General features: G+C 42.4%; 1 protein-coding gene across 1 annotated transcript; it reads left to right on the top strand.

Moving 5' to 3' along the window:
* Positions 1–43,290: 43,290 nt before the first annotated feature.
* Positions 43,291–71,381, top strand: LOC145409694 (transient receptor potential cation channel subfamily A member 1-like). The gene is made up of 5 exons (XM_080280048.1): positions 43,291–43,373; positions 43,965–44,064; positions 64,419–64,505; positions 67,347–67,519; positions 68,580–71,381. The coding sequence occupies exons 2-5, from the start codon at positions 44,019–44,021 to the stop codon at positions 71,052–71,054; spliced, it is 2,781 nt and encodes a 926-aa protein (XP_080136174.1). The 5' UTR covers positions 43,291–43,373; positions 43,965–44,018; the 3' UTR covers positions 71,055–71,381.
* The last annotated feature ends 708 nt before the right edge of the window (positions 71,382–72,089 follow it).

Genomic DNA, 72,089 nt, shown 5'->3' with positions numbered 1-72,089 from the left:
CTTACAGAAGGTGTTATACCAACTGAATGCTTGAAGGTTGGTCTAAGCTGAACAAATGTTTGTGGGTAGAAAGATAATGAAAGTAATGGAATTGAAGAGGTTACTATTTTGCTTAACCTTGATGAGCAGACTTTAATTACTTTTGTTGTACATTGAGAAATCTGTTGTACAGTGGATTACACTGATTTGTTTGAATATAAAAAATTGTAATGAAGAGCAACTAATATATTTGTGTTTGACAGGTTTTGGTGCCTTTACTGGTCTCTCCTGCCAAGCACTGAAGTAGTACTGCCCCTGCCAGGAACTTGGTGACTGCCATAGGCTATGCCCCCACCAGGAACTTGGCGACTGCCGTAGGCCGTGCCCCTGACCCCGCCAGGAGCTTGGCGACTGCCGTAGGCCGTGGCACCCACCCCCGCCAGGAACTTGGTAACTGCTGTACGCTGTGCCCCTGCCAAGTTTCTCCACTAGTGATGGCTGCCTGGCCATCTGCCATACTCTGCTTTTGTGTTGTCTTATTGTTAACAATATGCAGAATAAAAAAAAATATTTATACTCTGCTTGTTTATTTATCTTTCAAATATATGAACACTGATTTTGACTGCAAGATGCAGAATAAAAAAATAAAAAAAACTCTTCTACCAAACGTCTATGAATATTCTGATCTCTATATATTTTAAGTATTCAACTGGACTTTATTTTATTAATTCAGGGTTTTAAAAAACTAAGCTACTTAGGAAAAAAACATATGCTACTTAAGAAAACAATAGAAACGGTTGGGAAAAAAAACCAGATTGCCAAAAAATATGGAAAATATATAAAAAAAAAAGCAATTTCAACAAAAAAAATCCTGAAAAAAATTACCCAAAAAAGTATACTAAGTCAATTGCAGAGTTTAAGGTGTCCAGGTTCTGCGTCGAGCCTTTCATAATCGGAAGAGTGCCCAGAGACACGCTGAAATGAAAAAAAAATTGATTAGAAAAATGGGACCCCTATAAAATTTCTGCCACCCTCTTCTTGTCCCCTCCCTCAAACCCAACTGCTAATAGTAGGGGTGAGGGAGAGGGAGAGAATGAGGGTGGCAGAGCTAAGGACTAAACATATCACATACATCATGGGGGGGACAAAACTTGGCCTTCTATTCTACCCAGTCTACTTCACAACTTAGGGCATGGTTGTCACTTTCCTCATTGATGCATTGTATGAACTGAGAAACATCAATGAACTGAGAAACGTACCAAGTCTCTCTCAATGTTGGAATACTGGCCAGCTGAGGAAAGTGACAAGTAAACGTGGCAGAATATTAGACCAATTTTTATCCCCACCTGTACCATGAGCTCTTACAGTCCCACCACACACACACACATGGCCATTCTGGATCTGAATGTTACCAGCTATTGTAATTATGAATTAATTTTTGGACTTAGTATAATTTTGAGATGCCAGCTAGTAATTATGAATTAATTTTGGACTTGGTATAATTTTGAGAAACCAACTAGTGTAATTATGATCTAATTTTGGACTTAGTATAATACTGAGAAGCCAGCTAGTGCAATTATGAACTAATTTTGGACTTAGTAAAATTTTGAGATGCAACAATTGTACATTACACCACTAAATTGCCAGTTGATTAAATTATGAACAATCTTTTGAACTTTGAAAGAATCTGAGACATCAATATAGCTTTGTTATCATTTAACTACCATTATGGACAAATTATTGGTCTCTATATAATTCTGAGATGGCAAGATATGAGACTTAATTACCAAAAGGGTACCAATAGCTTGGCATAAAATAAATACAACTTCAAGAAAATTCTTAACTCACAAATTTTCAGATCAGCATAACCAATGTTAGCTTTTACTTAACCCCTTCAATACCATGGCATCTTCATTTTCTGTTCCTGCTGATTGCTATAGGGATGCCTCCATGTGGTGGCACTGATATGACAGGACGATTCTGCTGCTCGGTTATACGAGCACAATCATCCCCTAATTCCCTCCCTATCTTCTGAAAGCAGTTTGGTGGACTGCACGGCAAGGGCAACTTTAGCCTGCAGTCCACAGAGTTCATATCCAGATAAGTCTGTGGCAACAACAACAACAGCATTCTTGCTGCTACCAGTTGATTATTTTCAACTCTGAATAAATCTCTAGTAGTGACGACATCATTGAAAGCTACGGTACATCTATTCTCTCCATATAAAATAAATCTCTATACTGTACATTGATTAAAACCACAGGAACACAGCAACAATCAAATAGAAAATACGTCACTGAACTGAAGGGGTTAATATAACGTAAGAGGCCATTTGTGTGTGATGAGGAGGTGGACCTTGATTCACAAATACACTTACAATCAATTCCCATCATAACTACTATGTGAATGGTTTTGCAAGATGACATGCAGATGTGGATGGCTGGCTATTACTGATTCTAGAATTTACTGCCATGGCTGTGAAAAGTGGCTACTGTACAAACTTGGTAACAGCCACACAATCATTACTCTTTGGCTGGAAAGAGCAGAGGCCACAAATGCATAGAATCAAACTTCAAACTGAGACTCTTGACAATGTTACAAATCTCAATATATATCTGTGATTTCCTTTTTACAGTTTGCAGCAGCTGTTGGGAGGTGACTGACTAGTTTTGGCATTTGATTTAGCTCCCAGTTCACAGGAAACAACAACTGTATCATAACCAACCTCAATATGAGGTGTCCTTTAAGCGGAAACATGGAATCATTTGAATGAATGATTGACGAGAAAAAGAGGTATCTTTTCATGTCTCTTCCTCTTCTTGGAGGATTTAAATTAAAAAAACAAATAGTTATGAGAAGGGAATTATCATAAGATATTTTGTGAATATCAACCGTGACTCACAGAAGCAGAGTTCGTAAACTTTCCTCTCCCTAAGCTATTTACAATAGCTATATATAATACAAAACTAAATATACTTTCTATCTTTGAGTTCATCTCCAGATAAGCCTGGGGCAACAACAGCAACATACAGTAAGTATCTCTCCAGTGAAAATTAAAGTGACGATATGCACCATAATATATGTGATAATGATTAACTTTTATGACTTGTTTATACTGTACACTGACTAGAATTCTTTCATATATTTATATTTAATTATGGTCCTCAACAAGGATGCCTTCATGCAGGGACACATAACCAAGCAGTGGAACTTCTTGGTTATACAAACTTCCATCCATTCCCTCTCTATCTGTCAATAGGAGGATGGTGAACTGCAGGAGAATGACAACTTCAGTCTGCAGCTCACCTCACTTACATCCAATTGAAACTGGGGCCACAACAGCATCAAGTTTATATTAAAGGGACCAAATATCAAAAGCAAAACTATATGATAATGATGACTTGCTTATCATAAAAATCTATGGAGATCCTTTATAAATACAAACCCTGATCTGTGAGTGTAAGTGCTCTGGTTAATAATAATAACAGCAACAACAATAATTATAAAAATAATAATAATAATAATAATAATAATAACACACTAAGTCATATTCTAAATGGTATAGGAGACTTTGCAGCACCTTTTTCATTATATACATTATACCTTACCATTCTCAAGTACAGTATGATATTTATATAATTTTAATATTGTTACTAATGATGCCTGTGTTCTAGTGGATTAAAGTGTTCCACCCTGGTGTGGCCTGTACGAGTTTACATACAAGAGGTGATTTGGGTGTACTGGTCACTTAATGCCACTATGGGATGAGTGAGACTCTAACTATCGGGACTATGAAGCATAACCCTCGGCCCCTGTGCTCGTGATAGGGCAAAAAAGATGTGGATAATGGATGGATAATACTGATATGGTCTACATCAATAACATATATGAGGATAATCAAGTGTAGAGTGCACAATAAATCACTAAGAATGAAGGTTTACAAATTCTCCAAAGCCATTTATATGTGGAATACGACTTTACAAAAATAAGGATGAGAGAAGACAGTGCAAGAATTATCGTGGCATAAGTTTACTGAATGCTGTAGGGAAAGTATATGGAAGAATTATTATACTGAAAGTAAGAGAGATATCAGAAGTCCTAGCGAGTAATGAACAAGGTGGCCTTAGGAGTGGCAGAGGATCAAATATCTGCAGTGAGACAGACAGTGGAGAAGGCTTGTGAGAAGGACTACAAGGTGTTCATGGCATTCATGGACCTGGAAAAAGCATACAACAGAGTACACAGAAAAGGACTGTGGAAAGTTTTGTGCATGTACAGTGTAGATGGTAAGTTGCTAGGTGACGTCAAGAGTTTTTATGATGCTAGTGAAGCATGTGTAATGGTAAATGGGCATCGAAGTGAATGGTTCACAATCAGTATGGGTGTGCGACAAGGTTGTGTGATGTCCCCATGGTTGTTCAATATATATATGGATGGGGCGATGAGAGAAGTAAAAACACGAGTAATGGAGAGAGGGATGGCGTTAGTAATGAATGGTGATGGATAGGATATCTCAAATTTGTTGTATGCTGATGATGCACTACTGCTTGCAAATGCTGGACAAGAACTTGGTAGGCTAGTGCAGTTTTGCTGATGTCTGTGAGTGTTGTGCCTTGAGAGCAAATGTAGAAAACAGTAAAGTGATGGTTACTGAGAGAGAAGGTGACTCCCAGTGCAATGTTACAGTGAATGGAGAGAGACTGGAACTGGTGAAAGAGTTCAAGTACCTGGGTACAGTGATAGAAAAGAGAGGAAAGCATGCAAAAGAAGTGGAAAGTAAAGCGACACAAGGAAGGAAAGTAGCTAGTGCAATCATTGCAATGAAGGCCTTGATAAGAAACAGAGGCTTGAGTGTTGCAGCTGCACAAGGCTTACATGAAGGAGTGTTAGTGCCAACTTTAACATATGGATGTGAGACTATAGTGTGATAGGAAAATGAAAAGTCAAGAGTGACAGCAGCAGAGATGGGACTGCTGAGGAATGTATGTGCAATACAGAGTGTGGATAGGATACAAAATAATGTAATTCATGAAAGATGTGGAGTGAGAAAGTCTGTGGACAACAATCGATGAAAGTGTATTGAGATGGTATGGTCATGTGGAGAGAACAGATAACAAAAATGGTGAAAAAGGTATATCTGAGCAAAATTTTAAGGAGGGACAAGGTGAGGTAGGCCAAGGAGAAGGTGGAGAGATATGTTAGATGAGTGTGTGTGGAAGAGAGGTATGGAAGTCGGTGAGGCTAAGGGACTGAAGAAATCGAGCTGGGTGAATGAATGTTGTGAGAAGAAGTGGTGAGGCTAGGGGACTGAAGAAATCGAGCTGGGTGAATGAATGTTGTGAGAAGTGCATGATCAGGGATGCAAAATGCCAGTGACTTGGTACCGTACTGATTGCAGAGAATGAAAAGGGGGCAGAGGAAAGATTAGGAAATGGAAAGATGGAATGGGGCACAAGGGTCTGAGAGTAAATGCAGATAAAACAAATGTGATGATATCTAGGGCTGGTGGCAGTGCTGTCAAAGCAGTAGGAGTGTGGCCATGTGCGGTCTGCCACAAGGGTGTGGGAAGTAATCCCATCTAGTGCAGTATTTGTGATAACTGAGTGGAAAAGAGATGTAGTTGCATTTAGAGGTACTCTGTGAGATAATGCTGATTTTGTGTGTGTAGTGTGTCAGACAGAGCATGCAGAGACTGTCAGGCTTGAAAGGACTGATGTTGCTGATGAGTCTCTTGGATGTGTGGAGGTGTTTTGTTACTTGGAATACATGTTATGTGTTGGAGGAGGGACTGGAGCTAGTTCTGTCAATAGAGTAAGGAGTGTTTGGATGAAGTTCAGAGAGCTGTTGCCTCCCCTAACGTTGAGAGGACTCTCCCTCCATGCTAAGGGATCTTTGTATGCAGCAGTGTGTTAGAAGTGTAATGTTGTAAGGTACGGTAGTAAGACCTGGGCAGTAAAGGACAAGGATATTTGTGGCCTCAAACATAAAGAAATGACAATGATTAGGTGGATGTGTAGTGTCCTTGAATGTGAGGCCAGGGGAGGAATAAGATTATGATTGAAGAGTTGAGAGGAAGGATGGAACAGAAATGTATTGGTGCTGTGATGAGGAGGGGCAGAGCAAGATGATTTGGCCATGTTGAGAGGATGAAGTATGACAATTGGGTGTGGAAGGGGAGAAGTGAGAACATCAGGGGTAGGGCTGTGAGTGGCAAACTGAAAAAGACCTAGAAAGAGGTCATAGAGTGTGACATCAGGGATAAGGGACTGAACAGGGAGGCTGCTAGAGATCCAGCAGTAGAAAGAGTCACCATTAGGTGATCAAGGCTGAAACATGCATGCATGTTGGAGCCTCAATAAATGATAAAATAATATACAACGATACAATTTCACCCGCATTAGCTTACATGCTATACTGTACCTGTCTTTTTAACATCAATAGAGTATGAATCAGTACTCTACAAAATGATAACACAGAATAAAGTAAGATATAAATAACTATGAAAAAGGTGCTACAAAAACTCCAAAGCCATTTAGAATATACGTAAAACATACAAGGCCATATGGAACTGACTACACACCAGTCCACAGTTATATAGTGCCTACCCTTGCCTTTGCATACACAGTAGTCAGTTTATTTTCACCTGATGCATCTAGTCCCTGGAGGTTTAGTTGGTAATAACGGCGCTCCAATCGGATTAAGCCAGTGAAAGTTTTATATCCAAGGGGCGGTTGGGGTTTATTTTTTCTTTTTTTCTATTTTAAATACCAGAACAGAGGAAGGAAAAACAAATGAATAAAAAAAATGTTCAAGTAATGCCACTCAGGGATGAGTGAGGCTGGTCATTCTCATCTTAAATGTCAGGACCAACTTGCCTAGACCCAGGCTCCTACGCTCCTCATGCGGCAACACTGGATTGGATGATGGACGGATGGATGGCATCTAGTCCACTCCCACAATCTGAATATGGAGTGGTTGCATGAATTCTGATAAGCCTTGGTTATGAGGTAGGAATGGGTCTCCCTGGTTACTACTCTAGTTAAATCATACCTCCAATTCGATTACACTTGCTCATTGACCAAACTCACGAGGGTTAGGGATCTCTGTCCAATTTGAGTACCATAAACAAATTAAATACACCAGGGAATGTTGAAAGGATACAGGATGACAAGTGGGTGCAGAAGGTGGAAAGCATGAATGTTGGGGGTAGGGTTGCGGGAGGCAGACTGAAAAAGACTTGAGACAAGGTCACAGAGTATGACCTCAAGGATATGGGTCTAAACAGGGAGGCTGCCAGAGACTGAGCAGCATGGAAAGCCACCATTAGGTGACCAAGGCCAAACTATGCAAGCCTGATGGAGTCTTTATAAATGATACAATAAATGATACTATTATCTAACCTTTTCCTTGAACAGACAGCCTAGTAAACAGTATAATTATCTAGCCATAATGCTGATGGGGATGCCTACATGTAGTGGCACTAATATAACTAGGCACATCCGCTGCCCAGTTATACAAAGGTCCCTCAGCTCCCTCCCTAGCCCCCAAAAGAGAGGGGGGAAGATGATGGAAAGAATGATAATGACAATTAAAGCCTGCAGTCCACTGGTTTCAAGTTCATACGAGTCTTGGACATCATCATCATCATCATTTGGCCATCTCCATCATACTATAAAGTATTTCACTCTCCATAAAGCACATCCATGTAATACTCCGCTTCATGCATTTAACTTGTCAACTGCACCTTTGAGAAAATATGCAGTGCCTTGGTGAAAAATAAATCTATCTGAATTTTTGGTCATACTGACATAAAGAGAATGTGATAAAGTACATTCATCCATCATCCAATCCTACATTGCCCCATGAGGAGTGTAGGAGCCCGGGGCTAGGCAGTTGGTCCTGACATTTAAGATGAGAGTGACCAGCCTCACTCATCCCTGAGTGGCATTACATGAGCAATAAACCCCAACCATCCCTTGGATATAAACCTTCACCGGCTCAATCCAACTGGAGCACAATAATTACCCACTAAACCACCAGGCGCCAAAAATTGGTTATATGGTTACCACCCAGCGTAGTAAATGGTTTCCTGGTGTACAGGAAACCATTTGGCTTGTCACTCAGTGTAGAGTCACCCACAGGCAGAAGGAAGAGGAAAGAATGAAGGAATGAAAGACAGAAGAGGGAGTGTAAAGTCACCCATAGGCAGAAGGACGAGGAAAGAATGAAGGAAAGAAGGATAGAAGAAGATGGAAGGAAAGAAGAATGGAGGAGAGGACAGGGCTGACACCCGAGAGCAGCACTACATTGAGTGAGTGGATGGTGAACATGTACACAAATTTTTAGACTGATATGTGCAGTCGCTTAGTCACTACAGTCTTTATATTTTCCTATGTCACCAAATACTGGTTTATGTATATGTGACGCAAGAGAACATACCGGTATTGAAACACAAGTAGACAAACTTCCAGACTGGTACCATAACTACCATAATTTAGCCATAATGAGTATCAATAATAATAAAAGCCAGGGAAGATCAATTAGTGTGGGTCTCTATACAAATCACATTTTAGGGGTTAAATTTTTTCATTACGTATCAGGCGTGTGTGTGTAGTTTATTCCATCTTGCCTCGTAATAAATACAATAATACTCTTATCACTTTAACTTGGCCTAAAACTGTGATATCCCTGTCTTGAATGCTGAGATGTAAGAAGAGGTTAACCCCAGAATATGACGCTAGTCAGAGAAATGATATGGAATGGCTGCAGAACCATGCTATTATCTGGGCTATCAAAAATATGCTGCAAAATGGATGAAAGCCTTGGCCAAGTCACTGTGGAAAGAGAAGAATAATTGAATAACTGTTGCCAAGAGAAATTCTGACTTGCCTGTTAACATCATGGAGAGGCGAGATAACATCACGGACAGAAGAGATAGTTTCATGGAGAGGAGAGATAACATCACAGAGAGGAGACATACGGAAGATGAAGAGGCCTAGATGGTTGACAGCTGATAAATTTCTTGTATCTTCAACCAATCATCTGTCAACAAAAATGAACAAATAAATTAATTCTTTAATAAGTACAATATCATCATCATCATCATCATCATCATCCAGACCTCCGTTCCCACCCTAGGGCAGGGTGAGGAGTAGCATCGTCCAGACAGCCCAAATTTGCCCAATCCAATGGGTCACGTTTCCATTCACTCACTATTCAGTCCCCTGGAATCCTGGCTCTATCTGATACTCTAAAAACATTCACCACATTCTGCAGCTTCACATAAACGTATCTGATAGAGTCAACCTGGACGCTGTCACATTAAAAAGAGATGCCAAATCCCTGATCATGTGCTTCTCCTCACAATATTCATCCAGTCAGCTCGATCTCTTGTCAGTCCCCTAGCCCCACCGACTTCCAAACCTCTCTCCCACACACACTCATACACCATATCCCTCCACCTTCTCCTTGGTCTACCTCACCTCCTCCCTCCTTCAAATTCGCTCACATATACCTTTTTCACCACTCTATTGTTATCCGTTCTCTCCACATGACCATACCATCTCAGTACACTCTCTTTGATTCTGGTGTCCACTGACTTCCTCACTCCACAGCTCTCATGAATCACATTATTTCATATCCTATCCACTCTCTGTACTCCACAAACATTCCTCAGCAGTTCCATCTCCACTGCTTTCACTCCTGACTTTTCATTTTCATGCCATACCATAGTCTCACATCCATATGTTAAAGTTGGCACTAACACTCCTTCATGTAAGCCTTGTGCAGCTGCAACACTCAAGCCTCTGTTTCTTATCAAGGCCTTCATTGCACCAGCTACCTTCCTTCCTTGTGTCACTCTACTTTCCACTTCTTATGCACATTTTCCTCTCTTTTCTATCACTGTACCCATGTATTTGAGCTCCCTCACCAATTCCAGTCTCTCTCCATTTACTGTAACATCACACTGGGAGTCATCTTCTCTCTCAATAACCATCACTTCATTCTTTTCTACATTCACTCTCAAGGCACAACACTCACAGACATCTACAAAACTCTGCACTAGTCTACCAAGTTCATGTCCGGTATTTGCAAGTAGTACCGCATCATCAACATACAACAAATCTGAGATAGTCCATCCACCGCTGCTCCATTACAGTACTTGTGTTTTTACTTTTATATGGAGGCAATTTGTCTGTGGCCACCCCTTACAAAATTAATGCATCTGGCAATAGATACCCACTGTAGATAGCTTTAGGCTGTAGTGGTACTTCATTTTTGTTTTCCGTACCTACTGTGAACTTATAAGCAAAACAGAGCAAAGACATGCGATATATGAGACGATCACCTTAAAGACATGCGATATATGAGACGATCACCTTAAAGACATGCGATATATGAGACGATCACCTTAAAGACATGTGATATATGAGACGATCACCTTGTAGCTGTAGTTGCATCCACAGGTTCATCTGAATGTAAACACCACGAGCTGCAACATGAAGTTGCCCTCTTCCTTCAATGCATCATCTTCTTTTGGGGGGACAGGAACAAAGCTAAAGGACCTTTGTATAACTGGGAAGTAGTGTTGCTGGTCATGTTGGTGCCAACACGTGAAGGCGTCTCTCTTCAGCACAAAGTCCCAGAAGGTGACTTACGATTATTACAGATTTACACAATGCAATGTAACAAATTCATACTTATTTCGATCACTTTTATCTGTTTATAGCCAGATGCCTTACCCTAAAGCCTTATCCATGTCACCCAGTCCTCTGCTATCAGGCTGCCTTCTCTCCAGCTAACACCACCCTCATTCACCTACCTCTCCTCCTGATCCTGTCTTCCTCTCCCCCTCCAACTCACTCAAGTATTTCAGTTCCATGTTATAGTGTCTAAATAAATTAAAATTTACCTGTTCTTGCTGTTGCTGTCATGATCTCCCTCTTCTTTTTCTTCTTCTTCCTCTTGTGAGATGTCTGTGGATGTCATTCTTGTGTCAGATGCCAGCAAGCTAAGGTGCAAAGTCACTCCTGAAAAACAAACACCATGTAACTTCATCACCATCATTATCAGACTCTTTACTTCTACTTAAAAAGCTCAGACAAGACGAGATCCAGAATGAAAGAACAGGAAAGCACAAAAGTGTGAGAACTATCCTCAGGATATTCGGTGAAAAGTGTTTAAACAAAACTCAAGTGCTCAGATCCCTCCTTCCTCCCTCTCTCTCTTGCCAGACACCTGAATCATTGAATGGGTGGCCAGAAATGAATCATCTCCATGTCACCCTCTCCTTTGCCATTAGGCTGCCCTCTCTCCAATTCACACCACTTCTATAGACAAATGGCCACCCCTTATAGGATTATGGTGTCTGGCTACAGATAGACGGACGGATACTCTGTGTGAAAAAGCACCAAGGAGGGACTTACAGAATAAAATGGCTGAAGATGGATGATGCTGATAATAATAATAATAATAATAATAAAAATAATAATAATAATGATAATAATAATAAAAATAATAATAATAATAATAATAATAATAATAATAATAATAATAATAAAAATAATAATAATAATAATAAAAATAATAATAATCCATCCGTCATCCAATCCTGCGTTGCCCCATGAGGAGCGTAGAAGACCGGGGCTAGGCAAGTTGGTCCAGACATTTATGACGTAAGTGACCAGCCTCACTCATCCCTGAGTGGCATTATGTGAGCAATAAACCCCAACCTTCCCTTGGACATAAACCTTCATCGGCTCAAACCGATTGGAGCGCCGTAATTACCCACTAAACCACCAGCCGCCAAAATTTGGTTATATGGTTACCACCCAGCATGGTAAATGGTTTCCTGGTGTCTAACCCATGCTGCATGGAAAGCAGACATAAAACTGAGAATAGGAGCCTGGGGCTAGACAGGTCGGTCCTGACATTTAAGATGAGCGTGACCAGCCTTACTCATCCCTAAGTGGCATTAGGTATGCAATAAACTGTAATCACCCCTTAGATATACACCTACAAAGGTTCAATCCAGCTGGAGCGCCTTAATTACCCACTACAGTACCAGGTGCCATAGTTTGATTACACTGTTACCACCCAGCATAGTAAATGGTTTCCTGGTGTACAAGAAACTATTTGGCTTGTCACTCAGTGTAGAGTCACCCATAGACAGAAGGAAGAGGAAAGAAAGGCAGAAGAGGAAGGCAGGAAAAAAGGAAGACAGAGAGGAAAGGGTAGTCACCTGAGGGCAGCAGTACATCGAGTGAGTGGATGGTGGGCGGCCCCACCTACCACCAAAAATAATGATAATAACAACAATTAATATTAAAAATTTGGTTCTTTGTTTTTCATAAGCTTAAATTCCACCAAACATATTTACTGTTGCCCAAAACATGTTTGCATCTTTACAACTAGAATATTTTTAAAACTTCATACACAATATAAACTTAATTTGCAGAAGTTGCAATGACTAAATCATCCATCATAACATCTCTTAAGATCCTAGCTTCTCAGTATAGTATATATAGTTACCAAATTTAAACGTTTTTCTTTTTGTTAGTGAAAATGTACAAGGGGAGGGGGCTTAAAGAATACAATGGTTGGAAATATGGATATCACAACATATAAGAATGAACTCACCTGGGCTTTGAGACTTAGAGGTGTGATTTTGCTTCCTGGGTACAGATGCCATTGTCAACTTGTGTCATGTGGCACTCCCTTCCTCCTGCAGAAGGAGCAAGTGTTCATCAGGTTCTGATGTGTTGTCTGGCACTCCCTTTTCCTCCCTCTCCAGGTTCCTCCAAAAGGGGACACAACTCAGGACTGACAGCTGTAACAAAAAAGGAGCTGCACACAATGGGATACGACAAGCAGCAGCAGTAGCAACAGCAGCAACAGTGGTAGCAAACGAGGAGCTTCATTTATAAAGGCTCCAACAGGCTTGCATGCATCAGCCTTTGTCACAGGCTGGTGGCTCTCCAAACTACTTGATCTCTAGCAGCCTCTGTATTTAGCCTCTTATCCCTGAGGTAACACTCTATGACCTTCTCCTACCTTTTCTTTGGTCTACCTCTTGCAGTCCTACCCTCAACATGCACATTTCTCGCTTTCTGCAACCAGCATTCATCCTCCATCCTCTCCACATGCTCAAACCACCTCAATCTACTCCTTCTCATCATTTGTGTGTCTGCTTGTATGTTTGTATATAAAGGCACCAACATGTTTGAATGCATCAATCCTAGTCACCTAATGATGGCTCAAAACACTACCGTAATACATTCAAGTCCCATTCTCCCTCTCTTCATTCGCAATCCAAACCCCTCAGGCCTGTCAAACACACCATAGGATGTAACAAGTATCATCATCATCATCATCATCATCATCATATTCTCAGTTTTATGTCTGCTTTCCATGCAGCATGGGTTAGACACCAGGAAACCATTTACTATGCTGGGTGGTAACCATATAACCAAACTATGGTGTCTGGTGGTTTAGTAGGTATTTAAGGCACTCCAACTGGACTCAGCCTGTGTCGGTTTATATCCAAGGGGTGGTTGGGGTTATTGTTCATGTTCGGTAATGCCACTCTGGGATGAGTGAGGCTGGGTACTCTCATCTTAAATGTCAGGATCAAATTGCCTAGCCCTGGGCTCCTACACTCCTCACTGGACAACACAAGATTAGATGATGATGATGATGAATACCTCTAAGCCAGCTCTCTAGTAATACTGTACCTCCAGACCTGAGGAGGTAGTGGCTGAGTGGTTAGAGAGGTTGCCTGTTGTCTGCAGCAATACAAGCTCAATCCCAGGCTGGGGCAGGCAGCAGTTTGACACATTAAAGTCTGCTAAAGCACACTTTACTGATCTTCCACAAGACCCAAAAACAAGCTCTGAAAAACTCCTGCTAACACCTATGCACCAGTCCTGACTGAGACAGCTCTAGTACGGTATATAGATTCAATAAGGATGGTAGACATCACTGCCTAGGTGGTGACATATATAAAAGTCTGTGATATGTGGGAGGACTGCTGGAAGGAGTTGTTAAGTCCATATCCAGAGTCAGAAACGCTAAAATAAAAATCAAACGAGTAATGTCTTCCTGGATCTACCTCTCTGTTCATGGCCCAGTACCACTGCACTTCTACACCTCCTCACCCAACTCCCCGGGGCCATCCTCTCACCGTGTCCAAGTCGTCTCAATATCCTTCATACTTCCTTCCTCCTGTATTCCACTTCCAAGCATCTGGAAAAAAATAAATAAATAAAAACAATAAAAAATCCTTGACTCAAAATAAAAGCTTGTAGGCCTATGTCAATCTGAGAGATTACAGGTATTAAAATACAGTATGAGGAGGGACCGTAGGTATAAGCTATTTTGGCAGGGCGGTATTAACAGATATGGTGGTGTGGGTGCACTGGTTGAGGAAAAATGGGTGGAATGTGTCACAAATGTAATGACAGTGAATGAAAGGATTACAGCAGGGAAAATACTGTTCAGCAAACTCATGATTTCATTTATACTGGTGTATGCTCCACAGGCTGGCTTGGATGATGTAGAAAAAGATAATATCTGACTTGATACATATGGTAAGTGGCATGGAGGATGATGGGATTGTAATTACAGTCACTTTGTATGTTAGCGGGCATGGCAAGTTTGTCACTCATCACTGCCTTCACTATACAGCAAAACCCTTATAATGCCTACTAAATAATGGTCTTAATTTCTTCCTTATTTCACCTTGTTGCCACAGCTGACAAAGAAATGTCGGTGAAGTGTTGCTCATGACTGGGACAAAGAATACACACAGAGAATGCCAAGGAAAGCTGTTGAAAGTGAGACACAGGGCAGCAACTGTAAAGGCAGATCTTATGTGGTATGGAAAAAGAGAATGGAAAAAAATATTGGTGAAAGAGTATGAAGGGAAAGGGAAATGTTCTCCTGAGCTAGACCTTATTAAATCATATATCCCTACTAGGCTAGGTGGGAAGAGGATGTTTACCCCTCCCAGCATGGCAGCTACTGGGCATGGCTCAAACTCACGACCCCCTGGTCCCGAGTCTGACACTCTACCACTGAGCTACCTTGTCCATGAAAGAGTAAGAAGAGGAAGAGGAGTGCTTGGGAGAACTGCTGTTATTGTTAATCAATCCCAGTCTGTTTGGCTGAGCAACCGCCCTTGCAGGAGTGCTCTATGCATTGAATCAATGTGCCCTCGCAACTGACAGTGCCTCACCACAGCAAGGTGCAGGGAATAGTGTGAAGAAAACAGAAGTACCCTACCTCAACAGCATTCTATTAAAGCTAACTTAACTCATCCTAACCTAATTCACAGAACTGGTAGTGTTGTTCTGGATACTAGAACCATCAGGGAATCCACATCCATCCTTCATCTGCTGTGAGGTTGCTTTTAACCTGCCTAACCTGATGGCCTTAAGGATTTCTTGGTTTCAACCGTCTGCAGCTGGCTTTTGATAAATTCAGGACACTACTGTGGCTACACTGTGGCACACATCAACCTAAATACTGATACCGGTATTTGTCACTTCTATGAGATAGTATGACAGAAAAAAAGGAAACAAAAAATTGATTCCCCTACTAAATTCGTAGTTCCATGGAATTTACCTGGGCTTTAAACGTTGATTAAATGTCTGTAAACATAAACACTTTTAAAGGGCAGGTTGGTGTGATGTTTAAATGGGCGAGGGCGCTATCACTGCAGACTTCACCCTCCCGTTGTACTGGTGTTTGTTTCACTCCATGGATGAACTAAGTAAGGTCACAGCTCCGGGGGACGAGACTATAAAATGGTAGAATGAAAGATGGACATCCCCGCATCCTGCTACGGAGTAATTTAAATGGCCGAGTGTTTACCTTGACGTCACTGCTACGTCAGCATCCCTAAACACAGACCGGAGTCCTTGCAGCAGCCTTCTCCTCCTGTTCATCACCATCATCATATCATCATCATCATTTTCCTTTTTTTCTACCTTTTTTTTAACACGGTATGTGTTTCTAGATGTGTAAGAAAGTGTGTCTCAGGGTAGGTGTAAATATGCTGATATCCACAAGGAAAACGGAAACAAAATATCTTGAGCACTTTCAGGCATTCACAGCTTCAGGGGAAAGAAGGAGCAAAAAAGAACTATAGCACCACCATACATCAGCTACATGGCACTAACGCTGGCGTGGTTTTGGCGATGAAGCGGCTTGGTGATGAAACGATTTGGTGTTAAAGCACAGGGAGGAAGGGACAATGTCAACGGCAGGTCCTTAAACTATCCAAGTCATAAAACCAAATGTCTAACTTGAAAGGAGAAGAGGGAAAATAAAAGCCAAAGAAACAATGAAATATTAAGGAGAGGTGGGACAGAAGAGAAGAGCACAGTAAGGAGTGAAAAAGTGGAGACAAAAAAAAAAACTTTTTTGTCGCCTCTTACGACAAGCAGGGGTACTGGGGGGAAGTATTCTTTCCCTCCTTCCCAGAATGGGGCTTAGCCTTGTGACCTTGACCTTTAACCTACTTTCACATAAGCAATCGGTTTACTCCATGGGTAGCCCTCAACACTTCCACCTTATGTGGTTAAAATCCAATAAACAATGTCTGAGTTTGCTAACAATCACAAGCACGGGTCGAAGTTTGACGTTGCCCTGTGGCTTTGGGTGAGTGTTTTAAAACCTGAATCATTTCATTTTCGCCCAACTCTCAGCTCTAACCCCAAGTTTGGTCTAGGTTGATATTGCTAGGTCAACGCTTGACCTTGCCATGTGACATTGTTCTTTGACCCATTATGAAAAAAAAAAAAAGTTTCTTCATGTGATATACATAAACTTTTCCACCAAGTTTGGTTAACATCGGAAAAACAGTTTGAGTCAGCTGCCTACTTTGTTAACACACACACACACACACACACACACACACACACACACACACACAGTGTGTGTGTGTGTGTGTGTGTGTGTGTGTGTGTGTGTGTGTGTGTGAGTAGCCGTATAGAAGGAAGTGCGTATGTGTGTGCTGGGTGGAGCCGTCTAAGAGGCCAGCAGAGCAAGACGTCACGCCATACTACCCAACACTGCCAACCATCACACATACATACACACACACACACACACACACACATCTGCCACTCCTAACTCACCCTATTTTACCCAGTTTGCCTTTGCCTGGTATTACTCTAAGTGTGGCCCATCATACTTTACAGCTTCCTCAAAACACATGCACTGCAGGGGGAGATAGGGTAATGTGCATCAGGCGAGCCAATGAAAACGAGAAATGTGCTTCACTTACCATAAACTATTTCCGTGGTTTTATGAGTCAGATTTTCGACGGTAGGGAGGCGGGGGTAGCAGTACCTCTCCCCCTCATATCATAAATTCATAGTGGTGTAATACGCAAAATAAGTCGCTAAGGAAAAGGTGTTACGAGACCCCTCATGCCACCCAGAATCAGGGTCAAAGTTGAGAAGGGGTAAAAAATAGTTATCTTATTCCGTTTCCCAGGAGTGCAGGTTAAAATCTCAGTGATAAGAGCGTGATTGATGTGACTGATTAGAGACTGCCAGTGAGTGATAACAACGTGACAGTGAGCGTGGGAAACAGTGCCTTATTCCCTGTACCCAACCTAGCCTAGCCTAGCCTAACCTAACCAATCCTACCCTACCCTATCCTACCCTACCCCACCCCACCCTACCCTTCCCTACCGTATCCTACCTTAACCTACCCTAACTCAGTCTAACCTAATCTAATCCAGTCTCATCCAACAACTTATAGCCTAACTACTCCAACCCAACCTAACCTAACTTACCTACAGCCATTTTCCCCTCAGTTCGCCTTAGTACTTGAACCATATGACGTGAAAACGGAAGTGCACCAGGCGTTTGGGGATAGCAAGAATCAAATAAAACACCACACACACACACACACACACACACACACACACACACACACACACACACTTGACCCTCTCTTCACCAGGCCAGGGACATACATACAGGCGGTAAGGGGTCATGACCAATGTAGCAGTTGCTCTCTCTCTCTCTCTCTCTCTCTCTCTCTCTCTCTCTCTCTCTCTCTCCCCAATGTTTACAAAATGTGCTTGACATATTTACGTCCGCTAGAAGACTGTTTACCCCTCGTTGATGTGTCTCCCTGGCAGTAAGAGGAGGGAGGGAGAGAGGGGGAGGGAGAAGGGAGAGGAGGGGAGGAAAAGAAGTGAGGAGGGACGAAGGGTGAGGGAGGGGAGAAGCAATTTCCTCTCCTTTTACCTCCCCGCCCTCCAATCTGTTTCCTTGCTCCCTCGAACCTCTTCCTCCCCTCCCTCTGATCTCTCTCCTCCCCTCCCTCTCTCCTCTTCCCTACTCTTCCCTCCTTAAAGTTCTAAACACTGGCAATAAAAAGTAAGGAATGAGTGACCACGTTAAGGTGTGCATGTTAAAGCCGAGCAGCAGTGGATGAAAATGATGTTACACAGATGTTATTCAGATTCACGCTTTTCCCCCATAGTCTCACCTTTTGATTTAGATGAAGTGTTTTTGGTTTTGTTGTTTGGTTTCCGCAAAAATCAACTAGGCACGTCGGGACCTGTGACTGGCGGCAAAACTCTCTAATTTGTGTTCTTTACGTGTGGCAACAGCTGTACTAGACAGCAGCAAAAATATCTGTCCAACATAATCTCTCAAAATCGTTACCGCATTTCTGAACCAATATCATGATTTAAGTGGTAAGTCCTATGTTCTGAGTGTGCTTATAAGAAATAAGGTAAAAAAAAAAAAATACTAACCAGTACATTTACCACTATGACAATTTAAGAATACTTTTGCCATTTTCATAAAAAAAATGGTAATTTTGAGAACCCTATCTCTCATATTAATTCTCAAGAGGGTTTCAAAAATGTATAATTATTATCTATTAAGTTCAATATTTTTTAAAAATGAACAATTAGAGGCTGTCTCGATTTAAAGTCCCACCCACCCGATGGCTCTCGCACATAAAAAAAAAAAAACTACTGTGAATAATGTTAAACCTGATAAGGTAAACCACAAAAAGAAGGGCATTATAATACCATGCAATCTGAAGCCAGTGTACACTGGTTGTTGAGAAAGCCAACAAATGTATCGGATTCATTGGTAAAACATTCGCATATACAACAGAAAAGATCATTATCACCTTATATAATTATTTAGAAAGTCCACTTCTGATCATCTAAAAAAAAATATGTAAAACGCGATAAAACAGAGCGAAAGACGACGAATACTTAAATCGAGATTTAAGATATACGAAGAACGTCTACAAGAACTGAATCCCTTTACCTTAACTAGCGTAGACTACGAGGGGATGAATGCCAATTATCAGAATTTTCAAAGGACACGATGATTTGGCTGACAAAAATAATTCAAGATTGATTGATCTATGTTCGCCGTCGTCCTAACCCCCCTCCACCTAATCGTCCTCCTCTCTTTATTTATTTATTCATTTATTTGTTATTTATTTCTTACTCTTCCTCTCTTCATTACATCCTTCCAGCCTCTGCACTCCCTTCTTCTTTCGTCCCACGCACTTTCCTCCGTTCCTTCTTTACTTTCCTCCTTCTCACCTTCCATGACTTACTTTACCTTCAATTAATTTTCCCTTCTTGTTTCACTCCTTCTTGCTCCGTTCTTTCCTCCCCCATTCTTTTTCTTCCTAATTCCTCTCCTCTCCGTCCTCCCTCCTTTTCGTCTTTCATTCCTTCCTTCCTTCTTCCTTCCATTTCTCCTTCCTAATTCCTTCCTTCCTCCGTCTCTCCCTCTCTCCCTTCTTACCTACCTTCGTTCCTCCCTTCTTCCTCACTTTCCATCCTTCCTTCCGTCCAAGCTTCCTTCTTTCTTTCCTTCCATCCTTCCTAACCACTTCCATCCCCCTCTCCCTTCTTGCATCTTTTCCTCAGCGCTCTATCTCCTTTCCTCATGTCTTCCCTCTCACCCACTTTCCCTTGCTCCTTCCATTTACTTCCCCCTCTCCTCTTCCTCCCTCCCTCCCTCCCTCCCTCCCTCTCCGCGTCTTCTCTCCCTCCCTCCCTCCCTCCCTCTCCCCACACCAGCGACCATCTATCATAGGAGAGGCTCTTAGAAAAACACGTAGCCTATGGAGGGGAAAAAAGAACGAGAAAAAAGTTACCTACTCTCTCGCCAGCCTCCATCTCTCTCTCTCTCTCTCTCTCTCTCTCTCTCTCTCTCTCTCTCTCTCTCTCTACTTACCTACCTACCAATCTATCTGTCTCTGTCTGTTTGTCTGTCTGTCTACCTGTCTGTCTGTTCGTCTATCTCTCCCCCTCTCCCTCTCTGTATCTCTCGGCCACACACTCTCCCCCTCTATCTTTCTACCTCTCTCCCCTCCACTTATCCTCTCTCTCTCTCTCTCTCTCTCTCTCTCTCTCTGCCTCGCGTCGCCTCACTGCTAAAAATATTTTCTGGTGGTTGACGTACACATGTTTCACGTAATACACACACTGTCACTGATGACCTGCCTGTCGATCACACACACACACACACACACACACACACACACACACACACACACACACAATAATGAGCTACCTCCCGATCTGAAACATAGATAGACAAGATGACAAAATGGCAGAGAGAGAGAGAGAGAGAGAGTATACTGGCCAGGTACACTATGTATGTTATTTCTACCTGTGCCATGATAAGTGCATGATATCAATACCTTTTCCATTTTTCCTTTATAATTTTCATCTAATAACAGCTTAATATTCAGATGAGTAAAATCGCGTGCCATTACCTGTCCCTACCTCAGTGTCAGGAACTTCTCTACTCAACTCTACATTCAGGGACAAAAACTCTCTTTACATGTCACCTTTTCTGCTTCTCGTATTCCTCTGACGGCTAATAGTCCTTGGCTGAGGGAGGCCTTAAATATAATGCGTCAGAGTGGAAGGAGAAGAAAGTAACACGTAAATTAAATGCAGTGGTAAAGTAGGCGGCCCTTCATCCTTACCCGTACACAGAATTATCTAAAAGTTAGCACACGATGTTTGGGTTCAGTCAAGTAGCAGTTGTACTATACTCTTATTACTCAAACTTGGCCTAAAACTGACATTACTCCATCTTGAATGTTGAGTTGAAACAAGAGAGTAACAGTAGAATATGATGCTAGTCACGAAGGAGTGCGGTGGAGAGAACTTCGAGCTGTGAAAGAAGGTGTTGAAGGAAAATGTTCTAGGCCAGGTGAAGGTGAAAAGAGCATAGTAATTGTAAGTCCAGTTTATCTGAATGTAAACACAGTAGACTGCAGGCTGAAGTTGTCTCCTTCCTGCAGTCCATCAGCCTTCTTTCAGGGGATAGGAAGGAAGATGAGGGGCGTTTGCATAACCAGGCAGTGAGGCCGCTAAGCTATGTCGGTGCCACGGAGCGAAGGCGTTCCTCTCCAACACCTTGTCAAAGAAATGTTTAAGATTCAAAAAGCGACAAGTGACCAAGCTAAAACGTGACTCAAGCATCATCTCTGTATTTACAAAGGCCAATAATTCACGTCTCTGTCCCAGCAACTTTTAACTCAACCGTACCTACATGCTTGGGTGAGATCACCTCGAGTTTAAAAGCCTAGAAGCCTGACCATAATACTTTGTGTGGCAGGTGTGTGCAGCTGCTGACTCTCCCCTACCCTCGCTCTCTTCCTCTTTCTCTCCCTTTTCCTCGTTCCTCCCCTCTCTCCAGCTTTCCTTACTTCTTGCTATCACCTTACTTGCCTCTCTCTCTCTCTCTCTCTCTCTCTCATCTTGTTTTCCCATCACCTTCCCGCCCGTCCTCCGCCTCTCAATAACAACACCGGAACACACCCTATTTCCGCCCCTCCACATGCCCCTCACCGCCCCCCTCCCCCCCAGCTGGTATAGGGGATCGGGAGCTGCATTTATAATGAATCTTAACAACTTCACCTCAATACCCATATCATTCATCATTTTCCTCCTCCTTCAGGCGAGTTTATTCAGGATACGAGAAACTTTTTGAATTAGTTTAAGATGCAGCCTCCATTATCCCATCCATTAAAATTAGAGAGAGACAGACAGACAGACAGACAGATAGACAGAGATAATGTGAAATCAAACGTAGCATAAAGGAAAGGGCAAATCAAGGTGTGTTCAATTAATCTGGCCAAAAATGGGGGTGGAAGTGGAAGGAATGAGGGGAAGAGGAAGGCCAAGGTGGAATGACAGTATAAAAGAATTTTTAATCACAGGAGTCAGAGCATCTACGAGAGTGGAAGGCATGAAGTGGAATGAAGTGGAAGGAAGGGCTTTGTGAGGGAGTAACTTGCTGTCAAATATCTATACCAGACTAGAAGTGATGCGACTGGGGTAAACCATAAATCAGAAGGCCTGCTAGTAGTTGGCTTATAAATGCTTGATATTCACTATTAAATACATCTGAGAGACTGAATGGGAGAGGATGAGGCTGTGCTATAATTTCCCTCTCTATCTTTTGGGCTAAAAGAATATACAAATCATCTCATATACAACTTAAGTCCAACAAAGTCTGTAAATACGGAATCAAGAGCTCAGCCGCCCCTCAACTCACCCCCACCCCCAACCCCTAACTCCCCCTACCCCCATCCCTACCCCACCCCCACTCCCAAACTCCCCCTACTCCCCTACCCCACCCCCGCCTCATATAGGAGAAGCGAATGACCTCGTAAAGTACTCAAAATTGTCGACCTTCCCGGATTATTGGCACGAAATTCTCTTGTTAAAAAATGTCAGCTATGTATCTCATGACCTGTAAAAAAAAATAATAATATAATTTTTGTTAAACATTGAGCCAGAAAAAGGCTCCATGTGGCGAGTTCCATGTGGTTTGGGCAACATTTTGAAAAGTAATTATAATGTAAGGTTTTATCTGTGAAAGGTGTGGCGGTGGTATTGAAGAAAAACCAAATTAATTATCAACGACTCAGGCCTATATAATCGTCCGGTACGGAGGCTCCCTAACACCTATTCCTTACCGATTTATTTCTGGATACAGCTGCTTAATATCGTTTTTACTTATGCAGAGTGTGGTGATATTAGAATGATTTTAGTGACACAGAAGAGGACGGCATGGTGTACTAAATAAAATAAATCGCTTAGGAAAAGGTGCTAGGGAGCTTCCTTACCGACGAGAATAGGAGCCTAGGAGATTACAGACAGCCAGATGCATCACCGTCAAAGGCACTTAATTACGACTCACTGAACTTAAATGTAGAAAATATATATTTGCTAGCCAGGGTGCCTCCTAAGCCTACAAGCATACGACCCAAATTCCCATATTCTCGCCGGATTAGGAGGCTTCTTAACACCTCTTCGTGAGCGACTTATTTTCCACAATACACCCTTATATTTTCTTGTATGCAATTTACACCTACTTAATACCAACACAGCATGCATGTAATATATCACACGAACACATGAGAGTATTTGGAGGTGGATGGAGGCGACTATCATCCACTCACTTGATGTGCTGCCAACTTCTTCATTCACGTTTATCATCCCTTTTCCGCGTCTGCCCTCCGCTCTTCACATTTCTCCTTCCTATGTCACTATCTACTCCTATTACTTTTCTTTCCATTTCAGGTGGCTCTACACTGAGTGATAACCTTAATCGTTTCCTGTAACTCAGGAAATCATTTACAACACTCGGTACTAACCATACTGTATAACCAAAGAACAGGGTGACGTGGAGTCTACTATGGTGCCCCTGTTTACAGGGTGGACACAAATGCGGCGTCCACCCGAAAACCAAACCTCCACACTTTTTCCCGCGCCTCGCCACTGCCACAAAAAAAGTCGATTCACTGCACGGAACGAACCTGAAAGGGCGGTTTTTTTTTTTTTTTTTTTGTGAGGAAGAAGGAACCAAAGGCAACGAGCCTGAAAAACTGTTCCTTCCAAGAGAAAAACAAAATATAAGAGAGAGCCAAATTCAAGATCCGATCATTTCCAGATGCCTGGACCGTTTGAAAAACTGGAGATCATAGGAAGCAGGAAATACAGACAGAGGGAGACAGTTCCTTGCCTGTAGTTGATAAGTCTGTTCGAGCATACAAAGCGGGGTTACTCAGCCACAACATGGGTATATTAAAGTAGTATCAGCATAAATCAACTGGTAAGGAAGTGTTACGGCACACACTGAACCGACATTAGCCACCTGCCTCGCCGTCACTGACACACCCACACACGGATAACACACTGATACATTCAAATGCTCCTTAAGTGCCATTTACACCTCTACCCACACCACGTCTGTATTATCTTTTTATTAATTCTTATACTGATTTTGATATTTTAAATTGTATAAACTTAGCAGCAAAATTTTCCGTTGTAACCTAAAGTATTCAGGGTACAAGAACCCACGCTTGAAAATGTGGGACGTGTTCAAGGAAGCCCCGCATCTGGTGGTCTGGGTAGGTTACTTGGGTCTGTACTGTGTGGTTCGTGGCATTTCTCACTGACCTGTTTAACTGGGAGGTGAGCTTGTTCTGTACATGTTTTTAGATGTACTTCCTTCATTTTTCAATAATTAAGTTTGAATCAGGTCGTCTTAGGTACAGTATTAGTGTCAAGCTGCAGTACAGGGACAACTACAGTGCCTGATTATGGCCGGAGGTGGTGAGACGAAAATTCATCATTCAAAGTGTTTATCAGAGTATTTTTAAACTTTTTGCTATCAGGCGTCGTTGCAAAAAGCAGTGATCTTCAGGGGTAAAATAAATAATGTTAGTAAATCTGGACAGGAAAAAACTGTGTGTATTTTTGTAGGGGATGGAGAGTGGCAGTAATTATTAGCACATACCAGGTGTCACTGGCTCCCCCCGCCCTCCCTCATCACTCATAGGGCGCCCTGACACACTGCTTATGACACCCACACCATCATTACCACTACACCCACACCACCACACCCACACTACCACACCCACATCACCGTCACCACACCCACATCACCATCACCCCAAGCCAACACCCACATCATCACTACCACTATCACACCACCACGTCTACAGCCACACCACCACAAGGAGAAGGAGGAAGGAAGGAAAAAGGGAGAAGAAAAGAGAAGGAAAGAAATTAGAGAAACACACACACACACACACACACACACACACACACACACACACACACACACACACACAGAATAGGGGGGGTAGGGGGTCGAGAGTAACAAGGCAGAATGAGGGTTGAAACGATCAGTAAAACCGAATTACGAACGGAGAAAACGAAGGTAAGGAATAAAAAAGAGAGATGAAGGATCAGGATTGAAAAGGAGATATTGTAGGGAAGTTAGGAAGGAAGGAAGGAAGGTAGGAGGAAGGGAGGACGGAAGGAAGGAGGATTACGAAAGGGAAAAGGAGAAAAGGAAAATAAGGAATGAAATGGAGAGAAGGCGAGGAAGGAAGGAAAATTATGAGGTGATAATATGAAAATATGAAGGGAAAAAGAAAGAGGGGGAGGAAGGAAGGAAGAAAATATACAAAAAAAAAAAAAAAAAAAGGCGAGATGGACGAACGATGGATGGAAAGAAGGAAGGAAGGAAGGATGGATGGATGGAAGTAAAAAGGGAAGATTGAAGAAAGGAAGGAGAATTAATGAAGCAAGATGGCGAGGATGGAAGGAATGAAGGAAGGAAATGAACGAGATGAGAAAGGTAAGGACTGAAAAGGAAAACACCGAGGAAGAAATGAAAGGAAGAAGGAAGGAGAAAGGAAACGAAAGAGGAATAGGAAGAAAGGAAGGAATGGGGAAGGAAATGAACGAAATTGAGGAAGGGAAGAGAAAGGAAAAGCGGAAAGGGAAGGAAGGAAGGAATGGAGAAGAAAGGAAAGGAAACAAAGGAAGGAAGGAAGGAAGAAAGGAAGGGGTGAGAGGTAAGATTACGGCGGCACCCTATAAACTACACTAACTAGATCTGCCGCAGTTACCCCACGAGAGAGAATGGGGATGGGGGTACGCCTCTCTCTCTCTCTCTCTCTCTCTCTCTCTCTCTCTCTCTCCTTGACTTTCATCCTAAATCTAGCTCTCTTTCACAGCGAACCACCATCACCAATCAGTCATTCCCACTATCCATCATCATCATCATCACCATCACTACTGTCACCACCACCATCGACTACCACCATCACCTACCACCACCAACCACCATCATCTACCGCATCCACCACCACCATCAACTACCACCATCACCTACCACCACCAACTACCATCATCATCTACCGCATCCACTACCATCATCATCTACCATCATCACCTACCACCATCTTCTCCTCAGTTACCAACACCGTCAGTCCCTTGAGGCAGCCTCCAATTAGTGTTCTCTCTCTCTCTCTCTCTCTCTCTCTCTCTCTCTCTCTCTCTCTCTTCGTTCCTTCCTTTCTTCTATTTCCTTTCGCATTTTCCTGTCTTCTTCCATCATTCTCCACCCCTCCCCTTCCTTCTCTCTCTCTCTCTCTCTCTCTCTCTCTCTCTGTCTCTCTCTCTCGTTTCCTCCCTACCCGTCTGTCATCCAATTACACTTCTAATTAGTAATAAATTTGTGAATGCGGGCGTCCTCGCTAACACTGCCGAAATATCCCCTCGTGCAATCAATCAATCAATCATTTCCTGTGGCACCCTCGGGGATGCATAGGGCCTCGATGAACTCACACCACCACATCCTATCTTGTGCTAACTCCTCAAGATCTCCCCAACACTCATCTCCAGCTTCCCGTCTCATTGTCCTCACCCACGTCTCTTTTGGCCTTCCTCTACCTCTCCTACCAAGTGCCACCCACCCTGGTGTACCTCGTACTATTCCCTGTCTCCTATACACATGTCCTAGCCACTTCCATCGTGAGAACCTAATATATTCATCGATCGGCTGCACTCCCGTTATTTCTCTAATTCTACTATTTGGTATCCTTTCCCACCACTTAACTCCTAATATTCTTCTAAGTGCTTTGTTTTCAAACACCAAGAATTTATTTTCCATAGTCACTGTGCTGTACCAAGACTCGTGTCCATAAATTAAGATACTCCTAACCATTACCTTATAAAGTTTGATTTTTGTATGCACAGAGAAATTGTTATTATTCCAAATATTTTTAAGCATTCCCATTGCCTGATTAGCCTTCTTTAACCTTTCCTCGAATTCAAAGTTCAAAGAACCATCCTTGGCTAAATAAGTACCTAAATATTTAAACCTATCAACTTGCTTTACAACCATACCTCCAATTACACATTCCTGCGCATTTTCCATATTCATATTGATTATTTCAGTTTTTCCACAATTAATAACCAAACCCACCTTGCGACCTTCACTCACCAAACAGTCCAACACTCTCTGCATCTCTTCTGGCCCATCACAAATCAAAACTATATCATCTGCATAATCTAAATCCAAAAGTTTCCTGTTCTCTCCCCAAAGTATACCTGCACCGGTTTCTGTTCCAACACGTTTCATAATGTAATCAATGACCAATATAAATAGCAAAGGCGATAGAACACCACCTTGAATTACTCCGGACTTGACTTCAAACGAATCACTCAGACAACCATCAACCATCACTTTACAAAATGTGTCCTCATGCATGTTCATAATGACCCTCACAAACTCCTCTGGTATTCCATAATGTCTCATGATCTTCCCCATAGACTCTCTCGAAACACTATCAAAAGCCTTTTCAAAATCAACAAAACAAAGACTTAACGGTACTCTCATTTCATTAACTTGCTGCATCAAATGCCTAACTATAAAGATCTGATCATTGCAACCACGTCCCTTTCTAAAACCAGCCTGTTCATCCCTCAGAATACCCTCAACCACCGGCTCCAACCTATTTAACAACACTCTACTGAAAACTTTCAAAGCTATCGGTGACAAAGAGATTCCCCTCCAATTACCATATTCACTCAGGTCTCCTTTCTTCGGAACTTTAACAATTACACCATTCTTCCAAACTGATGGTAGTAACCCCGTCACCCATATCTTATTGAATAGCTTGGTCAAGATCATTATTAATCTATCCCCCTCCACTTTAAACATTTCCGGAAATAAACCATCCTCCCCTGGTGCCTTATTATTCTTTAACTGTTTTACTGCTTTCTCCACTTCTGCAAGCCTCAACTCTCCTGTTTCTATATTTAAATCTTCCTGAGCAGACGGTATATCCTCTTCTGGTGGTATTGGTCTATTAAGAACTGTCTCAAAATGCTCTTTCCATCTATTTTTAATATCTCCATCTTTGGTCAATAAATTTCCTTCCCTGTCTCTAACTGGTATTTCCTTGCGTTTACCTGCATTACCACTCAGTTCTCTAATTGATTCATATGCTATTCTTTGACTCTGTCCATCATTTTTGTTTATTAAGATTTCAGTCTCTGCAACCTTTTCATCCACACATCTTCTTTTATCTCTCCTAGCTAACCTTCTTACTTCTGAATTCAAACTCCAGTACGCAGCTCTTGCTAATTCAATCTCTCGTTCATCAACGCATTGCATCTCACTCCTCAATTTAGCCTCACCTCTCTTTTTTATCATATCCCACGTTTCCTCTGATATCCATTTCTTTCTCCTGAATCTATGTCTCCTTCCAATCGTACATTCAGCAGTCTCATGCAAAACTTTGTTCACATCCTCCCACATCTCATCTACACTTCTCTCCCCCTCTTCCAACGTTTCCAACACCAAAAACCTATTTCTGCATTCTAATCTGAATTCCTCCTTTTCTTCTCCTTCTCTTCTAAGCTTAACAATATCGTGCAGATTATTATTATTATTATTATTATTATTATTATTATTATTATTACTACTACTACTACTACTACTACTACTACTATTGCATATTTCATTCTACCCAGCAGTTTTGTAGGGAATATAACACTTGTAGAGACATTTTTGACCGATATGGGAAGTCTGTGGAAGAAAACACGAGTGACACAGAAATAGGATATAATTCCTGCACATAATCTTGATATTCATACACACGGGGTAAAGGATAAATATAGGAGGAGGAGGTCTGAGATAATTTAGCATAGTTATGGCTCCAGCGACTCACAGAAAACGTGAGAACAGATCACTCCCGTTTTTAAGTTTCTCTATATTGTGTTAAATGAAAAGTGAAATGTATTGTGATTCACACACACACACACACATAAATAGATTCATTGATATACATAAGATACAGACTTAACGACTTCAAAGTCAATCGTACCTAAGGTGAGGATCGCATTCTGTTGACTGGCTTTTGGGATTTCGCAGTATATTTTCCTCAGCGATTTATTTTGCGTATTACATTCTTTTATCCTTCTGTACGCTATTGAGGCAGACTATATCGATACCAAAATAGCAAAAAGAAAAAAAAATATCAGGACGCAATATGTATAAGAAATTGCTAAGGGGAAGATGTCTTTGGATAATTCGTAGCACTTCTTCCCTGGCGAGTTATTCCACAGATTGCCCCTCAATATCCTCCTCTGGGTCACTGATGGAAAAGTGTAAATCAGAAAAAATATACGAAACCCACAAGAGAATGTTACGAAACCTGAAAATAAATCGCTAAGGAACAAGTGACGTCTCCCAACCCACAGCCTGGCTCCCTTCCTCCCCTCTCGCCCGCATCACAAGTTTGATTTCATTGCTGGTCGTGTTCCTAGTGGAGATTTATTTATTTTATACATTTTTCCTTTTCCTTACTGAGTCATCATATCATCTGTGTCCATCAATAATATTCTGACGAGAGTAAACCGGGGAAATGTTTGTAGTTCCTCCTTATATTTCTCGGGTACACGTCTTCCTGTTTTCCTTCATCTTCCCTTACGCTTTTCTTTTTTACCGTGTCTTCACATGTATCCTGTAATTGATGTAAAAAGTTCCTGGTAGATAGATAGATAGATTGATGGATAGGCTGAAAGATAGAGGCTTCAACTATTCGCCTGTGTTGATAGAGTGCTTAGGTAATACCACAACCTGACCATTAATATGACACTGTTTCAGTCTGTTTAGTAAAATATTATGTGATTTAGACACCAACAACTGTCTTGATATTACACACAACTTTTATATGACTCATGTACACTTGGAGACAAAAGTTCGTCTAATATTTCACCTCTTCTCATTCTCATTTCCTTTTCGGGTTAACATTTCTAAGCTGAAGAAGGTTTGGTATGTTTCTCTGCCCACAAATGATTCTCTCTGACATGGTGAATCAAGGAGGAGAGTTACAAACCTGCCACGATGTAAGTATGAGCTATAGACGCAGTTATTCTAGGCGAACTTTTATCCCTCACTGTACCACGGACTTGTGATTCCAACTGTACTTGTTTCATGGCCTGTGGTGCTTGTACGAGTAGGTACAATCATGCAGGGACCCAGGCAGTGTGGGGAGATAATGGAATGTTGTTTGAGGTTTTCAATGCATTTATTGGATTGCCTGGGAAGCACTGTGGTGGTAGTGGTGGTGGTGATGTGGGATAGTGGTGGCAGTGATGGTAGTGGCGACGTAGGATAGTGATGGTGGTAATGGTGTAGTTGTGGTGGTGCTGGTGGTGACGATGATGTGTGACAGTGGTAGTGGTGGTGGTATTTGTGGTGGTGAGGCGCTGCACTGCTCTCTATTCATCTCTTTCCGTCTACTTTAAGTCTTGCTGAAATCTCTTCATGAAGTATTGACGTGCCGTGAATTCAGTGATGTTTCGTGTGTGTGTGTGTGTGTGTGTGTGTGTGTGTGTGTGTGTGTGTGTGTGTGTGTGTGTGTGAAGCAGTGAATCTTAACACTGTATATATTAGTATTATTACCTATTATAGTTAGGCCTGGTAAATAATAGCAAATGTCACAGATTAATAGTCTTGAAATATTAGTCAGTCAGCAAGAATCATTTGCAACTTAAAATGAGGACACTTTATAAATATGACTCTGGACACTTTATAAATATGGCTGTGACACTTTATAAATATGACTGTGGAGACTTTATAAATATGGCTGTGACACTTTATAAATATGACTGTGGAGACTTTATAAATATGGCTGTGACACTTTATAAATATGGCTGTGGACACTTTATAAATATGGCTGTGGACACTTTATAAATATGGCTGTGGACACTTTATAAATATGGCTGTGACACTTTATAAATATGGCTGTGGAGACTTTATAAATATGGCTGTGGAGACTTTATAAATATGGCTGTGGAGACTTTATAAATATGGCTGTGGAGGCTTTATAAATATGGCTGTGGAGACTTATGGCTGTAGAGACTTTATAAATACAGCTGTGAACACTTTATAAATGTGACTCCGGTTAAAAACACTATCGGGAATGAACACTCTCCTTGTTCACCAAATTACTGTACACTACCACACATTTGTACTTCTTATTTGTACATTATTTATTTATTTAATTATTTGATCTAGGTTGTTTATATTGCTATGTGGTAGATACGGGCGCCACCATCCACTAACCTGATGTAGCGTTACTTTTCAGGTGATTCTACACCGAGTCAAAAGCAAAATGTGTGTGTGTGTGTGTGTGTGTGTGTGTGTGTGTGTGTGTGTGTGTGTGTGTGTGTGTGTGTGTGTGTGTGTGTGTGTGTGTGTGTGTAATCTAATCTAAGGAGGCTCTGGAACTGTAACCATGATTCCAAATGGACGTATGGTGGTCAAGTGGATTCAGGCGCTTCAACGGGATATAGTCTGTAAGGGTTGGCATCCGAGGGCAGGCTGGGGTTTATAGCTCTCATAATGCCACTCAGGGTAGAGCGACTGGGTAACCTCACCGTAAATGTCTGCACTGAGTAACCTAGCCCCGGATCCCTACACTACTGCCGGGGTCAAGGAAGGATTGGAGAGTGTTTAGAGTTTGGTGCAGGTGTTGTAGTGCTGGTAGTTAATATATATTCCTGCCTATCAACAACACGGGGATGGTTACTGCAGACTACCACCAGCACCTCCCTTCCCTTGTGGTATTAATATTCGCTGTGTCTGTTGTTATGTCTGGGTATTGTGACTTTGTTCCCCAGACTGGTAGCTCCTATGAACTAAAATAAATAGCCTGAATTGGAAAGGGTTTATAACTGCCAATTAATTTAGTACATGAAAGTGTACTAAAGTAATTAATGAGCAATATGAAGGCAATTATAGTTAAGTATCAATAATGTTGTCTGCTAGTTCATAAGGATACTTTTTTGTACCGTCCTCAGTACAATACAACCACAGTACTTAACGTTACGTAGCTACAATCCTTTACTCACTGAATGCAGCAGTGTATTATTTGATTTAATTCCTGTTATTTCTAGACATTAACTTCTAGACATTTCATTCAGTTATATCTAACCTCTTTAGTTCGGAAAATAGCCCCAAACCTTAATGAAATAGTCTGGAGAAAGCAAGACTAAGATTTAAACAGACGACCTCTTCTTAAAGCTATTGCAAAGTCTGATTGAAAGGGATCTGAACATGATTAGGAACACACGATCTTGAAATATGAAATTGAACATTTTGTGCATTAAATCCAGTCAGCAGGGATTCAGGTATATGCAAAAGTGACATCACACCACCATGCCTGCCTCTGCCTCGCCTCTGGGGACCCTTCATGACAAAGACAACGTTCAAAACAATAGAAATATCTCCGGAACCTCTCAACGGATCAAGGCCGCACGGCCCTCAAAATAAGGGCCATTTTCTCCTCTATCATCGTGGTGAAGGACGGCTATATCGGATTAGCGGTACTCGGGATAAATGAACATAACGGTGCACCTGTGCCGGCTCCCACATGCACTGGATGGGGCTGAGTCAGGTCCGCCACCCCAGTCCAGCCTCCCCGCATTCCTTACCTGGAGGCTCGAGGGGCTATATTTAGAGATGACCGGTTACAGTATACTACAAAATGTACTATGTGACCCTGGAACTCGGTCTGTTACAAAAACAACCCTCCAAATTACGTTATTTTCGACAGAGATGCCATGTTTGACGGAGGTACAAAAGGGGACGTCCCCGTTTTCTAGCCTACATGTTTATATTTTTTGAAAATTTTTGGGTTATCTTCCAGCTGCATCATACAACTTCTGACCCACCCTGTACAGAAAGACCCCGCTGTTAAGAACACACTTTGTTTTATCAAATTCCTTCAACAGACCTGGAAGTAATGGGTGTTTTTTGAACTTGTGTACCTCGCGGCATGTCCCCCTCTTCTGCTCGGCGTTCTGTGTCTTGAAGGGTAACTACAGTAGGTATGTACTAAGAAATGTTTGGTCTGGTCTGGGCACGGCAACTCCTTCGCATCTCTCCTTCAGTCATGTCACTAGTGTCCAGATTCAGCCAGCAATGAGAATGTTTCTCTAATTTTCACTCCCCTACGATCATCCTACACAAACATAGCCTTCACAGGGTCTCGTGTATTATGTGTTTAGTCGCTTAGCTGTTTAATCTGAGTGAAATTTGGTCTAGATAAGCTGCACTGGTGTTGTGAATGCAGTGTCTGTGGCATCTGTGTACGTCCCACAAAGGTGGTTTGTGTCGTGGCCACCGAGATTAAACACAAGCATATAGACCTCTATCACCTACAGACACAAGGCGCTGTATCCTGTGCTCTACCGTCTCCTGCGTTTCCTTGACAGTGCAGGAGAGTTTAGCACTTGTGAGAAGAGAGCATAAAGGATACACGAACGGAGTTTCGTCACCACTGTACCTGCTCTTGGTGAGATTGTATTCCACAACACAGAATCAACAGCTCCCTTCATACTCTCGCTTAGGGCCTCACTCTCTCTCTTCCTCATGACTCACTTTGACCTTTAAAATACAGAATTCTATATGTTCCCTCTTTCTTATCCATATTATTACACTGTATACTGAACTGGTACTATGCAGGCTGTGTAAATAAATATCTATAGCCTCATATGTTGTCATGCTGATTGTATTCACTGTGTGGTTGTTCTGCCTCTCTCTCCACCTTTGTGAGTGTTCGTCTACTTATCTATTCATTTATCTATCTATATACATCTACTTTACCTATCTACCTATCTGTACATATCTATCTACTTCTAAATTTATAAGTAATGATTGCGCTTGAAAATCTGCATAATTACAGCGTGGTAGGTCATGCCTGGGCCCTTCTTCTCACGGTGGCCAGCCTGCCTCGCTGCACATGTGTTATTGGTTGTAAGGGGGGCGGTGGTGCAGTGGTTAGCGCCTCAAGATGGCAAGTGGAAGAACTCGAGTTTAATTCTAGTGCCGGTCACACTGTTTGGCTAAGTTTGTTACCCCTTCGTCGATTTTCACCTACTGGTATAAATGGGGACCTTCATATAACATCACCGGTTGCAGGTTGTGTTCTAAGGGAAGACTGGGACTTAGCATAATCTACCTTAACGACCCACGTGCAGTCTACCTATCTATCTACTGCCAGACGCCTTAATCCCTTATACGGGGTGGCCACAAACAAATCGCCTCCATGTCACCCTGTCCCCACCATTTCACTGCCCTGCTCCCAATTCACACCCTCCTCTCTCATATACCTCTCCACTCCATCCCTCCATCTCATCCTTGGTCTCCCCCTCCCTCTCTCCCCCTCCACCTCACTCACATACACTCTCCTCGTCAGTCTCTCACTCTCCAACGTGCAGTCGATAGGTGTTAATCTAATCCTTACCTGTTAATTATAAGCCACATTAATCCTTCTACCTGTGCTTCAAGATCTGCCTTACCTTTCACCACTTCCCTCCGATGACACCTTTCTTTGATCATTATCTAGTTTTCAGAGATCTCACCAGACCACAAGAGGTGCGTCTGAGATGAGGGCGTGGAAAGAACAGAATACAGAGAACAGAATTGAGAACAGAACAGAGAAGAGGAGACAGAGAACAGGTGACAGAGAACAGAAGAGAAAAGAATACAAAGAAGAGATGGAGAGAACAGATTACAGAACACAATACAGAGAACAGAACAGAGAACATAATACAAAGAACACAATATAGAGAACACAATACAGAGAACACAATATAGAGAACACAATACAGAGAACACAATATAGAGAACACAATATAGAGAACACAATATAGAGAACACAATAGAGAGAACACAATATAGAGAACACAATACAGAGAACACAATATAGAGAACACAATATAGAGAACACAATATAGAGAACACAATATAGAGAACACAATATAGAGAACACAATATAGAGAACACAATATAGAGAACATAATACAGAGAACACAATACAGAGAACACAATATAGAGAACATAATACAGAGAACACAATGCAGAGAACACAATATAGAGAACACAATACTAAGAACACAATAGAGAACAGAGAACAGAATACAGAGAACACAATACAGAGAACACAATATAGAGAACACAATAGAGAACACAATACCGAGAATACAATATAGAGAACACAATACAGAGAACACAATATAGAGAACACAATAGAGAACACAATATAGAGAACACAATACAGAGAACACAATATAGAGAACACAATAGAGAACACAATACAGAGAATACAATACAGAGAACACAATACAGAGAACACAATATAGAGAACACAATACAGAGAACACAATACAGAGAACACAATACAGAGAATACAATAGAGAACACAATACCGAGAATACAATATAGAGAACACAATACAGAGAATACAATACAAAAATGGCCAGTTTAGTAAAAGGGTTAACAGTGAGTACCCAACCCTTCACTACGAGAGGTTATTTTTAAGAGGGAAATAAATCAGAAAAACAGAAATAAATCATCTTAACAGTGCGTTATCGGACTGAAGGGGTTAAGTGACGAAAGCTATTAGGGTGTGATATTATACTTTCTTTTTTTTTTAATTTATCTTGGACTAAAATTGCCATCTCTTCATATTCAGTGCCGAGATGTAACAACTGATTAACATTACACTACGATGCTACTCACGAGCAAGTGCTATGGAAAGGATGTAGAGCCACGGGATTGTCTCTGTCTCTCACTGAAGTATGTGAAATATGCTAAAAAGGGTGACACTCTGAGCCAGGTTAAGGTGAAAGAACTAGTGTGATGGGATGTGTTGGTAAGGCGGGGTGACTGGAGTTCCTGACACCAGTACTGCTCTCATCACCTTTTGACACCCCTCACCTCCCTCACCTCTCACTTCCTCTATCCAGCCCTCCTCCCCTAACCCCACCCCCTCCCTCCTCTCTCTCCGTTTCCCCTCCTCTCTTTCCCCCTCTCTCCCTCTCCCCTTCCCTCTCCTCCTCTCTCCCCCATCCTCTAATCCTCTCACCTCCTCTTTTTCACCTCATGACGCAATATTTCAAAGTCACTGGGATAAGTACCTAGATTCTATTTCCTAGCTAAGCACGTTCACGACTGAACAGTTAAAAAAATCCAACTTACTATACCATCTTCCTCTTATCTACAGTAGATCACGGAGGATATAAAAATAATTCAATATCGTTATGCAGTTACGCTACACTTCCCTTACAGAATAACACAGGGTTCAATGTAACTTTCCATTCCTCCATTCCCATGAAATTTCCTCGACAGCCTATGTTTTTTGGTGGTCCTTCTCACTTTTTCCTGCCGGCTTCGACTTGTGGATGAAGAAGCCTTGTTGCTTTGGCTATATCTTCAGCTATTAGACCTCTTACCGTAATCATTATCTTGTGCACCAAACAACCTCGAAAGGAGCAATAGGAGTTATTTTCATTTCTTTGCACTCCACTGCACCCTTCTCCCCCGCCCCCATCGTTTCCATTCCCCCCTCTCACATCCCTCCTTCTCCTTTTACATCCTTCCCTCCCTCATTTACACATCCTTCTCCCTTTTCTTCTAATTTCTCTTATTTCCTCTTCTCCTCCCAGTCCTACTCCTCACTTGTCTTCTAGCACCTTACATCCCCCCCCCCTCTCTCTCTCTCTCTCTCCCTCTCTCTCATTTCCTTCATATACCTCGTTCCCTCCTCATCTCTTCTCCCTCCCTCATATTCATCATCATATTACATCTTAACAGTATCTCTCATGTTCCCCGCCTGCGCTTCCTCTCCTTTATTAACTCCCCTCTCTCTCTCTCTCTCTCTCTCTCTCTCTCTCATTTTCTCTCCCCTCTCACCGCGTTCCTTCTTCCCTCCTCTCTTGTTTCCTCATCTTTCTTCCCCTTCTCTTCTTCCCCTTCTGCAGTAATCTCCCCTTCCGTCCCCTCCCCCTCTCCCCCTTTGCCCCTTCACCTGACCCCGCCCTGCCTGAATGCTGACTCTGTGAACACTACCTCTACTACCACCACAGCCACCACCACCCCCGTCACCACAATCACCTACTACCATCATCACCACCACCACCACCTACTACCATCATCACCGCCACCATCACTACTGTCACCACCACCATCACCTATCAACACCACCACCACCACCACCACTACTATGACCACCACCATCACCTCTCACGACCATCACCACCACCACCACCTATCACAATCACCACCACCACGACTACCACCACCATCACCTATCATCACCACCACCACCACCACCACCATCACCTTCATCACCATCACTACTATCACCACCACCAATCACAATCACCACCACCACCACCTATCACAATCACCACCACCACGACTACCACCACCACCATCATCATCACAGGTACCACCCACCCCACATCATTAAACTCTCTTCACTTCAACTTGGCATAAAACTGACATCTCTCCATCTTCAGTGCTGAGCTGTTGCAAGAAATTACCACTACAAAATAATGCTAGTCATGAAGAAGTGCAATGGAAAGGATATGAGACCATAGCACTGTCATTTTCTGCCACTGAGCTACGTGAAATAAGCTGCAAAAGGACGAAAATCTGGACCAAGTTAATATAAAGGAACCAAAGCCCAAATCACTGTAGAAACTGCCTATACTGATACTAAGCAAAATATTTTCATGTAGAAGAACAAGTATAGAAATATTGTTCTCGCAAAAAATGAATAAATATATAACTCTCTCTCTCTCTCTCTCTCTCTCTCTCTCTCTCTCTCTCTCTCTCTCTCCCTCTCTCTCTCTCTCTCTTGATATTTGGCACAGTTCTTTTTTTTCTTTTTTTTTCCTACCGTCATTTTTTCAAGACAGTCCTGGAATTCTCTTTTGTATTGGCTTATCATGTCTTACCTATGCCTAACACTGATCTATAACTCTAACTCCCTAACGGTCGGGATAACTCTAGGATCTGTTCCAGCTGACCCCCAAACAATTAGCTGAGCATGGGATCGTAGATGGATGAGAATATTAACTACCGTATCTATCACTCCAATATTATATCTATTCCTTTCGTTTCAGTGTCTTCTTCCATTCTCTCTCTCTCTCTCTCTCCCCCTTCAATTCTTCTCTTCCCCTCATTCTCCTCTTTTTCTCTTTCTCTCTCTCTGTTCCTTTCCTCTCTCACTCTCTCTCTTCCCCCCATCTCCCTCTTCTCTTTTTCCCTCCACCTTGCTTTTTTCTGTCACCCTTCCTCCATCTCTCTCCGTCTCTTCTCTCCCTTCTCTCCAGGACTTCTTTTTTCCTCCTTCAATCTCCTTTCCATCTCCCTGTCTTCTCCTTCTCCCTTCCTCTCTCTTCCCCGCACTAGTCCCCCCCCCCTGTCTCTCTCTCCTCTTTCTCTCCCTCCCTCCTTCTCTCCCTTACTCCCTCTTTCCTCTCTCCCTTCCTCGCTAGATGGAGGTAATTTTGAAGTCATATGGAGCAGAACACACTCCTACCTCTCCCTCTACTTCCTTCCTTTCCTCCTTCTTCAAGTACAGTACCTCCCCATCCCCCTCTTCCATCTCTCCCTCCCTCTCTCTCTCTCTCTCTCTCTCTCTCTCTCTCTCTCTCTCTCTCTTCTTCCTTCTTCCCTCCTTTCCTTTCCTTTCTCTAACATCACGCTCTTCCTCCCCATCTCCCTCTTTCATCTGATTCTCTCTCTCTCTCTCTCTCTCTCTCTCTCTCTCTCTCTCTCTCTCTCTCTCATTCCTTCTTCCCTCCTTTCTTTTCCTGTGTTTTTACCTCACTCATCTCTCCATTACTCTTTACTTTCCTCCTCACCTTCCTCCCTCCGTACACTCCCTCCCTTCAAACCCTCCCTCCTTTTAATTTATGTTAATGGCGGGACTTAATTAACGATAAAAAAGAAAACTCGAGCGAAGCAATATGAATAATGTAACTCCCCTGACGAGCACTTCACCTTTAAGTACAAACCCAACGCTTCACAACGCCAAAAAAAAACAAAATCCATCGGTAATATTCGTTGCTATACTCTTTCTACTGTAACTTGGCTCAAACAACGCCAAAAAACATATAATCCCTCGTAACAATTGGTTGCTATACTCTTTCTACTGTAACTTGGCTTAAAATCGCTGTCTAGAAAATGTAATCGCTCAGTAACATTGCTATACCCTGTCTATTATAACCTGGCTAAAAACTGCTATTAAATAATGTAATCTTTGGGTACTGTTGATTTCTATACTCTTTCTACCATAACTTGGCTTAAATCTGCTATCTGGAAAATATACTAGCTGAGTAATGCTGATTTCTATACTCTTTTCACTTTAACTTGGCCTAAAACAGCCATCTCTTGATCTTAAGTGCTGGGTAGTAACAACAGATTAACACTAGAATATGATGCTAGTCATGAAGAAGTGCAATGGAAAGGATAAGGGGCCGTAGTATTGTCTTAATCTGCTATTGAGTTACGTGAAATAGAGCAAAAGGACGAAAATCTGGACCAAGTTGAGGTGAAAACACTATAGTCACGAAGAAGTGCTATGGAAAGGACACAGAGACTAGCATTGTCTTTTTCTGCCAATGAGCTACGTGAAATAAGCTGCAAAAGGACGAAAATCTGGGCCAAGTTGAGGTGGAAGAACGATAGTCACGAGGAAGTGCTTGTAGCGATTCTTTCTCTGTACGTGAAATAAGCTGCAATAAGACGAAAACCTGCGCCAAGTTAAGATGAATGAACTACACGCACTAACCCCTACGCCTTCCTCTCGTGTCCCTCCCTCCCTCTTCTTACGCTACTTTACGCCGCAGTGACTCTACGCAACTCAAGCATTAACAGCAACTAACGCCGGCTAAGCACCTCTCTCTCTCTCTCTCTCTCTCTCTCTCTCTCTCTCTCTCTCTCTCTCTCTCTCTCTCTTATTCTGTTTGAGAGAGAGTGAGAGAGAGAGAGAGAATTATCAATGTGTACTCACCCACTTCTCCGATAACGCGGATAAAGGGAGTGTAAATATTGTTGGAGGGTCATAGGCTAAAACTGAACAGAAATGTACGTATAAAGTGGAAATATACACGTACTTAGAAATTTGTGTATTATTTTACGTTATTTGTAGTAGTAGTAATAGTAATAGTAATAGTAGTAGTAGTAGTAGTAGTAGTAGCAGTAAGCTGGTAGCCTTTCTCTGACGGTCCACCACTCTCTTCTGGAGGGTTAGGGAAGTAGTTGAGGAACGTTTGTATAATCAGGCAGTTGAGTCGCCCAGTTATATCAGTGCCACCCCATGAAGGAGTCCCTCTCCACTACCACAGGCAAGTAAGAAGGTGACACGACTGGCTTCAACCTACAGTTCATTCGTTTTAACTTGGCTAAGATTGTTGTTCTTTTGCAACTTATTTCCCGTAGCAACACTACTTCTCTCCTGTACAGCTCTGTCATAGAACTTCTTCGTGACTAGCACCGTATTCTAGTGTTAATCAATTGTCCCAGCTCAGCATTCAAGGAGAGATGGCAAATTTACGCCAAGTTAGAGTGAACGGAGTATAGCTGGTCGATACTACAAGGATATCAATGGGTCCTTTACTCCTCTCACTCAAGCGTCGTCTTATTCACTTCACTGAGACTCCCAAACACCTCTTCCTTAGTGATTTATTTTTAGATATGGCTGGTTAGTGTCCTTTTGTCCGTTACTTATGCAGAGTGTGGAGATATTAGAAGGATTTATTTAACACGGGAAACGGTAATTAGGTGTAATAAGCAAAATAAATCGGTTAGGAAAAGGTGTTAGGGAGCCTTCTTACCCTACGACAATACGGGCAACTGGGGGTCGTATTCTTGAGTGACAGAGGAGGCTTCGTAATACCTAATCCTTAGCGATTTATTTTGCTTATTATTCCTTAACTTGCTACTGTACGTTATTCAAATCGTTTTAATATCGACCATGGATTGTATCGGTGACATACGAGAGGGTAGCAAGCCCCATTTCCTTGGCGACTTATTTTCCACGTTACACCCTAATATTTAATTGCACGTTATTTATTCTTCTTTAACATCGACTTGGTTGCGTTAGGTATAAACATGACAGTGACGTGAAAATGGGAAAAATAAATCGCTGACAAAAAGGTGTAACGGAACTCTCCCAAACGAACGAGGAGTTACCGTATATAATAGTTCTTTCATCTTAATCTGACCCACATTTTCGTCCTTTTGTTGCTCAATGACAGAATAAGACAAGGCTACGGCTCTGCATCCTTCCCACAGCACTTCCTCGTGACTAGCATCAGATTTTGGTGCTAATCAATATACAATTCGAGATACAAAATGGAGGGATGACAATTTTGGGTTAAGTTAAAATAAAAATAGTATATATATGGTCTCCAGCAAAATAAATAAATAAATAAATAAAAGTGTTGATGTATTTGCGCTGTTCATGTATTACCAGGACGGCTCAGTGTGCTGGTGTGGGCGTGGGTGTGAGAGTGGAAGTACAGGATGAATAAATGATGCTGGGTAGACACTGATAACGTTAAGCCGTACCCGCAACACGCAATAAATCGAATAGATGTATGGATGAGAGGCGTTATATATGAACCACCCTAGACGTGCTCAGGTGAAGTATTTACAGCATCATAAATATGTAGTTAGTGATGAGAGAGAGAGAGAGAGAGAGAGAGAGAGAGAGAGAGAGAGAGAAATCATTACCCGTTTGTGCATAAATTCTTAAATAACAAGGATTTTAACTTCTATCGTGACATCTATCGTGGAACAGTGAAATTATTAACTATTTTTGTCTTCCTTTAGATGCAAATTGTCAATAAAGCAAAATATGAACTTTACGAATAATCTTACCTTTACAGCCAACAGATTACATGAGAATGACTGGTGACAAATTATTTATGGTAAAAACTGAGATGGCTTGTGGCACTAATTAATGTTCTGCAGTATTTCATTTGACCTTGTGAGGATCTATCTGTCTATATTTTTATCTATCTACCTACCTACCTATCTATCTATGGCCAGAAGACTTAATCCCGGAAGGGGTGGCCACAGTCGAATCGCCTCCACGTCACCCTGTCTTCCACCATCAAGCTGCGTTTTCTCCAACTCACATCCCCTCTCAAAAGTTCTCTCCATCCACTCACTCCATCTCATTCTCGATCTCCCCCTTCCCCTCCCCTCTTCATCTCACTCACATACACTCTCCTAGTCAGTTTCTTTTTCTCTATCTTTTCTCCTGTCCATCCCTCATTCTCAGCCTCGATCTTCCCCTTCTCCTTCTATCTCCCACCTTACTCACGTACACTCTCCTGGTCAGTCTCTCAGTTCCCACCCTCTCTACATGGCCAAATCACCTCGGGACATTTTCTAAGCTATTTCCTGCTGCCTCCAGACGATTGTGTTGACTCTGGGGATATCATCTGACATACAAGGGTAGGAAAATCTCCAATAATCCCTCCACAAACTTGATATATACTGTATAACTTCTATTAATCCCTTTGGTGCTAGAGAGGGACGCCTTCACGTGGTGGCACCAATATTACCAGGTGGTTCGACTGCCTGGTTACACAAATATTCCTCAAGTACTTCCTATCCCCCAAAAGGAGGATGGTGAGCTACGGGATGAGGGCAGCTACATCCTGCAGTGCACAGGGTTCAAGTTTCGGATGAGCCTGGGGTTGCAAAACTTGGGTGCTCTCCTAAACTGCATGAAAAAAAAAAATACACACACTTATACCAACAAATTAACCCTCTCATGATCAGGACAAGTTTAGCATTGTATTTCAGCTAAGACAGACGCTTTTACCAGCAAAGGGTGTGTATAGGAGACTGACAGTGTTAATATTAGTGCTACTAACCCTCTCAAAATCAAAACAACTCTAGTCTTTTCTTCTAGGTTGTTTTGTTTAGCTACGAGTGCCTCATTGACGGCGGAGAGAATTAATGAAAACGATCTACTCTAATTAAAGGAGTTAGGGGAGTAATGAGGGTGTGGGTGTGGGTGTGGGTGTGGGCAGGTAGGCAAGGGTGGGGAGGTAGGTAGGGGTGTCAGCGCGAGTCTGCAGTCAGTCCACAGTGAGAAGGGCGGGAAATAGGACGCACGCTATTCCACCTCTCTCCATACATCCACCTATTCCACATTACCCGCCAACCCACGCCTCTGAGGTGCGCAGTTTGGGGTGATTCTGCGATTTTATTTTACGTCTGGGTGTTGTTACTGGAAAATATGCAAGGGAGTGCTTTGGTTAAGGCCCGACATATGTTTGCCAAATGTCGCGCTTAGTAAGAGAAAATTCAAGCTTTTTCGAATCTAAGCTGGCGGGATTTGAACGTTACTTTGGCCTTATATTGTTATGTATGTGTATTATTTTTTTCCCACGGGCCAGTATGTGTAATATGCAGCTTCAACTTCAGCAAGGAAAATGTCCGAGGCTGCTCTCCCGACCGTCTTTTGTTTTGGATGCGCTGAGGAAAAGGCGAAGTTTGTGATCCTGTGTATTGAATTTACATATATATATAAAGCCAAATGAACTCTAAATTTTTGACGTCAATACAAATCATACCAGCTGATTTTTAACGTTTTTTTTTAAGTGCACCAAAGAGAAGAACTGATCGCCTGAGTAACTGCGGGTTCACTATGCATTCCAGCTCTCTCACTCTTCTTCTCTCTCCCTCCTTCCGTATCTCCGTGTATCTTTCAGGCCAATACACTTTCCAACAGCCATTTTATCAGTGTGTTTCCTCTGTGTCCCCCAGTGAGGAGTGTGAGTGAAGGAGAGTGAGCGAGGGTGTTGGCAGCCCTGAAGCGACATGGCCAAAGACGGATACCTTGCTCTAAAAACCATGGAAGGAAACGGTAAGCTGTAATTTTCTCTTCATAGCCTACCTCACACTCAACATTCAGTAATAGCCTGGTAATTAAAGGCGTCGTTATGGTGTAGGGTATGCGTCAGGTGCACACAGCGACTATGGTGCAAATAATGGCGTCAGGGAGTGTGTGGATAGTGTTTTGTGCGCACAGTGTGTCATGAGCAACCGGGGTGGGGCTGGAAGTGAAATCTGCCTTTGCCTCTAAAAATCCAGGCTCTAACCGCTCCACATAGCCAAAAATCGGGAAAATATGCGTAAGTAAAATGATATTAGCTACTGAGATGGATTATTATTAGTGTACTGACGTGTATATAGGTAGGTAACGTGAGCAGTGTGTGAATGTTCCGTCCTTGAGGTGAACTAATACGCAGTCCTCAAAATTATCAACATATGTGCATTGTATACTCGTTTATTGAGGTGAAATACTAAGCAGAAGGAGGCAGTATACATGTGCCGGGATGTGCTATATTAAATCATCATGAATTTCCAGTATTTCATGTGGCCACGCTTTCACCTTAGCCTGTACCTCGTGGAATTTCTCCGTGCTGGAAAAATCAATAGTTTCAGAATATTACAACAAACAAACAGGCATTTATGAACCTCAGATACCATTATATCCTCTTATGCATTTAATTCTACCACACTGATTTTATTTCCTGTGGTAAGTGAGCTTCCATCATCACTCAATAATTTCAATGATTTCTTGCTATCCAAAAAAGCCTGTTATTTGTTCGTCTTAGCCCTATGGAAAAAATATTGCTGTTTTTATCACCTGGTCTGCTATCAGTGCGGCTATGAGCTATATCTTCCGTTTTGGCCAACTGTGGAGGCAATGGTGGGCGGAAATGGCGAATAGTCGAATAAACTCTATGGAATCTTCACTCCTGTTTCCAGTATCTTGCTCCCCATATTAGTACCGTGCATTTATTTATTCATTTTTTTTTACATTCTCTCTTTCATTCTCATTCACTATAATTTTCTCCTGCCGTTTACCGCACATTTTTTATTCAGTTTTTGGAGACAATAGAAATTCTGGTTTCTTTTCTACACATCCAGATGCTAATGAAGTGAGCGAGCTGCGAATATTTCTAAGGAAGGAGTTATTTACAGAGGAATTCTTAGACCTGCTTGGCACCTTTACTTTGATTTAAATATATGAAGGAAGGTGATGAGGGAAATAGAGGAGAAAGTACTAGATATAGGGGAGGGTGAGAAGATATGATGGATTGAAGAAGAGAAGCAGGTGCGTGTAAAAGGAAGACAGGAAATGGTAAACAGATCTAAAAAAAATAATGAACTTTTGACAGGGCAGAAAGGTAGACTGTAAATGAAAAAATATGGATTGTAAAATAGGAAATTAGATAAGAAAGTAAAAAATCAGATTAATATGATAAATGTGATTGAGTGATGATGAGGGGGTGAGGGGGTGTCAGCATCAAGACCTGACCATCTCATAAGTGTGTGTGTGTGTGTGTGTGTGTGTGTGTGTGTGTGTGTGTGTGTGTGTGTGTGTGTGTGTGTGTGTGTGTGTGTGTGTGTGATGCGGAGAGAGGATAGGCGTTGGCGGTGTGAACGGATGACTGTTTTACCTCATATCCGTTCTTGATGGCTGTGTGAATGAGCATCAGACTAGACGCAAGACGAGAGAGAGAGAGAGAGGGGGAGAGAGAGAGAGAGGGGGGGGGTTGATGTTTTGATGTTAGTAGCTGGCGTAAGGCTTAAAAGAACGTGTCTCCTACATGTACAACTGGAAATGATAAAATGGTGTTGTGGAATCTATACCCCTTTCACTCTAACCTGGCCTAAAATTGCCATCTTTATCGCGACTACTGATTCCTAAAAACAGAGTAACACTAAAATATGATGCTTGTCACGAAGAAGTGCAATGGGAAGGATGCACAGCCGTAGTATTATCTCTGACCTCCACAGAGCTACGTGAAATTAGCTGAAAAAGAATGAAAATCTGGGCCAAGTGAAGATGAAAAGAGTAGAGTAAATTCACAGTTGTGTTTGTAAAAGTAACTTCCTGGTGTATATGCCCTGTGTGTATTCCTGTATTTCGTATTTCTCCTGTATAAATAGGGTACATGTGTAGGGTATTAGCTGTATCTCTTCCTATCCATCTCTACTTATTTTAGTGTATGGTTGTATATTTGTGTGTGTGTGTGTGTGTGTGTGTGTGTGTGTGTGTGTGTGTGTGTGTGTGTGTGTGTGTGTGTGTGTGTGTGTGTGTGTGTGTGTTTGCACTCTTTATGTCTGTTTATCTAATGTTTTTGTTCATCTTCATTATGATTTCATTGTTTTCGTTATTTTTCACTCAGTACCCCATTCCTTCTTCACTTTCCATCCCCCCTCCCTTCGTTCCTCCCTCCCTTTCAGACTCTTCCTCTCACTCTAACTCTTCCTCCTAGTCTCTTCCTCTCTCCCTCCCTCCCTCTCCATCTTTCCCCCCTGCCTCCCTCCCAATCTCTTCCTTTCCTCTCCCTGATGATAAACTGGACAGATGCCATTAAGAGCATCCCATTCAGCGTCCATTAGCGCGGCAAGGAGGGGGGAAGGAGAAAAGCCCAGATGGAAAGGAAGAAAAGATACGGAAATATAAGAACAGAGAGAACAAGGCTTAGGTCTGGGTATAGGCTTCGTTACCCCCCTCTCTCTCTCTCTCTCACTCTCTTACCAGGCCAGATAGGGTCGTTAAAAATTGCGCCCATTCACTACGAGGACGGGAATTATACACGGCGTCCACTAAAAATTACCAGGTTTCCATAAATTAATTGCTTACCTATACTCCTTTTACTCTAACTTGGCCTTACGTTGCCATATCCCCATCTTTAAAAGCCGGTGGGAACAAAAACATTAACACTAGAGTACGATGCTGGTCACGAAGAAGAGCCATGGAAACGATATATACAGAGCCATAACACTGCTTCTTTCTGTAACTGAGATACGTGAAATAAGCAACGAAAGGACGAAAATTTGGGCCAAGTTAAGGTGAAAGAACTAGAGTGGAAAAAAAAGTTAATTCAAAACATCTTGATTTCATTCCCGCTATCCCACGAAGTTTTATGATTATTAATTAAGTTAAAGAATTGAATTAAACATCTAGTAATTTAAATATCTGGTAATAACACGTATTAAAATATCAGAAATACATCATCGTACTGAAGAGATAAGCCTTGTCAGACCGTGAGAAATATTAGATAGTTTGTTTACTCCTGCCTCCGCCTCCTCCTCCTCCTCCTCCTCCTCCTCCTCCTCCTCTTCTTCTTCTGATCTTATTCATCGTCTTCATCCCCTAGAATACCACCTACAACTGTCAGTGTTATAACCAGGTCCCCAATTATACCACTGAGTGAACAGGGACAAGAGGTGGAAACAGATTTTGTCCAGGATTCTGACCGGCACGAAAACTGAACTCCGGTTTTTCTACTTACGGGTTGTATATGCTAACCACTGCACTAAAGCTACCCCGATGTGTGTGTGTGTGTGTGTGTGTGTGTGTGTGTGTGTGTGTGTGTGTGTGTGTGTGTGAGAGAGAGAGAGAGAGAGAGAGAGAGAGAGAGAGAGGAGGGGAATAGCTAAGGACTTGGAGGTTAGGTCGTGAATCATGTAAAACCTTATTCATCAAAACTTGTGATTCGAGGCAAAAGTTTGGAGAGGGGGAGGGAAAAGAGAGAGAGAGAGAGAGAGAGAGAGAGAGAGAGAGAGAGGAAGGGGGGATGGTGAAAATGAAAGGACGGAGGATAAGGAAGGAGGGAGATAAAGAAGGGAAGAAAGAGAAGAAGTCAAGAATACGAAGAAATTGAGATGGATGAGAGAAAAAAGACTAAAAAGAAAGACAGAAGAAGAGCAATAATAACGACAGAAGGAGGAAGGAAAATTAAAGAAAGTGAGACAATTGTGAGAAAATCTAGTCACGAAGAAGTGGAATGAAAAGAGGAACAAGAGGCGAGCAAAGGGGAATTAAATAAACTGATGTAACTTGAGATGAGAACAAACAAATTGAGAAGGAGCCAGCAGCGTGATGAGTAAGCCAGAGGAGTGACGTGACACAACCACTACTACCACAACTACCACCATCCACCACTACCACAACTACCACCATCCACCACAACTACCACCATCCACCACTACCACAACTACCACCATCCACCACTACCACAACTACCACCATCCACTACCATAACTACCACCATCCACCACTACCACAACTACCACCATCCACAACCACAACTACCACCATCCACTACTACAACTATCATTATCCACTACTACCACAACTACCACCATCCACTACTACCACAACTACCACCATCCACTACTACCACAACTACCACCATCCACCACTACCACAACTACCACCATCCACAACCACAACTACCACCATACACTACTACAACTACCACCATCCACCACTACCACAACTACCACCATCCACTACTACCACAACTACAACCATCCACTACCATAACTACCACCATCCACTACTACCACAACTACCACCATCCACTACTACAACTATCATTATCCACTACTACCACAACTACAACCACCCACTACCATAACTACCACCATCCACTACTACCATAACTACCACCATCCACTACTACAACTATCATTATCCACTACTACCACAACTACAACCATCCACAACCACAACTACCACCATACACTACTACCACAACTACCACCATCCACCACTACCATAACTACCACCATACACTACTACAACTATCATTATCCACTACTAACACAACTACAACCACCCACTACCACCATCCACCACTACCACAACTACCACCATCCACTACCACAACTACCACCATCCACTACTACCACAACTACCACCATCCACCACTGCCACAGCTACCATCACCCACAACTACTACCATCTGCGACCACCAGCATCCACAACTACCACCATCACCTATTGCTATCTACCAACTACCACCATCTCCTTCCTTACAACAATTACCACAATCTCCACAGGACCATCAGTCAACAACCTTACCTACCACAATTACCCGTCACAGATACCACTATTTGGGCTACCACACTTATCACTACCACCACACTCACAACCACAACAACAGGATAGCACTACCACACCACCACAACCACCACACCGCCACCACAGTCACCCTATCACCATATCCTGCCTCCACCACAACAGAAATGGCGTCTTTTCATACCCGCGTTCGCCAAGCTGAGAGAGGGGATTGTGCTTTGCTCGGCGTGTGTGTGTGTGTGTGTGTGTGTGTGTGTGTGTGTGTGTGTGTGTGTGTGTGTGTGTGTGTGTAGAATAACTCAAACATTTTCTTACGATTTTAGTGACACTTGGTGGAAGGGATGAAGGTTAGTCAGCGGTTTCACCCACTGTTTTTTTTTTTTTCGAACAACAGATCACAGGTCAAGGTCACAGGATTAGGTCAAAGTCTAACCAAGCCATATCAAGCAGTTTTTATCCGATTTAGACCAAACTTGGTGGACAGGTTCAGGATAAGGCGAGAATAAAGGAGTTCGATTTCGCGGTAGCTCGAAGGTCAAGGTCACACGGCGGTCAAATGTTCAGCCTTTGGGTTTGTAGGTGGGTTCGTGGATACTGCTCTCTCTTGATGTAATACTTTCCTCCTGCCTAAACACGCCCTTAGTCCTATCGTAGTGAAGGGGTGCATAAAAGCAACTGCATGTAATCTCCAGTTCTAAATATTATCTTAAACTGAAAAAAATCGCCTGGAGACACAAATATGAAATAAAAAAATAGTATGAGATGTCCCCAGGCTCAGTGTCAGCCCCCCCCCCCACACACACACACTACCACCATCATCTGCACTCAATACTCCTCACTCCACACTCCTTCCTTCTCTTCACTTTTGCTTCTTATTTAGTCTCTTTTCTGTCTATTTGCCTATCTGTCTATCTATCAATCTATCTATCTATGTGTCTATCGCCAAACACCTTAATACAGTAAGGGGAAGCCACAAAGTCACAAACTCACTCCTCCGCAATCAGGCTGCCCTTCCCTTAACCCAGAACCCCTCGTCTTTCATATACCTCTCCCCCCCCATCCCTCCACCTCACACACACACACACACACACACACACACACACACACACACACACACACACACTACCTAATATTTATGTACATCCTCAACGTTCTTCTCTTTCCCATTTCCTTCCTTTACCTTCGTTGTTTTCCTAATTCCTCCTCACCCCGCCTGTAATTTTCTTTACATCCTCTCGTCTTCCTCCTCATCATCATCATCCACAATTTCTGTCATCCTTTCCTGCCACCCCTCCTCATCTGTCTCTGCATGTTCCTCTTTCGTACCTTTTCCTCTCATCTTCTTTCTCTTCCTCTTGTCCCATTTTTTTTTTAGCTACACAGGAGTCCACCCTCGTAGTACAAGAGTTAATGAAGGCTATAACTAAGGCCTCAGGCTCGAAACGTCTCTCCCATGCTGAATAAAATCGTCTGGCAAAAGGATAGATAGATAGATAGACAGATGGATAGACTGATAGATTAATTGACAGACAGATAGACAAACATAGACATGAATGAAGTCTAAATCTAACCCTTCCATCTCGAAACGTGTCTCCTAATCTGAATAAAATCGTCTGGAGATAGCAGGAAGAAACCAAGACGCCCTCAGGCTGAAGGGGTTAATCCCAGCAGCTTCTTATACGGTCATGTGTGCAGTCAACTTCCAAGGATAATTTTTCTAAGCTGTATAATTACGTAGAGGAAATTCATGTCACGTCCACTACACAGACTAAGGTAATGGCGGGAATATTTCGTCAGGCCTTTTGTCCTTCCATCTCTCTCCTTTCCTCTAATGTCTCCGCCACCTTCCTCCCCGTTAGATATCTCTCCCGTCTTTTATCTCCCCCCTCTCCTCCCCTTCTCATCGCCTCTCGTTCTATTGCTACCTTTCCTCCTTCTCGCTCTTCCTATCCCTTCACCTCCTGCCCTTCCTCTCCTGTTTCTTCCTGTCTTTCCTTCACATACATATCCCCATTTTCCTCGCTTCTCTTCCTTTCCTTTCTCTTATCCCTGTATTTTCCATCCTCTTTTCATCCCATCTCACTGTATTGCTACTCTTTTCCCGCGTTTCGTTGTGTGTGTGTGTGTGTGTGTGTGTGTGTGTGTGTGTGTGTGTGTATCCCAGTCCCTCTCCCCTTTCTCTTCTATGTCTCCCTTTGTGGCTAACGCATCCCCGTCTTCCCTATTTTGGTAACTCTCCCTTTTATCCTCTCCCTCACGTTCCTTCTTCCATCTATTTGCATTGCCACTCTTTCCCCTCGTCTCGTTCCTCCTCTCCTTCCTCCCTCTCCCCTCTCTCTTCCCTCACCTCTCCCCTCTCTCTTCTGTCTTCCCTCCCTCCTTCCTCTCTGCTTTTCTTTATCATTTTCTCTCTCTCTCTTTTTCTCCACACTACTTTCCCGACCCCTTCTCTCCCTGTCTGACATTATCCTTTCATTATATGCTATTGTTACCCGATTCTCTCTCTCTCTCTCTCTCTCTCTCCACCTCTCATCATGATCACCACCCTCTCTCCTCTCCATCCTCTCTCTGTCTCTCCCATCCCTCCCTCTTTCTCTCACCTCCCTCTCTCCCTCCCTCCCTCCCTCCGTGGCACTAATTAAAAAGAGGGAGGGGCGTAGTGTAGCATAGGAAGAGGAAGTGTGGGGAGGGTCTGTATAATAAGGCTGCTATATTGCTCTCTCTCTCTCTCTCTCTCTCTCTCTCTCTCTCTCTCTCTCTCTCTCTCTCTCTCTCTCTCTCTCTCTCTCTCTCCTGCTTTCTTCCTCTCCATTACCGTAACTTGTTCGTTGTTCCCTATTCCTTGCCTTTATTCTCTTTCTCTCTCTCTCTCTCTCTCTCTCTCTCTGTTCACATTACCTCGGCTTAATATTGCCGTCCTTCCATCTTGAATGCTGAGCTGTAACAGATTAACTTAAAATAATTTGCCAGTCACGAAGAAGTGTAACAGTATGTAGAGCCACGGCATTGTCTTTTTGCGCCACTGAACTACGTGAAATAAACTGCAAAAGAATGAAAATCTGGGCCAGGTCAAAGTGAATGATGTATAGTGTTATTTATTAATGTATTTATTTATTTATGTTACTACTTTCACCATTAACAATTTCAAGGTCGAAGCAAGTGTAGTAATTTATCCTAGCTGACGAAAGGCGATTTTATTCAGCTGAGGGAGAGGCAGGCGGCAGAATTAATGTTAAAATCCAATCTAATGCTTCAATTCCCTTAACAACATACCGCTTAGGAAAAAACTCTACGGGATGGTCAACCGCGGGGGGAATAAAGTCTACGGGAAGGTCAACCCTACATTCGAGGTTGGCCAATTTTAGGCGTAACTGAGGCAAATAGGAGGCAAGCCAGCCACACACCGTTCCACTGCAAACACCACACACAAAAAGACCATCGCGTCCTTTTAATCTCACCCTGATCCTTTATTTACTCCCATGGGACTCCATTCCTATTGCCCTCACTCCCTCTCCTCTCACTTTTATCTCCACCCTTTTTTCTCTTCTCTCTCTCTTGCAGTAGTGAGGGAGGAGAGGAGAGAGGAGAGAAAGATGAGGGGTCAGAGAGGGGAAAACTTTCGCTGACGTGAGGGTTTTTTTCAACAATACGGATGGAGGCAGAGGGGAGTGGAGGGGGGGGGGCGGCTTGACGCTGGAAAATATTAAAAATAATTCTCACTTTATTATTTATAGTGTTCTTACTTTACTGAATAAATTTGTTTTATTATAGATTGCTTAACAATGAACCGATTTAATATGACTGTCTCGTTTATTATTATTATTATTATTATTATTATTATTATTATTATTATTATTTACTGATTGAAAATTACTGTTTCGTTTATGTCAGAGATTTTTTTTTTCATTTTCGTGTGCATATTATTTCTCCCCATCTTTTAAAATCCACTCCCTGCTTTCCACTCTTGCTTCCCCCCTCCCCCCTCCTCTCTCTCTCACACACACACGCACACACACACACACACACACTATTTTCCTAGTACATATGCATGCTATCCCTGTAATACCAGCACTACACAGCCTCCTCCTGGGATGCCTGCCTCATCAGTAGCGGGGTAGGGGCGGGTAATGGGTAATGGGGAATAATGTACGCGTGGCCCCATTATTTCCGGCACTGGCGCAGACCGGGATGAAGGGAGCACACAACACAGGCTCTTAATGGTGTACTTTATTATGTACCACAGCCTAGCATAGGACAGTACAGTGCTATATATTACACTACACTACCCTACCCTACACTACACTACACTACACTATATTACACTACACTACACTGCATTACACTACACTACAGTACATTACACCATACTTCACTACACTACACTACATTACACTACACTGCACTACACAATACAATATTATGTTACATTCCACCATCTTTCACCACATTATATTACACTCCAACACTTCACACCACACCACACCACACCACAACAGAGCAAACCACAGGACACTCTACTGCAGTGCACCACACCACACCCCACTACACTACACTATACACTACACTGAGCTAAACAACATTCACTACGGCACACCACATTATACACACCACACCACACTATTGTATACTGCAATGCACCACACCACGCCCCGTTACACTACACCACACCACACTACACCACACCACACTTCACCACACTACACTACACCACACAAACAGTCAGCACATCAAGGACCTTTTCACTAATACTTGACTTTTCTTGATGGTTTTTGTAGATCTTTTGATGTTGCCTCATTACTACTGGATCTCGCAAAATTACACATATCAAGATGGCCATTATTGTCTTTCCTTCATTCTTTTCTTTTAGTTATTATGATGCCACCCACATAATTATTCATATTTATATTTATATACAAAAAGGAGGGACGAAATATCCAGAGAGATCTCGTGTATTCACAAACTCTGATGCTAGTACATGATAGCGGAAGGGAAATTCCATGTCTTTCCTTTTTCGTTTTGCTTCTGAGCATAGTTACTTATCGCGCGTATGTAGGCGACTTATCTGCATACTGTATACGTAATAGCAGCATCTGTAGCCCGGGGTTCATCTGAAATGTGAACCCGGTGGACTGCAGGTTGAAGTCCCTCCTAATGCAAACTACCATCTTCCTTTCGCGGGATAGGGAGGTTACTGAGGGACGTTTGTGTAACCAGGCAGTGGAGTCGCCTGGTTATATCAGTGCCGTCACGTGTAGGCGTCCCTCCCCAGCATCATTTGCATATATATATCGTGTATACATCTACCGGTACTGATGGTAGGGGGAAGAGCATTGGTTTTTTATTTTTTTATATTTTTTTGGAGGGGAGGCTGTGTGTGTCTTTCTGTTCCTCCTCATTTGCAGTAAAGACGCCCCAGTGACCACAGACCTTCCCTTTTCCTGGCTCCCAAGGGGGCCCTTATAGTGTAAGGGACCCCCTCACCTGATGCTGCCCCCACCTCTCTCTCTCTCTCTCTCTCTCTCTCTCTCTCTCTCTCTCCCTCTCTCTCTCTCTCTCTCTCTCCAGTAAATGAAACCTGACACGTTTGTACTGGAGGTTATAAAGGATCAGAGTGTTGTTTGATGTTGGAGAGAGAGAGAGAGAGAGAGAGAGAGATGGAAGATGATAGGTAACCCAGGGACTGACAAAGGTAACTGGAAGACAACACGCCACTCACTCCTCAGTCCATTGTGCTCCAACCAAGATGGCTGAGGTGCATTTGTGGATTAGAAGATGAACGAAAGGAAGACAATATTTATCCCAGAAGTGTACGCTCCCAAAATATATCATACATCAAAATTTACCCACTCGAAATTCTATACATCAAATCTTTCCGTTCTGAAACTTTATCACGCATCAATATTTTACGTTCTCAAAATCTATCGTTCATCAAAATCTGGTGTACGCTTTCAAAATTCATCATACTGTATTTTTTTTTTTTCTTTCGGTGTGTAACTGTACCATGTTCACCTTCACTTGGCCCAGATTTTCGTCGTATTTCAGCTGTTTCACGTAGCTCAGTGGCAGCACAGGACAGTACTGCGGCTCTACATCGCAGTGAGCTTTTTCGTGACTAGCATCATATTCTGGTGTTAATCTCGTGTTAGAACTCAGCATTCAAGATGGAGGGATGGCAATGTTACGCCGAGTAAAAACAGTATAGTCCTGGAATCCTACGCACCTGATTGGGGAAAGATGGATGGATGGAAGGTTGAATGATGCGTGGATAGATTGATGGATGGATTATAGATGGATAGATGGGAGTGATAAGGTATACTCACAAGAGCAGGTAGTATACACGAGCCAAGACCTAGTAACTGTACTGTCGTAGAGCTGTATAATGAATAAATAAATAAATAAATAATAAGACAAATAAAAAGAATAAGTATCTTGTATCGTGGAAGTCATGATTATAGTGATCAAGTTTGATTTGTTTTCCGATATAAGCGAACCAAACAGAGTCAAAAGTAGCAGTAGTAGTAACAGTAGTAGTAGTAGTAGTAGTAGTAGTAGTAGTAGTACAGAATAGTAAGTTATAAAAGCTACTAGGATTATTTATTACGCTTGTATCTGTGCACTTAATTCAAGAGCCACACATTTAAATCTCAAGAACCACACGGGGATATAGAGCCACTCGTTGTGTGTGTGTGTGTGTGTGTGTGTGTGTGTGTGTGTGTGTGTGTGTGTGTGTGTGAATAATACGATCATGATGGAGCCGGCACTCGTGTAGGCTGGGATTGATGCTGCCATAGAGCCATTTATGTCCATAGTTTTGCTGACGTCTGCACTGCGCTCCCGCCTCGCTCTTGCCATCTCACTGGTTACGCGTCTCTCTCTCTCTCTTTCTCTCTCTCTCTCTCTCTCTCTCTCTCTCTCTCTCTCTCTCTGCTTATGATCGATTTTGTTTTCAGTTTTCCACCTCATTAACTGTTTCACATTCTTTTATATATTTCTTCCTTTCCTCTTTCCTGTTTCCACGAGTTCATGTTATTCTCCCTTTTTCCCTCCCTTCTCTCTCCCTGCCTCTCACCTTCACTTCTCCCTCTCTCTCCCTACTCCTACCCTGCCTCTCTCGCTCTTCCCTGTTCTTTTCCCTGCCCTCTCGCTCCTCCCTCCTTACCTCTTACCCTCTTTCTTCCCTGCCTCTTACCCTCCTCCTTCCCTGCCTCTTACCCTCCTCCTTCCCTGCCTCTTACCCTCCTCCTTCCCTACCTCTTACCCTCCTCTTTCCGTACCTCTTACCCTCCTCTTTCCCTTCTCTCTCCTTTACTCTCTCCCTTCTCTTTCCCTGTCTCTCCCCCGTTTCTCCTCCTATCCTTTCTCACCCTCCCTCCCTTGTCCCTCAGTTCTCTCTCTCTCTCTCTCTCTCTCTCTCTCTCTCTCTCTCTCTCTCTCTCTACGTGAAGCCACCTAAGTGCTGTAAGCCTCACCGACACCGCACTGATTTCCAGCAAGAACCTTATTATGTATTTCCCACATTGCTTCGGTCAGCCCTAGCGACGCGTGTCTTTAGTTTCGCTTCCGCCCAAGTTTCATTATTAGCACTCAAAAAAAATAATAAAATAGGTAATAAAAAGTCATTGATTTTACATTCTCTCTTTTTTTTTTCAGTACCTCAGTGTCTTTCTCAAAATTTTAAACAGGTTAATATTTGTTCAGTTTGGTAAATGTTAGTGAGATGGAAATTGGGTGGAACGATAGACCGCCATGAATGTTGCAGTAGAGTGGAGTGGCGGGGAGGAGTGGAGAGGGTGGATGGGAAGAGGATAGATATAAGAGATGGAGGGGAAGGGAAGAGGATGGAAGGGGAATGGATAGGCATGTATATAACGGATGGAGAGGAAGGGATGAGGATGGAGGGGAAGGGAGGAGGATGCAGGGGAAGGGAAAAGGATGGAGAGGAAGGGAAGAGGATGCAGGGGAAGGGAAGAGGATGGAGGGGAAGGGAAGAGGATGCAGGGGAAGGGAAGAGGATGCAGGGGAAGGGAAGAGGATGCAGGGGAAGGGAAGAGGATGCAGGGGAAGGGAAGAGGATGCAGGGAAAGGGAAGAGGATGGAGGGGAAGGGAAGAGGATGGAGGGGAAGGGAAGAGGATGGAGGGGAAGGGAAGAGGATGCAGGGGAAGGGAAGAGGATGCAGGGGAAGGGAAGGGGGTGGAAAGGATGAGGACAGGTATATATAAAGGATGGAAAGGAAGGGAGGAGGATAGGTATGTAGGAAGATGGAGGGGAAGAGAAGGGGGTGGAAGGAAGGAGGATAGGTATATATACTGTATGTAAGATGAAGGGGAAGGGAAGAGGGTGGAAAGGAAAGTCTTGAGGTCGGTTCTCGGGCCGGTCAGACTCTAGGACAAAGTTAGTTTCCCCCCTTGACCCTGTTCACCCAGCAGTACAATTGGGGACGTGAATGGGACTTTGACGGTTGTGAATCGTGTTTTGCGGCAGATTAACTCTCTCTCTCTCTCTCTCTCTCTCTCTCTCTCATCAACTTAACCCTTCATCCGGACCATCATCATCATTATCATCATCAGTTATAACATCCCTATCAGATGTGACATGAGGAGCTCCGTGACACCTCTTCCTTAGCGACTTATTTTTTCATACTCCCTTAACTTTCTCTCGCACCTGTATCATTGTAATATCGACGTGTTTGCATCATTTTTTTTTACGTCCAAGATAGATCGCTTAGGAAAATGTGATGCGAAATCTTCAAAGCCGTTTATTATGCAAACTTAAGTATCCTCATCCACCACTACATTCAGTCCTAACTACCACATCAACCACACCTATTACTGCTGTTAACTGGCTACAGCTATTTATCTCAACTTCCGGTGCAACTACGTCATCCCCTGCTACCACCACAACTACCCACTGCAACGACCACCACCAACCACAACTACCATCCGACAGTACTATTTGTTACCACCATCACGAATCACCAACACCACTACCACCGCAACGACAACATTAACTGGTACCACCACTACTACTACTGCTACTTCTACTACTACTACTACTACTGCTACCAGCAACAACAAACACCACAATCACCATCACCACCACCAGCACCTCCCACAATCACCACCACCACCACCACCACCATCATCACAACCACCACAACAATACACCGCCGCCGTATTCGTCACGCGAGTGGAAGTTACATATTGACTCCATTTATATATTTATTAGAAAGTTTGTGGGCCGCTATAAATGACTGAAGTTGAAGCTGTACATCTCACGCGACCATTACACTGATTACACCCACACCAGCACCACTTGTTATAAAGGATCGGAACCAATTTAAAGGATAAAAGAGTCTAAACGGGTCTCCATAATCCAACTTGATGTGACGGAGCCTTATGTTTGTAATTTCTTGTTACTCTGAGAAGGTTTGGCCATGTGGGGAGGATGGGGAATGAGAGACTGTCTAGGAGAGTGTATGTATGTGAGGTGAAGGGGTAAAGGGAGGGGAAAACCAAGGATGAGATGGAGGGATAGGGGGGAGAGGTGTATGAAAGAGGTGTGAGTTGGAGGGAGGGCAGTGAGGTGGCAGAGGACAGAGTTACATGGAGACGGTTTCTTTGCGGCCACCTCTTACGAGATTATGGCGTCTGACGAGACAGACAGACAAACAGGTAGATAGACAGATAGATAGACTGATAAATACTCGTAGATAAATAGATAGATATTCACTCTAACTCATGTGTTTTGTTGGTGTATGGGTGAACACAAACATATTTACAAACAATCTTACCAACTGCTTCAGCTCAGGAGAGATCATAAATATACCCCCAGGCCATCCATAGCTGCTGATTGGAGGCAACATTATACAGATTACATTTCGTTTGACTGAGGCTGTCGTTGTGATGGAAAGGACTGCTGCGGTATTGATTAGTCTCCCTCCTTATGCACATTGTATTGTGGCTGTTATTCCCAGTAATTACATGGTATTTTCTGTTTTTTATCACCACCTTCTTCACGGTATGGTAATTTTAGGTCATTTCAAGATTGCTTTGTGTGTCTATGGTAGATGGGGGCGTCCACCATCCACTCACTCACTCGACGTAGTGCTGCTTTCAGGTGACTGCCTTGAGTAACAAGCCAAAAGGTTTACTGTAACTCAGGAAACCTTTTAGTACGCTGGGTGGCAACCATGTAACTAAATGACGCCTTGTGGTCTAACGGATTAAGGCGCTCCAAGGGTTTACATTCGGGGAGATGTTGGGGTTTACTGTTCACACGATGCCTTTCAGGGGAGAGTGAGGCAGGTCACCCTAGTCATAAATTTCGGGACTGAACAGCCTAGCGTCGGGTCCCTACGCTTCTGAGGGGGCAGAAAAGGATAGAATGATGACCATGTTTGTCGTTCAGCCAAATGGTCCACTTTCCTTAATGCTGCATACACTGGCCACTTAAGCAAATTGAATAACTTTTCTTAACCCAAAAACTATCTTCAAAAATCCTGCATAAATAAAATAAATGCCATCCAACTTTCCTCTTCTACCTTTTTAAATTCTTTGCTGGACCTGCCATTTTCGCTGACTTCTGGCCTCCGAGTGAAGCGAAGACAGGAAAAAATGTAAGTGAACTGCAGGCTGGATCATTTTTCAGTATTTTCCCTTGATACCGAGTTTCGTATGATTTACATTTTCCTCACTGTTTGCTAGTTAAAATGTATGTATGCCTATTGACTGCGCTTTTCTGCTTCAAATGAGACGTAAAATCGAAGTGTAAGATTGAGGAGTACATCATTTATGAGAGTTTTCCATTTTTTATCGTGTTCTGAGGGTAAATTCGATTGGTAGAGCCAGTACCTTAGCCCTCCTACCACAGCTGTTTATGCCTTATGCAGCACCTGACATTCTGCCGTGGGAAAGTGTCAGGTGGAAGGGGAGGGGGAGGCATGGAGAAAGAAGGGGAAAGGGGAAGATAAGGTGTATTATTGACCAAGGTGTGTATTCATAAAGACTCTTAATTTTCAGGATTAACAAATACCCCACATGTTTACAATTATCACAGATTGTTTGGTTTCCCGTAATATTTTTCACTTTACTATTTATTCTAATTTGGCTGTGACGTACTGGTAAGGTGCTGAGTGATGGTAAAGGTATATATAAATTATCTTATTCACAATCTAACCTTAAGAGAGTTTATACATCCACCCCCAATGCTTCCCTACCTGACTCCTCATTGTCTTCTTCTTTCATGTTTTTTCCATACTCTCTCTCTCTCTCTCTCTCTCTCTCTCTCTCTCCTTATCGTCTTATATATATGTTTTTTATAATGTTATTTTATCTTCGTGTGTGTGTGTGTGTGTGTGTGTGTGTGTGTGTGTGTGTGTGTGTGTGTGTGTGTGTGTGTGTGTGTGTGTGTGTGTGTGTGTGTGTGTGTGTGTGTGTGTGTGTGTGTGTGTGTGTGTGTGTGTGTGTCGGATGATAATATCTGCAAATCAATACATACATATATTTACTCAAGGGCATTAATAATTTTGGTATAGAAGTCAACAGGGCCTCGCGAGAAACAAAAAGCACTAAAACAACTGGCATCACAAATTTAATTAGATTGGTTGGTGTACCGGGGAGGTAAGGAAGACATATAAAACATCCACTTCCTCTTCCGTCAGTAAATACCTCCTGTGTATCAACTCTGCATTATTTTTCCCTTTCCCTCTGCCACAACCGCGCCCACACTAGCAGACTGAGCCGTACTAACAACACGCGAGAGTCTAGAGGAGCGCCATTTACAAGCCTGTCTGTATAGCCCTCTGAATCACAGGCAGGAAGCAGGCATTTGAACCATACCGCCACGTCCCTGCGCCATTGTGTCAAAATCACCCCCACTCTCCACACATTGCCCCGCCGCAGTGCATAAAACGACCCGGCATGCGGCGTAGGGGGGAGAGGTTTATTCACTGGAGGTTGAAATGAAAAATGAAAAATATATGGCCACTACTGCTATAAATTGCCGCTGCTGTGGGTGTGTTTAGTGCTGATGATGATGATGGATGGGAATGAACTCTTCAACAAGATTTCTTCCCACTAGATTTATCTTTTAAACCTGATGAATATTCCTAACTCCTTTCCAGATCAATTATTGGGTAGGTGTAATAATTTTGGAGGGAATATTTGACTAGTAACCACGGAGATTCATCGCTGCCTCATAGCCAAGACTCAGAATTGCATGCAGCATCGACTTAGTATGGCATTAAAGTTGCGAGAGAGAGAGAGAGAGAGAGAGAGAGAGAGAGAGAGTAAATTCGTAGGATGAAAAGAAATCAATTATATAGGCTATATTATCTTACCACTATTGTATTACCTTCACTCCCCTGTTATCGCATGCGCTTCTTATACTCAATATAAAATAACCAGGCAGCAGCAAGAACAGGTAAGTCGTCGGGTTGAAGGGGTGAAGTGTGACTCTGAGGTGTGCATTCTCTGAGACGGGAGACCTCGTAACATTTCTTCCTAAGCGATTTATTTTGCCTGATGCACCTTAATTCTTCTTGTACCCTACAGACGCAAACTGTGTCGATATTGAATGATATAATTAGCATACAAAAGAATAACAAGGTGCTGGATGGAAAATAAACTGCTATAGAGGAAATGTTGCGAGTGTGTGTGTGTGTGTGTGTGTGTGTGTGTGTGTGTGTGTGTGTGTGTGTGTGTGTGTTTGTGTGTGTGTGTGTGTGTGTGTGAGAGAGAGAGAGAGAGAGAGAGAGAGAGAGACGGTACTGAATGTGTCACGCGCAGGTTGTAAGTCATTTTCACCTGTTTCATGTGTACGGTACATTTCTCTAACCCCTTCAGTCCCAGGATATTCTATACATTATTACTGCTGTCCTCGTATAATTTTACTCAGCTCAAGTGGCATTTTTTGAGCTGGATTTGTTAGAACCCTCATCAACTCCTTCAGGAAGCGAATTAAATAAAACTGATAAATAAAGTCGTCTGGTGGCAATGCAGTGAAATTACAATGAAAAATGTCACTGGACTGAATTGGTTAAAAAGTATGCACACGTGAAGGAGTTTACAACACACCTCAAGTGAAGATTCCTTGTAGGTAACTGTATTATTCGTGATACGGTATATTTATGCATACTCGTGCTTTACATACAATACAAGCACTGACCTGGAGCCTACACGTGGTGGCACTGTGCACCCTGGGTGGAAAAGCTGAGGCGTCCATCCAGGAGCCAAGCCTCCTAATATTTCCTTGTACCTCGCCATGGGAAGAGCCTGGTCCGACCCTGGTGAGGCACTGTCTGTCACGAGGAGGCGTCAGATCCTTACACGGTGTAGTGTTGTAGTGTACCTGTGGGAGGCAGTGCGGGTTTAAACAACACTAACAACATCAAATACATTCTCCAACAGCCACTGACACCACTTTTCTTGCTGTTCCCTATACTTACGTCTTTTTCACCTTTGCATATTTGATATAACCTTTCCTCCACTTCCCTCCCCCTCTTTCCCGCCTGTCTTTCACTCCTCCTCGCTGATAAGATCTTGACATGAAAACCGGGTTAATTATGGACCACCTGAGAATGCGTCACCTCCAAACTGTTTTTGTTTTCATTTATATAGAATTAAAGCTAAACTCTGACTGCTGCTGGAAATATTTCGATAATCTGAATTTATTTAAGACGGATTTTACTGCTCTTCCACAAAACCCACCAACATAGAAGAAAAAAAACTATCAATATTACTGAACCAGCCCTGAAAAAGACAGCCCTAATGTGTTTTAAATATGGAGGGTGGGGACGAGTGCCGAAGTGGTGACGTGTGGAGGTGTGTGGCACTTATAGCCTACTGAGTTTCAAGAGTCGGACACATTAGAAAAATATATTTTGAGAGAGAGAGAAAGAGAGAGAGAGAGAGAGAGAGAGAGAGAGAGAGAGAGAGAGAGAGAGAGAGAGAGAGCACTTTTTCTCCGTGTAGTAGAGTCAACCTGGACGGCAAACAGTGCTGGCGAAGTTATGAATAAATAACCAGCGGAAGTGGTGTTTGGCATGCAGTGTGTGTGTGTGTGTGTGTGTGTGTGTGTGTGTGTGTGTGTGTGTTTAACTTGCATGTAATAATTTATATATCTGTGCGTTTGGAATTATTTTTCTTTGGAGTATCATCTAATGTCATTTTGTTATGTGGCGGTATTAATTCATGTTGGCATACATCCCGTGCTCTGTGTACCTGTGGTGCTATGTTATTTGGTCTGCCCTTGTGTACTTTTAATGCAGTCTCAGAGATTCATTGCTGCTGATAAACATAGAGGAGGGCGAGGGAGACGCGTACTGAATCAGAAGAGGAATACATAGACACCAACACTGCAGCAGGGTAGAAACAAGGGCTTCTACCCGCTTCGTACACTGAGGTCTGTAACTGTTACAGCCTTTTCTTGCTACCAGTACCGTACACGATTGTATTTAGATCACGGGATGTGAATACGTGTGGCGGCAGCAATTATGACGGAAATGACGTCCTGGCACTGAAGAGCATGGTCTTTGGATAAAAACAAACAGCACAGTTTGAAATTGGCTGTCAAAACAGGAAGTGATAATACGAACAGTACCATAAGCTACATACAACTAGTAACATTCAGACAGCGCATACCTCCACCAACGGTAATTTCATATATACTATATATATATATATATATATATATATATATATATATATATATATATATATATATATATATATATAACGTATAAAGACAGATCAGATATAGACAGATAGATAGATATTACAGCTATAGCTAATTCCTCTTTTCCAGAATGACGTTGTCATTTAACTCTACGGCCTTAGTCTGCCCTGTTACACAATAACAGAGCGCGCATACCTCCGCCAACACCAATAAAATTTTATTTATTCCTTCATCCGAATTCGGATCTACCTGAAAGTTAAATAAACTTTTCCTTGGCTCACTGCCCACGTATCCACCAAATTTCACTGAAATCTGATAAAATCCTTTTGTGTTATATTGTACATAGACACGGGTGAATACATAACCTCCGTCTAACTTCGTTGGCGGACACAAATGACCATGGAAGTGATAGTTCTGTGTGCAAGATATAAAGCCTGTGAAATATAAAGCCTTTGAGACATAAAGTCTGTAAGATAAGTGCTACTAAGTGAACGAATAATGTAATCAGTAGTATCAAGCACTGCACAGGTAAACGAATAATTTAATCAGTAGTACCACGCACTGTACAAGTAACAAATAAGTGTGTCATAGTGGTTTCTGACATCAATGCAATAGTGTACCCAAACAATGGTGCCACTCACCGTTTTCTGTGTACAGGTTCAGCCATGCAGGAGGGCAGCGGTGCAGCAGGGGGTGATGCCGAGGACTATTATAAACAGGAGATGCTGGTGGCCGCACAGACAGGTTAGTAAGTTGCCACTGTGGATGCTGGTAACACCTCACTACCATGCTGCTTTCACTCCTGACTTACTGCCGTGAGTATAGGTGCAGTGTTGACCATTACATAAGTAGTTTCTTCATTAGAGATTCGTAATTTTCATTTAATGATCTTGTACACTGATACCGTTGTCACTGTTACGGTGTATGTTGTGACAAAATCGAGGAAAGCTTCCTCTCACAGATACTGCAGAGTTAATGGGATGTTGTATTCACTTCTGACACCCAAAAGTGTGTAGTAAAACACATATACAAACACACAAAGTAAACTCATCAGATTGACAGCAGCCATTCGCACAGTCGCACTTGCAGATGTAAACAGTAATTTTCATTCAATTCTTCACGAAAAAAATTCATCAAAATAAAACAATTGTGTTCTAACAAGCATTATTTAGAACTCTTGATATTATTTTGACTACCTTTTTACATTTATATTAACTGTTTTGCACGTAGTTTCTTGTAAACAATGAAAATGTGGAACTACGAATGTCATTCCATTACTTGGGGATGCAATATTGATCCTTGGGTACATTGTTGCGCTTCTTAAATATTGTCCACGTTTCACAGTCCTATCATCCACATCAGCGTTGTTATTAACTCTTTCAGTCAGATGACTTTTTTTTCATTGTGGTCGTTTACAGACATTTTACTCAGTTTAGGGAAGTTATAATGTTCAAGGGTGAAGCTTGTGACTAACCCTTCCATATATAAAATATATCAAGCTTGTAAATTGGAGGCAGGTAGAATAGAAGGAATGCCATAGGACACCTGTGACAGCCGTACCCTCCCCAGTCGTACCACTACACCAACACATCCCAAAAGGTGTCCTTTGACTATTTGGACACACCCCTTTTACACCACACGCACCTCAGACGCACCCCAGACACACAACTGTAATACCCCCACCCCAGAGCACACACCCCATAAGTGTGATGGTTATAAGGCTACGGCTGCAACTGGCTAGCTTTTATCCTTCAAAAAGGCCCAGTGACTTGTGAATGCGAGTGACACATCGACATACACTGGGTCTGATATATATATAACCTGCCTTGTGAGACACTGAATAGCAATGCTAGTGGCTAGTACCTCGTTACTTTGTTTTAAAGAAAATTATAATTCAAATCCGCCACAGCCATACCAGTCGATTTACACTACCCATCTTCATAGAGTGAAATACCTTTACCTACCACATCAGCTCCCCCCGTTGTAACCAACAGGTATCTGCGATTTACACGGTCCCTGTGCCAATGCTTCCCCTCATACAACACACACCATCACACGGTGTACTCATTTTATCCTGTACACATTGCACGATTATCTTCGTCCATCCTACCTACTACCTTTCTGTCTCCTGCCCACATTTTCTTGTCCACCATCTTTGACTTGAACCTTTCCAGCCTGCCTACCACACCCACCATCACAGGCTATACATCTCTCAGTACGCCACACAACCATCTCACCCACTCCTCCTCTGCCATGCTGTAGAGACTGTATGGAACTTACTAAATTATTCACTATATATACTGGCCCGGATCCGAAAGCAAGCCCTCCTGCTCCACATGCCTGCACGTTACACCTGAGCCAAAGAGAAGATCCCCACTTTGCCTCTGGCAATGCAGGCTTATGTAGGCCCCATCACCATGCCCATCATTCTGCTATGATGTAGTGAACAGAATATGAGTAACAATTCTTCAACTCATCAACTACCGGTACCTGTACCAGCCAACAGTAGGTGGGGAAGCTCACCATCCACTCACCCAGTGCTGTGCTGCTCATGGGTGACTGCCCTTTCCTCTTTTCCTTCCTTCCTCTTCTGTCTTTCTTTCCTCCATTCTTTCCTCTTCCTTCTGTCTATGGATGACTCCACACTGAGTGACAAGCCAAATGGTTTCCTGTACATCAGGAAACCATTTACTATGCTGGGTGCTAACCATATAACCAAATTATGGCGCCTGATGGTTTAGTGGGTAATTAAGGCACCTCAATTGGATTGAGCCTGTGCAGGTTTATATCCAAGGGGTGGTTGGGGTTTATTGCTCACGTAATGCCCCTCAGGGATGAGTGAGACTGGTTGTTCTCAAGTGTTAGGACCAACTTGCCTAGCCCAAGGCTCCTATGCTCCTCTTAGGGCAACACAGGATTGATTGATTATGATGATGACAGGGTACACTTCCCCCATCGTGGCTGAACACCCACCATCATCCTGCTCAAACATCACCCACATTAGCCAGTTATGAAAGACCTGATATGACATTTCAAAAACCATTGCACCAATATTTTATGTCTGACTGTTGGTATGCACCTTCCTGAGGATATGAAACTACAGCTACACAGTGGTCTCTCAGTTAACACATCATTTTTATGGCTTTATTATTATTATTATTATTATTATTATTATTATTATTATTATAGGCAGACAGACTGATTACCCAACACATTCCATTAGCCCTCCCAGTTTACCTTGTCATACACAAATACTTTTTTTTTTTGAAGTTTTCTTTTGGAATTGGTTCTGTTGTAACATAGCCTAGAGTTGTCATCAGATTATGAGATCTGCACAGCTAGTATAATTCATTGTCATAATGTAATGTAAAGAAAACTGAGTGAGCTGTTAACAAAAAAATAATTGAGCTTGCAATATTTGTAACTACTGTACAGTAATGTACAGTACATTTTTTTTTTTTTTTCTGGTTAGAGCTGCAACTGTTAGTACATCATATGAGGTATTCGTGATGTCACTGTCAAGATCTTAAACTCCTCTTGGACGAATCTGTCAGTGCCTTTAATATATACATTTTCTGTCCTCAGGTGACGAGGAGCGACTGCGTGGGGCTTTAGACCACCTCAGCCCTGCTGGTGTCAACAGTACGTTCCCAGAATGCAGTATTCCTGGTGCTGCAGCCTTACACATTGCTACACAAAACTGCTCCCTGAATTTAGTAATACTATTGCTGGAGGCTGGAGCAAATACTAATGCCAGGGTGAGTATAATACTATGCTGTTTATGGTAATTTCTCTGATTATGTTGGATTACTTAACTGTTACATCATTTCATTTGACTGTCATGATATGAAGTTGGTTGTTTGCACTAAAAGTCATAATGATGTCCTACAGCATCATGCTTAGTTCTGCTAATGACACAATACTTCCTTGATTATTGTTGTTTTATTATACTTTTTTTCTGCTTCAACTGGCTGCACATAATCAAGGTACTGGTACTCTGCATGTGACAAAGATGTACATGGAAGAAAAGATGAAACTGATACAGTAGACATGGAATTACAGTACTATATTGGTGATATTAAACTGTGTATTTAATGTTGTACTGACAGTGTTACTGTATATAGTATATTCAGGGTGCTGTTATATAAGGCTATGCATAAATGTAATACCGTGCTGTGTGATGCTGATATCTAGCCTGCATGTGGTGGCACTGTTCACCCTAGGTGGAGCAGCTCTGGCATCCACCTAGGACAAACCTCCTCATATTTCCCTGCACCTCGCCATCGGTGTATGTACAGTACAGTACTGTACATGTAGGATGGCTTCACAAAAGTACAGTAATTGCTTTCCTGTGATCAGTAGGTCTGCACAGTCAGACATAGTGGGGTTAAGCAACAACAACAACTGTATTTTGTTACTCCTGTCTGTCCAAGGAATCCCCCTTGTTTTTATTTTATCTGAGAAAGTAAGTACTGCATGTGACACCTTAACAGTGAATGACAGAGGATTGTCGAGGTTACAGTGTTCTGCTTCTAGATTTAACAGCAATAAAGACATGCTGAAATTTCTTGTGTTTATTACAGGTACAGTGTATAGGCATTTTGGTTTAAAGTTATAAGGATTCTTGTTGGTAAAAGTTGTTATATTAGTTCTGATATTTTAATACTCGGTAAAATTTCATCTAACTCTGTTTACTGAGGCAATGTTCATTTTCAAGTCCCACACTACAGTACCGGTAATTTCTTACTGAAATAAGGTAAAGAAATTCTTTTCACATTAATGTATTACAGTTCTCATGGCCTTCTATTCTAATTTCAGGTTCAGAAAGGTAAGAAGTTCACTCCAATCCACTTTGCTGCTAACAATGGCCATCCTCAGATAATGAGAGCACTACTGAACAAAGGTGCTGACCCTAACAGCAAAGAAGAGGAGATGGGACGTTCTCCACTCCACCTCCTGGCCAATGCTTGGAAGAAAGATGAAGAAAACAACTTCAAAGAATGTCTTGATGCTCTACTGTCATGTAACAAAATCAGGATAGACCCTCCTGACACTAAGAGAGCTACTCCTCTGTTTCTGGCCGCTACAAAAAATTGGGAATATATGGCTAAAAAGCTTATAGAAAAAGGAGCTAGTCTTACCTACAAAATTGGACGTAAGACTACTGAAGAGTTAGTTCGGAGAAATTTCCCAGGTCTGTTGGAATCTATAGATCTGAGTACTGTTGAGACACCACGAAGACATTTTGGTGATGAACTTTATGATGCTTTGTTTGATCGGGACATAACCCAGTTCCGAAATGTTATGAATGAGCTGAATGACACAAAGGATAAGAAGCAGAAACAGGTGGTACTTGAAGAGAAGAGAGGGAAGTACACAATGCTCCAGTATGCCTGTGAACATGGACTGGCAGACTTTGCAGAGGAACTGGCCAAAGGTGGAGCAAGTGTGAGTCAACAGGAGCTTGAGAGTGAGATGTCTGCTTTGTTATATGCTGCGAGAAATGGTCATTACAGAATCCTTGAGTTCCTATTAAGAGCACTGAAAGAAGCGAGAGAGCTAGATAAAGGGGCTCTTAAACAGAAAGATAGGAAACAAGAGACAGCTCTGCACAAAGTGGTGAAAAGGGAGTATGGAGTTGATGAAAAAGATGGTGTTGATTTCTATCGGTGCCTTGAGCTGTTACTTGATGAGAAGTATAAGAAATACATTGATATTGATGCCCAGGATGCATTTGGCAATACACCTTTACACTATGCTGTTTTGTGTGATGATCAAAGCTTTGTGAGAATTCTGCTTCTCAATGGAGCACACTTGGGCATCAGAAATCGGTTTGGAACTCTTGCCATTACACGAATCCAAGCCAGTGTCCTGGAGGAGGTTCTTAATGATTCCATCAAGCACAATAAAAACCTTACAGACAAAGACTTTGAAATTATCTTACATTATAGCATGCTTGCCCCAACCAACACCACTTGGCGGCCAGAGACTGAATGTCTGAGGTTCCTGAGTGGGTCCAGCAAACACCGTCGCCTCCTCCTTCATCCAATCATTGATACTTTCCTGACTCTCAAGTGGCAGCGGATCCAGCAGTACTATTTCTTTAATATTCTGGCATATACTTTGTTTGTCGTGCTTCTCACCACTTACATCTTAGTCTTCCATGGTACTTACATACCCCAAACAAACAGTGATGACAACACAACAAGCACTGCACCCGAACCACCCATTACTCACAATCTCGCTGGCAAATACACACTCCAAGCTGTAATAGCTCTCTTTCTCCTGTACATAGCCATTCGTGAAAGTGTCCAACTGATTGTGTCCTGGAGACGTTATGTGTCAAGGCTAGAGAACTGGTTAGAAATCTCAATTGTCATCCTCACCATTTTCCTATTTATCCCCATTGGTTCAGCTGCACAACAGTGTGTGTCAGCTTGGCTCATCCTGTTTTCATGGATTGAGTTTGTCTTGCTTCTTGGCCGTCATCCATACCTCTCTGTGTATATTACAATGTTTACCACTGTTGCCTTCAATTTCCTCAAGTTCATCATCATGTTTTCTTTCATGGTTGTGGCCTTCAGCATTAGTTTTTACCTCATCTTTCAAGTGGATGAAAATTTTGTAACCTATCCAGGGGCACTTTTAAAGACCTTGGCCATGACCACTGGAGAGATTGAGTACACTGATCTCCCATTGGCCACATACCCAATCTCATCGCACCTATTCTTTGTTGTGTTTGTTTTCCTAATTGTTCTTGTCCTAATGAATCTGCTAAATGGTTTAGCAGTCAGTGATATTCAGCAAATAAGGGAGGAAGCAGAGATTGTGAGCTACAGCAGCAGAGTGGAACTGATTTCATACATTGAATCAGTGTTCTTAGGTAGTCCACTCAAACGTGTGCTTCCTGGACCACTGAGGTGCTGTGATGGGGGTGAGGATTCCGATGAATCTGGGAATATATGTACCAGTCCTCATAATCCCATCATGAAGCTGCTAGACTGGCTGGGAAGACGCATCCTCATGTTTCATTCTTGCCTCAGTCGCACTGAACCTCACATCAAGCTATATCCTAACAGAGAGTCACGACGCTGGGAAGTTTGTGAGTGCCATAAGTTTTCTCTTAAGGAATCCCAGATTGAAGCAGCAAAGGATATTGTGCTTGAAAAAGCTCATGCTGTTTCTCATCACCGATTTTCCGGCATAGAATCCCGCATTGATGATATAATGACTGCTTTAACAACTCTCACAGAAAAGGTAAACAATCATGTTCTCTGTCCCTCTCCTCATTGACAGTTGGCAAAGCTCACAGATGTCAGTGTGTAGCAAACCTTAATATTACAGATCTCAGCAAGTCACACCAGTGGTTAGTGTTTTTGCTTTAAGTGATATATCCCCAAGGATCCAAACTAAAGTTGATCCTGTGAATTCTTATGCCTTCTGAGTCTTGTTCTTAACTCATGAGCTACAGTCAGTTCACCAAAACTGTGGAATCTAATAGTCATGCAATAACTAACAAACAAAAGCTGTGTTCTTCATGTGTTTGGGAAGATATGTTACTTTCTTTGAAACAGCACAATAGCATCATATATACAGAATTTACAAGCTTAGTAGTAAGTGTTGTGTGTGTGTGTGTGTGTGTGTGTGTGTGTGTGTGTATATATATATATATATATATATATATATATATACACACACACACAGAGTATACATATAACCATTAAGCATTAAGCCTCACACTAGAAAATGCCTTACCCCTACAGATGAAAGTTTAATGACATAGATCAGTTAATGGTGTGCTGCACTGTACTGTAACTTTATGACCTGTGTAAAACCTAGAATGTATATTTTGCCTAGTTTTTACATCACAGCATTCTTACAAATTGCCAGTGATTGCCAATAACTACATAACAAGGACTGTTCATAGTTCACAGTGCAGTGTGTGTGTTTGTGTGTGTGTATAGGTTTGTGTGTGTGTGTGTGTATGAACAGTAGTGGAGTGTGTTAGTGATGTATCTGCAGTGACAAAGTTTATTTTGTGATAACGCTTAGAATAAGGTTAGTGCAAATAGCTTCCTAGTATAGATGTACCATTGTATTTATATACTATACTGAACTTCCGGCCAGAACATAATAGGTTTTATTAAGTCATATTCATATAACAATTTACTGGTATTCTTGTTAACTCTCTGCCACATCAACCCCTCATTGTTTATGCCACAAAATTACATTCGCAACACTTCCGTTTGCTAACGATTCACATTATTTATTTACTTCAGCATTTTTACCAGAGAAAAGCATCACTCCAGAAATGACTGATTTCTGCTT

The sequence above is a fragment of the Coenobita brevimanus genome, chromosome 82, assembly GCF_032717465.1.
Source record: "Coenobita brevimanus isolate Jiangsu-jjx chromosome 82, ASM3271746v2, whole genome shotgun sequence".
Lineage (NCBI taxonomy): Eukaryota > Metazoa > Arthropoda > Malacostraca > Decapoda > Coenobitidae > Coenobita > Coenobita brevimanus.
This window is presented reverse-complemented; position numbering and strand designations above follow the sequence as displayed.

Excerpts from the sequence above, each read along its gene's own strand:
- LOC145409694 (XM_080280048.1), top strand. The coding sequence starts at position 44,019 with ATGGCCAAAGACGGATACCTTGCTCTAAAAACCATGGAAGGAAACG. Across the intron at positions 44,065-64,418 it reads AAAAACCATGGAAGGAAACG|GTTCAGCCATGCAGGAGGGC; the intron begins GTAAGCTGTAAT and ends TTCTGTGTACAG. Across the intron at positions 64,506-67,346 it reads GCTGGTGGCCGCACAGACAG|GTGACGAGGAGCGACTGCGT; the intron begins GTTAGTAAGTTG and ends TTCTGTCCTCAG.